Source organism: Ictidomys tridecemlineatus, chromosome 1, assembly GCF_052094955.1.
Source record: "Ictidomys tridecemlineatus isolate mIctTri1 chromosome 1, mIctTri1.hap1, whole genome shotgun sequence".
Classification (NCBI taxonomy): Eukaryota; Metazoa; Chordata; class Mammalia; order Rodentia; family Sciuridae; genus Ictidomys; species Ictidomys tridecemlineatus.
Window position 1 is genome coordinate 151,121,970 of NC_135477.1, and position 70,115 is coordinate 151,192,084.

General features: G+C 50.0%; 3 protein-coding genes across 3 annotated transcripts in view; 1 reads left to right on the plus strand and 2 right to left on the minus strand.

Annotated features, from left to right (window-relative positions):
• Window positions 1–35,208: 35,208 nt before the first annotated feature.
• Tspan17 (tetraspanin 17) lies at window positions 35,209–47,450 on the minus strand. Its single transcript, XM_005333156.5, has 9 exons — window positions 47,202–47,450; window positions 43,468–43,518; window positions 43,230–43,376; window positions 41,569–41,739; window positions 38,957–39,082; window positions 38,134–38,181; window positions 37,490–37,606; window positions 37,351–37,412; window positions 35,209–36,774 (listed from the first exon to the last, which is right to left on the minus strand). Exons 1-9 carry the CDS (start codon window positions 47,286–47,288, stop codon window positions 36,738–36,740), a joined length of 846 nt encoding a protein of 281 aa, XP_005333213.2. The 5' UTR covers window positions 47,289–47,450; the 3' UTR covers window positions 35,209–36,737.
• An 876-nt stretch (window positions 47,451–48,326) lies between these two features.
• On the minus strand, window positions 48,327–51,909 carry Eif4e1b (eukaryotic translation initiation factor 4E family member 1B). Its single transcript, XM_040271884.2, has 6 exons — window positions 51,803–51,909; window positions 51,336–51,431; window positions 50,645–50,708; window positions 49,841–49,954; window positions 49,592–49,731; window positions 48,327–49,427 (listed from the first exon to the last, which is right to left on the minus strand). Exons 2-6 carry the CDS (start codon window positions 51,371–51,373, stop codon window positions 49,313–49,315), a joined length of 471 nt encoding a protein of 156 aa, XP_040127818.1. The 5' UTR covers window positions 51,374–51,431; window positions 51,803–51,909; the 3' UTR covers window positions 48,327–49,312.
• An 8,736-nt stretch (window positions 51,910–60,645) lies between these two features.
• Window positions 60,646–70,115, plus strand: part of Sncb (synuclein beta) — a 10,080-nt gene continuing 610 nt past the window's right edge. The window contains exons 1-6 of the mRNA XM_005333154.4: window positions 60,646–60,906; window positions 61,549–61,678; window positions 64,911–64,952; window positions 65,153–65,271; window positions 69,635–69,724; window positions 70,084–70,115. The exon at window positions 70,084–70,115 is cut by the window's right edge and continues 610 nt beyond it. Of these exons, the coding sequence (XP_005333211.1) occupies window positions 61,558–61,678; window positions 64,911–64,952; window positions 65,153–65,271; window positions 69,635–69,724; window positions 70,084–70,115 (404 nt within the window). The 5' untranslated portion in view covers window positions 60,646–60,906; window positions 61,549–61,557. The remainder of the gene's footprint in view (window positions 60,907–61,548; window positions 61,679–64,910; window positions 64,953–65,152; window positions 65,272–69,634; window positions 69,725–70,083) is intronic.

Here is a 70,115-nt window from a genome sequence, read left to right on the forward strand (position 1 = left end):
GCAAGACGTGGGCAAGTCCTGCCTCCAGGAAGCCACTCAGGGCTCCATGAGAAGATGAAGGGCAGCAGGACAGACAGACAGACAAACCAGATGCTGGCAAAATAGCAAAGGGAGGATAAACTGGGATTCTGGTTAAAGAAACTGAGGTTGCTGGATGTGGCAGGAAAAGGAGAAAAATCCATTTCCCCAAGAGGACTTGAACCCCAGGTCCCACTCCCCAGAGTGAGGAGGACATGCCTTTTCCCTCCTGGAGGGACCTCGGCCCTGAGAGAAGGGTGGGCAGAGAGACCCGGGCAGCCGCCCTCCCCCAGCCTCCCAGCTGCTGCCTCCCCTGCTGTTTACGCCTTGATCGTTTGCAATGAAAGACGATGATGTGTGTGCGCTGTATTGATTGTGCCTCTTAGATTTTATGTCATTGTGAAAAGCAGCAATTATGCTTGCCTGCTCTGGAGGGAGCAAAACGGCCCCGGGGGGAAGACGTGAGGGGGCCAGGAAGACTGAAAAGGCAGCCCCAGGAGCCCCCCTGTTCCAGAGGAGCCTGGAGAGGGTGGGGGAAGGACGGCTGTCCCTGTGCCCTAGGTTAGAGGCATTTATTAGGTGCCAGGCACTGGGATGCTGTCCCATACTCCTCTGAAGGCTCTCCAGTGACTTCCTTTTGTATTAGAACAACAAATCACCTCGGCTTACCAAGACACATGTCATCTGGTCTCACCTCCGTCCTCATCCCTCTTCACTCACCGACTTCTGGCCCATTACCATGTTTGGCTCTGGATCTCAAAACCTTTGCTCTGGCTATTCCCTCTGCCTAAATGCTGTCCCCCACACTCCACCCCGGTGTTCATCTTCACATTCAGATCTCAGTTCTAGTGTCACCTCAGCAGAGACCTACCCCAAAGGTGTCATGGCCACCCATCTCTCTCCATCACATCACCTTCTTTTCTTTTCTTTATAGCGCCGTTTACTCTTAGAAACATTATTGTCTATCTAGGGGTTCATTGTCTCTCTCCTTGAAATGTAAATGCAGAAAGAACAGAGACCTATTCCTTGTTTTACAGTTTTGCTTTCACCTAAAGAAGTTCTTGACCCACATCAGGAGTAGAATGAGTATTTATAAAAATTATGAGCTCCAGTTAACAGAGGAAACTAAGGCTTAGAAAACATATTAAGAAGAACTGTATTTAACTATAATTAACTGACTACCCGACTAATATTCCAAGGGTGGTGGGTTGGTGACAATTGCCCAGGACTGCCTTCATAGACTAAAAGGAACTTTCTATTTTCTGCCCAGCTTTTCTCAGAACATTATTCTTGGCTTGCCCCTCATGATCATAAGGTGGCTGCTGCTGCTCCAAGCATCATACAGTATTCAAAGCAACAAGAGGAGACAGAGCCAAATTCTGATCTATCCAAGTCTGTCCCCCTTTTACCAGGCTTTTCTATTTCCAGAAAACTCTTCTCCAAGATTCCTATTCCACTTGAATAGCCAGATCTTTTTTCCTTGCTGCAAGGGAGATTGGCAAACGGAGCTCTCCAGGTTCCACGGTAGAAAAAAAGCAGAAGAGCGGTTAGTTGGACAAGATTGGCAGGTTAGCCAACCTCACTCAGCGACAGCCATAGAGAGGTGAGTGTATTGATCATGACCAGTCTGAACAGCAGAACTGGGGTGGGAGCCCAGGTCTGCATAACTCCCGGTCCGTGCCCTATTTGTCACCCCTGGTGCTTTCCTCCTGGCACCTGGGTCAGGGAAAGGAGGCACTGTGGTGGGCAGCAGGAGTGCCTGGAGGTCTTTAGCCTCACCGTGTGCAGCTGGGTGTGAGGTGGCCTTTCCTGCTTACCTCTCACCCGGCCCCTTCCTCCCACAGCACCCTGGGGCGCTGGGCACAGCAGGCCACGGAGGACCCCCACACCCACCGGATCCGTCCATCCGTCCTTCTCTCTCCATTTGCGCTCCTACTTCTTGGCCCGGAGCCCCTGCTGCCCCTGCCCCACTCTGCTCAACCCTGGAGTCCAGCTCCTGTATCTCTTTCCCTTCTCACCCAGGCACTTCGCACCCACAGGGTGTCTGGGCAGCTCAAGGTGCAGGAGCTGGGGTTCCAGAGGGGAAGAGAGACAGCCAGAGAGCAACAACACGAGGAATGAGGCCACTGAGAGGGCTCAGGGCCGCAGGAAAGCAACAGAGCCGTGTCTCAGAGACCCGCTGGGAGGTTGAAAGACAGAGCCACGCCCCTCCCAGAGGAGCCACGCCCCTCCCAGAGGAGCCACGCCCCTCCCAGAGGAGCCACGCCCCTCCCAGGGGAGCCACGCCCCTCCCAGGGGAGCCACGTCCCACCAGGCAAACCCTCAGATACCCCAGCTACACAGGAAAGAAGGGCTGCAGGTGGAATTGGGGTGCCTAGAATGAAGAACTTGGCCTTTGTGCCGGCTCCTGGCAGGTCATCTCTGGAAACCCTTAGAATTTCCCAGTAATAGGAGCATCTTTGTCATCTAGGGTGGATTTACCAGGCCACACCTGAGGGTTTCTTGTCATGAGGGTCCGCAGAGGGCTGGACCCGCCACACTCACATCGATCCACCAGAACTCCCTGACCCAATAAGAACTCTGAGCACAAAGCTCCAGCGAGCGTTGGGAGTGGGGGGCAGTCCTTCACCGGCACACACCGACATGCCCGGGGGGCATCACAGGCTTGCAACAGAGAGGGCAATGGAACTCCATCCAGGGACCCTCCCGGACCTCGCCTTGTCGCTCCCTCTGGCTGGTTCTGCTCTGTATCCTTTCTCATTTGTAAATCCAGCACATTCCTGAATTCCATCTCAAACTAATAAATTATAGAAACTGGAATGAATTTGTAGCCAGCTGGTCAGAAGTGAGGGTGACATCGAGACCCCTGAACATGTGACTGGTATCTGGGGAGAGGACAATCTTGTGGAGGGCCATGCCCCTAACCTGCGAAGTCCACCCTGACTCTGGGCCACTCCAGCCTTGAGTTGGGGGAAGTTATCATGAATGACTTGATGGGACTCAGCCCAACATTGCAGAAGATACATAAGGTCGGAAGGATAAGGGTGGCCTGGAGATGCCAGAAAAGGCAAAGGGACAGATTCTGCTAGAGTGTCCCTGCCAACACTTTGACTGAAGCCCCGCAAGACCCAGTTTGGGCTCCCGATGTCCAGAAGTGCCGGAGGATAAGTGGGTGTTGTGTCAACACCTCAGTTTGTGTCAGAGTTCCCCAGGGGGTCACTTTACCAACAGAAGGTCAGGGAAGGCTCTCTGAGAAGGTGGCCAGAGGTGAAAGCTGCTCTCCTTCCCTCCCTGGACAGTCCTGTTGTCACTGGCTTTGTTGATAAGACCCCCAGAAACGTAAATTTGACCTGATTGAGCTTTGCAGAGTCACGGCTTCCTGGAGACCCCGCCCGAGTCCTCGGTCACTTCTTTCCCCCTCCCAGAATTTCCCTTTCCTTTATTTAACAAACAGAGTAAGTTGTACCTTTGTGTGCAAGCATGTGGGCTATGGATTTTCACACACTTGATGATTTATGTAACCATTATAATCAGACTCAGAGCAGCCCCCCAAAACTCCCATGTTCTCTTCCCTAATTATCTTCTCACACCCCTGAAACCACTGACCTATTTTCTATCTCTATTACTTTTCTTTTCTTTTTTTTTTTCGGGGCGGGGGGCGGGCAGGTGGGTACCAGATATTGAACTCAGGGGCACTCGACCACTGAACCACATCCCTAGCCCTATTTTTGTTTTATTTAGAGACAGAGTCTCACTGAGTTGCTTAGCACCTTATCATTGTTTCTGGCTTGGAACTCTCTATCCTCCAGCCTCAGCTTCCTGAGCTACTGGGATTACAGGCCTGTACCACCGCACCAGGCTCCACTCAATCTTGGAAGGACATTTGCAATGTTCTAGTTGTTGGCAATTGCTTCTGTGAACGTTTGTGTGTCAGTTTGCACAAACACCTAAGTTTTCATTTCTCCAGAAACAAGTTTGCTGGGTCATAAGGTTAATGACATGTTTAACTTTGTAAGAAAGTGACAAACTGTTTTCCAGAAGGGTTGTGCCATTTGGAATTCCCACTGGCAACATGTGAGCATCCAGTTGCTCTGTGTCTTTGCCAGCACTTGGTACTGTCTATATTTTTCATTTTATCCATTCTGATAGATGTGAAGTATGACTTTACCATCTTAATGGCTTTTAATGTTCAACATCTTTTCACATGCTTACTGGCCATCCTAAAGCCTCTGTTATGATTTAGATGTGAAATATCCACCCCCAAAAGACAGAGTCCCCAGTGCAGTGAAGTTCAGAGGTGGGGCTTTGGGGAAGTGATTGGATCACAAGAGTGCTAACCTCATCAGTGCCTTGGTCCACTGATGAATTCATCATCTGAATGGACAGTCAGGAGGTTATGGAAACTGTAGGTGGAACCCAGTTGGAGGGAGTGGATCTTCGGAGCGTACCCTTAGAGATTGTCTTGACCCTGGATCCTTCTTCCATCTCACCTCCTGGCACCATGAGGTGAGCATGTCTGCTCCATCACGCCCTCTCCCCAAGCCCATGGACTTGGAGCCGCAGACCCTGCACTGAAACCTCTGAAACTTTGAGCCAAAATAGGTTTTTCCTCCTCTGAGTCATTTTTCTCGGGTGTTTATCCCAGAAATTTGAAGGGCTGACTAACTAACAAACCCTTGTTGGCCAAGTGTCTGTTCCAAATCTTTTGTCCAGTTTTGAAATGGGTTCTTTGTTTTCTTCCTGCTGAGTTTTGAGGGTTCTTTATAAACTCCAGATACAAATCTTTTGCTGGATATGTAGTTTTCAGATATTTTCAAAGTCCAATTTAACCTTTTATAGATTATGCTTTTAATGTCATGCCTAAAAACCTTTTTTTTTTTTTTTTTTTGGAAAAAAAACATTTAGTTGTAGGAGCTGGGGCTGGGGCTCAGTGGTTGAGCACCTGCCTAGCATGTGTGGGGCACTGAGTTTGATCCTTAGCACCACAGAAAAATGAATAAATAAAATAAAGATATAAAGCAGTATATTTTAAAAACGTTTAGTTGTAGATGGACATAATACCTCTATTGGGGCGGGGAGAGGTACTAGGGACTGAAGTCAGGGGCACTCAACCACTGAACCACATCCCCAAGCCCTTTTTTGTATTTTATTTAAAGACAGGTCTTGCCGAGTTGCATAGCATCTCGCTGTTGAGATGCTGATATTACAGGTGTATGACACTGCACGGGGCTAATACCTCTACTTTTATTTTACTTATTTATATGCGAGGCTGAGGATTGAACCCAGTGCCTAGGCAAGCGCTCTACCACTGAGCCACAGTCCCAGCCCCTAAGAGCTCTTTGCCTACTCTCTTGTCACACAGATTTTCTCCTGGGTGCTTCCAATTTTTTTAAAAATCTATATCTATTTACAGTTTATTTTTACATAAGGAATAAGGTGTAAGTCTTAACTAGGAATATATTTTGATTTATCTGTTTTGATATTTTACAACATCTCTGAATAAATTTTTTACTGATTGCTCTAGGAATTACAAAATGCATACCTAGTATTTCCCAGTCTACTTAAAGTTCACATTTGACCATTTTATATGAAATGTAGAAAACTTACCCCTATATAGTTTTCTTTGTGCTCTCCCTTTAAGGTTACATTTGTCTTCTGTATAAATCTACATCCATTGAAACCTCTGTAAGACAATATCATATCCTCTCAATCATCAGACATACAATGGGCTTAACAGGAGAAAAATAGTCCCTTATATTTATGTAAATATTTGCCATTTCTGTTGCTCTTCATTTATTCCTGATGTTTTAATTTCCTTCTCTGATTCTTTCTACTTAAAGAATTTCTTGGAGCAATCTTCCAGTGTAGGTCTCCTGGCAACAGATATTCCTGGCCGCCCTTCACTGGAGAATGCCTTCACTTGACCTTCATTACAGTCCCTCCTAAGAGTTCTGACTTGACAGTTCTTTTCTTTTGGTGCTGTAAGAATATGATTATATTCCTCTGGCCTCCATGGTTTCTAATGAGGAATCGTTGTGGGAAATGTGTCATTTTACTCTGGTTTCTTTCAAGATTTTTATTTTGTCTTCAGGTTTCAGAATTTTGATTATGACACACCTGGGTATGGATTTCTTTGTCTTTGTCCTGTTGAGGATTCACTGAGTTTCCTAAATCTGTAGGTGTGTGTGTGTGTTTTTCCAAATTTGGAAAATTTCTACATTATTTCTTCAAATATTTTTTCCAGACCCCATTCTTTTTCTTCTCCTTTCAAGACTCCAATGACAGGAATATTAGATCTTTGCAACTGTACAGCAGGCCCCTGAGACTCTGTTTACATTTTTCCCAGTCTCTTTTCTCTGTGTTATTTGGATTAGATGACTTCTGTTGGCTTACTGATCATTTCCTCTGTCATGGATTTTTCTTTTTTCTTTCTATTTCTACTACTACTACTACTACCACCACCACCACCACCACCACCAGGGATTAAACATAGGGATGCTTAATCATGGAGCCACATCTCCAGCCCTTTTTTATATTTTATTTTGAGACAGGGTCTTAATAAGTTTCTTAAGGCCTCGCTAAATCACTGAGGCTGGCTTAGAACTTGCGATCTTCCTGCTTCAGCTTCCCAAGCTGCTGGAATTACAGGCGTGTGCCACAATGCCCAGCAAAATGTTTATATAAACATTTTGCTGGGCATTGTGGCACACATTTTTTTTTGGTGGGGGGGGGCTGTAATGCTGGGGATTGAACCTGGGACATTGTGCATGCTAGGCAAGCTCTCTCTGCTAGTCTAGACATCCAGCCCATATACATCTTCCATTGAGCTTATCCAGTGATTTTTTAAATTTTAGTTGGCATATTTTTCACTTCTAAATATCTCAATATCTTGATGTCTTCTGTTTCTTGGCTGAGACCTTGTGGCTTTCCCTTTGTTTCAGGAGTGTTTGCTCTTACATATTGGACTATGTTTGTAATGGCTGCTATCAAGTCTTTCCTTGGTATGTCAGCACAGGTATTTTAACATTGGCTTTTCCCAAGTGAGTTGAGATTTTCCTGGATCTTCCTACACAAAATAACTTTGTCATTTTTCTGTTAGCAACCAAATGACCCAGTTGGGATCAGATTTTAAGTTCCTACTAACTTCCTGTGGATTGTGGTTCCAATGTAGCTCAATTTTTAAGGATTTTACAATATTTTCCAATCTGTTCCTTATGGGTACCCCTCATGTGCAATCCAGGAATGGGGCAGTGGTCTATCCTGAAGGTCAGTTCTCAGACCTAGGTATGCTGTTCAGTGTCACATCATGTGTACAGCATCTACAACTTGATGGTGATCCCAGCGATTCATAAATGACTTTAAAGGGTCATTTTTCCCCCTGTTCCCTCATAGTAATCTCTCCTGTACTTTCTGGTTCACTGAGGTTCTCCATTGCAGTCCTCGGGCCAGAACATGGGGCTTTCTGTGCTTGCACTCTGCCATGCATTTGCTGGACTACGTGTGTTGAGCCAAGCAGCAGACACGGTGGAGCGGTAGGTGCGCCCACCCTCATTGGCCAGGGATTCTCCTGTTGGGAGAGGAAGCTTCCCCTCCCTCAGAGTTCTGGGTTCCTGCTGTCCCTGCTGTCGCTGCTCTTGTTACCACCTCATGATTCCTTGTGGGTGTGAGGGGGTGGCAAGAATGAAACGGGAACAGAAAAAAAAAAGGGAGACCTCTATCCTCTCCCTGAGCAATAGGAGGCCCCTTTCTTGGTCCTCAAGCCAGAATCAAAGAGCTTTTCCTGGGGCATGCACCTCTTTTTCTCCCCCACCCAATATTTATTGCCAGGTTTTGTGCATTGAATTCAGCCCAGGGGATGTGTAAGAGGGGAACAAAAAGAATAAACTGACGGCTGATCTGGTGTTCCTCGGCTGTCGTCTTCTTAGAGATTTCAGATGGCGAATCCACACAATCTGTCCAGGTTCGAAGCTGCTTGTAGTGGGAGAAAAGCTGGAGCATGCTTACTTCATTTTATTGAGAACCAGAACCTCTCCAGTATCTCTGTAATGGACGTGATGTATGCAGACGTGCCCCAAGCTAAAGTCACTATTTGGTGGGTACCTCTTATGTCAGGCACATGTACAAAGTTTTGTGCTCCCATGCTTTTGCCCGGGAAGCTCAGGGTTTGAACCTGCTGAACCTCTTTCTAGCAGTGCAATACAGGCAAGAATCCAAATGTATCTGATGCTCAGTTGCTTTGCCTGTGGAAAAGGGGAAAATGTAGCAGTGTGGCAAGGATGAGGTGCAATAACTTCTAGAAAGCTCTTTATCTTGGGGCACAACATATAATAAGTGCTCAACAAATCATAGCTATTCTTAGTGTTACTATGATCATTTATTTTATTGTGTGTAGAGTACAGAGACAGACCGCTCATAAGCAAAAAACGGAAGATACATTCTGGGGTTCTCAGAGTCCACAGGAGGTTGGGAACACCAGGAAGGCTGGGCTTAGGTTCTTAGACCACTCCCACCCTCACAGTGTGGGACACGCTGCCTTCAGACTCCTACTATGGGAAAAAGTCACCATCACTGCCCACCCATGAAGACCACACTCAATGAGGATCTTTCCAGGGAGAAGTGAAGACAAATAAGCAAGGGGAGGGAAGATTCTGGAAAGCCTTTCCCTTTCCCCCCCCCAAAATACCTATTGCCCCTTACTAGTTATAAGACTACAGACAGCCTAATTTCCTAGTACCTCAGTTTTCTCAAGCAAGCAGTAGTGTAAACCAAGGATTTCAGCCATAATGTCAGAAAAGAATTATGGCTCAGGATCAGGCACTGAGCTAGTGCTTGATTATAAAAGATTATTATTATTACACGTAACTGCTCATTCAATCTTCAAAACAACCCCTGGGTATTATTGACCTTGCTCCCTGGGTGGAGAAACTTAGAGGGATGTATTGATTTGGCTGAGGACATGCCATGGCCTTAGATCTAAACTCAGACTTTAAACCTGGTTTGATTCCCAAAAAACTGTACTTGTTGTAGCAGTTCAGGAGGCTAAGGAAGGAGGGTCACAAGTTCTAAGTCAGCCTCAGTAATTTAGCAAGGCCCTAAGCAACTTACTGAGACTCTGTCTCAAAATACAAAATAACAAGGTCTGGGGATATGGCTCAATAATTAAGCACCGTGGTACAAAAAAAAAAAAAAAACCCAAAATGTACTTGTTACCAAGCAGGGGATTCCATGTTGTCAGAGGCCATCAGTGCAGTTGACCAGATTGGATGGTAGCCACACAGGGCCAGTGGAAAGAGGGCTGAGCTCCTCCACCGAGATTCTGAAGATGTTGGAAGGAAGATGTCCTAGACAGAGTGGGCCCCTTTGCGTGTACATAATGTGTCTGCTCTCAGCATGTGCATGTCCTGCTGTTTTTTCTCATGGAAAACAACAGGAAACAATAATAAAAATAATAAAACATTATTTGGAAAAGACTGTAAGGATGGGAAATCTGGGAACCCACCCACCTTTGACCTGGGGGGATAAGGTAGGGTGCCCACAGAGTCTGTGGATCAAGAATCATCAGTGAAGTTCAGCAGGAAAAGCTCTGAGCTGACCAGGAGCAGCCCTGGCCAGACACACTGGTCTCACGTGGGGAACACAGCGGGAGCAAGACCGGGCCAGAGCTGGGCTGATGCAGGTCAAGCTCAGAGTAGGGGGCTCAAAGGTACCAAGTTGGACCCGTCATGGGGTGGGAGGTGACAGTGGTCAGATGGCATGCATTTTCTTTCCATTTTTTTTCTTTTTTTCTCTTTTTTCACTTAAAAAAAAAAAAAGCTGTAATGAGACAGCCTATGGAATCACAAGATTGATTGTGTCATTCTGGCCTTTGAGGGAAGAAGGGGAAAAAATCAAATTATTGGACAGGGTGCTTTTAAGGAGTTGCTGCTTTAATTTATTTTCTTATATTTTGTCAATAACTGTTGTTTTTTTCTTAAACAAGTGCAGCACTTAATAAATGGATTTTGCTTGTGCAAAACAAACAGTCATTTCATACTTTTCCTTCCTCTTATTTAAAACCCAGTGAGGGGCTAAGATAGACCCATGGGACCTGACCACCCCTGGAAGGGTGGGGGTTGGAGAGTTGCCTTAGATAGATGTTCAGCTCTGGGAGGGATGGGGGCAGGCCAAGGGGCCTTCAGAGCAGCAGACCTGGGGCATCTAGAGGGTCACCTCCAGTCATGCAGCCTGTGGATGCTCCAAAATCACCCCATCTAGCCCTTTAGAGTCTGATTCAATGAGCCTCAAGTGGTTCCCCAGTTTGGATTTTAAAAGTGATTGGATAATGAAGCAACCAGCAGGCTCCAATTCCAGCTCTTCAGCCTAGCCTTCCTGTCACCCCAGGGTAACCTCCCTGCCTTCATCCTCACCCCTAAATGCCCTGAACTCCGTCGGGGGCCCCCAGACTCTGCACTCTGCTTCCTTGATCTGCAATTCAGACTCGCCTTTTCAAGTGGCAAATCTCATTCGGCCTCCTAACTCTGATCCGTCATTCATTCGTTCATTCGTGGGTTCTGCTGTGTGCTGATGGTGAGAGCCTTCATACCCAGGCACTGCGTACCGCATTACAATGAGCAATGTACAAATATGCAGAAAGAAAGAGAGTGCTCCGCCTCTAGAATCCCATGGAACAGCTGATCCCCAGACTTCTGCTATGCCACACATAAAAAGGTGATCTGAAACCCAAATGTCCCCAGGGCTCCAGCAGACCCCTAGGTAAGTAAGGAAGCAGATGACCTGTGGCCAAGGCCGGGTGCAGGTCCCTTCTAAATCAGGCTGCAACTCAAGATTGCCTTGTGGAAGGCGGCTCCTTTCCAGGAGAAGCCAGCAATACTAATATTTCTCTGAATCCCCCTGGTTTTTAATAATAATTCTGGCTTTCTGAAAACCCACCCTCCCTAGGAGCCATATAAGCCCCCCTCCTGCTGCTGCGTCCCCAAGTCTCAAACCTTCTTGAATCCCCAAGGCAGGGCAGGATCCAGTCTCTGCTGGGCATGTGGAGCCGGGTAAGGGACTGGGATGTCCCCGACCTTCCAGGGGTCACCTTTTATGGATGATGCCCTGACCAGATGCCTGACCAGATGGCCTGCCCCGAGACTGGTGGGGCTCAGCCGCCTCCCTGGGGCACCCCAGCTCCGTCCAGGGGCCAGCGGCGCGCCGGCCCGGATCCCGCGGGTCCACTGTCCTCCGGGGGCCACCTCCGCAGGAGGCGAGCCGGGCGAGCAGGACTCTTTTTTTCGCGGCGGAGTCTGGCAGGACCCCGCTCCCCGCGCCGGCTCTGCGGACTTCAATAATAAATTGCAGCAGGCGGGGACCAAGCGATGCGGCGCTGGAGGTGGAAGGTGCGGTGGGCGGCCGCAGGCTGCGGTGGGAAATCAACGCGTCGCGAAGTGAGCGACGGCAGGGCCCGCCCGGGCCACCAGGGCCACCCGGGCACCTGCCCCGGGTGGGGGGCGGGAGGCAGGAGCCGCCCGGCCTGGAGCAGGACTGCAGCGCAACCTGGGTTGGTCTAAACCGGAAATCTAATGGGTCCTGCCACTTCTTAGGGCAAGACGAAGCCCCATACCAGGCCCCTCCTACAGCAGCCTGGTCCCTGACCCCAGGCCCTGTGAGCCTTGACGACACCCAGGACTCCTTACCCTCACCACCTCCCCCTCCCCCCATGTCTAGTGTGAGTGGAGGGGGCCCTGGCCGCTGAGAGAGCTCTAGAGTGACAGGGGAGGGCTCTAGGAAAGCTAGTCTGGCCCCTTGTGGACTTTGGGGACCCCAGGCAGGGTGGCTGCACTTCTGAGGTGAGCGAGGGGCCCACAGAGACACCCATCCATCTGGCTAGCAACCAGCACAGCAACCCCTCCTCACTCCTTTGGCAGGGATCCGGACACAGGGCTGGAGGACTTCCAGGGTGCGAGAAGAGGGACTCCATCACTCCAGCAAGGAAGAATGTTTATTTTTAAATGACAGTCACCAGTTTGGACTTAGAGAGAGACCAGGGTCCCCAGAAGTCAGAAAGGGGTGTGCTAAAGAAAATGGAGAGTGGGCCAGGAAAACTGGAGACCTCCATGGGAGCCAAAGACCTCTGGGAATGGGGACACGGCGTGGAAGCCCGCACATACGCCTGGGGGCTCTGCACGCACTCAAGGGTCCCACGACTTTTGTGTGCCTCTCCCCTATCTTGCTTGCAACCTTAGTGAGAAACGAGGGACTTAAAAGTGACTGAGGAGACCCCAAATTAACCAAATTTGTACTGAATTTACTACAATAGGGACTTGAGATAGAAACTAAAATCAGTTTTTTAAAAAAATCCAACAACTGCCAGTTACTGCGGCAGACACCTGGCTCAGGGGGCTGAGGCAGGAGGATTGCAAGTTCAAAACGAGCCTCAGCAACTTAGTGAGAACAGGTCCAAAAAATTTTTTTAAATGGGCCAGGTATGCAGCTGGTTAAGCGCCCCTGGGTTCAATTCCCCAGTACCAAAGAAATTAATTAATTAAAAATCTGAGAACCATGTTTACACCCCTGAGTTTCTAACTCTTCCCCAAGCTTGGCACAGAGTTCTCAGTAGGCATTTGGTGTCCACGTGGGGATTTACTAAGTGTCTGTGGTGTGCTGAGCTCTGTCCTGGGACTGAGCAGCAGTGAGCAGACCCCCTGACCCCTTGCCCTTAGACTCTGACATCCAAAAAGACCGTATGTTCCAGGGAAGGGAAAGGAAGAGTAGATACAAAAGACCTGAGGTGAGCACAGGCTTAGCTTAAGGAGAACAGGAAGGAAGGATCCCAATGGGCCACCCAGAGCAGAGCAGGCCTCTCTTGGCCAACGGTTCCAATAAAAATATAAGATGACAGTCTTGCTGTCCTGGCCTCGATTGCATACCCAACGTGTGTTAGTCAGCTCCCTATCACTATAATGAAATACTTGAATCAATTAACTTATAAAGAAAAAAAGGGTTTTTTCGCTCCTGGTGTTGGAGGTTCCAGTCCAAGATTCAGTGGCCCCATTTACGTTGGGCTTCTGTGGAGGTGGTATATCATGGCAGGAGGATATGGGAGAACAAACCATTTTAATTCATGAGTCAGGAAGAGAGAGAGAGAGAGAGAGAAAGAAAGAGAGAGAGAGAGAGAGAGAGAGAGAGAGAGAGAGAGAGAGAGAGAGAGAGAGAGAGAGGTGTCCAGCCAGCTTCCTACAGTTTCCTTTTGGGGGATACCCCCAGTGACCTAAGGACTTCCCCAAAGGTAGTTCCTTCCTTTCACATATTCCACCATCTCTCAAAAGACCAAGTTTTAACTCGTGAACCTTTGAGGGATGCTCCTCCAAAGAGAAGCACCCTGCCTTAACCCCGGGGAGAGGAAGTTTCCCCAAGTGAGCATCACAGAGGGGACCAAGATGGGCCGGGCAGAAACCGCAGAACCCATCTGTCTGAGATGAGGAAGTACGACTCAGGGGACTTCCCGGACCTACCTCCAGAGTCGACTCTTACTCCCCAGTCTGCTTATTCCTTGCCTGGTGCCTCCCGCCAGGCCACCTTGGTCCTGGACAGCGGCGGCCTTATCCAGGCTTCTCCTGTCACCATCAAGTCCCCCAGGGTCCTCTGGCAGCCTCTGCTTCCTTTCTCGTCACTGCCTTCCCTCCAAGCTCTGTGTGCTCCTGACAAAGTCCCTCACCTGGTGGTCACTCCCAGGGTGGAGGAAGATGGATAGCTCTGTGCACGTCCACCTGGCCCTCCCTGTTCCCCTGGAGCCTGTGCACAGTGAGATGGACGGTCCTAGGAGGGAGCTGCAGGCCACATCCAGGTCCATCTGTGTGGCTTGGGGAGGTGGCGAACAGCCCTGCTGTAGCTGTCTCTGTGGGGACCTCACAAGAAGGCCCCAATTGTCCTGCATCACATCAGGCCATGGATTGTGGGCGTGAGCTGTCGGGCCACTCTTTGGCGGGTAGTCAAAACTACGGCTTTATTTTCCTCCTATTGTTGTCTTCTTTATTTCAAACCCTCACTTTCTGCCCCACAGCGGAAAATATGTTTTGGTCAGTTCAGGGCTTAGGATTTCGATTTAGCAGATCCAGGCCACCCCACCTCCTTATTCCCAGGATACAGTGAACATCAGGAGGGGTGGCAGATGGTCACTGGTTGGTGTCATCCCCACTGACTCCCCCACGACATACACTGGAACATCTGGCTCTTGGCTAACACCTCTTTCTGGGTTGGCAGTGGATGAGGTGTCTGTGTCCCCATCTGGTCTCTGTTTGTAAGGGCCAAGACCATTTTGGCTGTGATCTCAACAACGGGGCAGCCCCCTGGCCCTCCCTGGGGACTGGACTGCTCCTCTCAGGGACCTAGGGTGAGGGAGTTTGCTGGGCGGTCTCCCTGTCACCGTTCCTTAAAGGACACAGAGTACCTGGGATTAGATACCTTCTGCAGTCAGGTCCCAGGTGCACCTGGGGCTTACCGTCCCCGGCCCCTCACTGGGCACTTGGCTGAAGTGAACAGGGAAATCTCCCCACCTCACCTAACACGAGAACTCCTGTGGGCACCTTGCTTGTCTGATCCCTGCAACCTTCTCTCTTTCCCAGCTAGAATTTTTAACCTCATCCATCTGAGGTGAGATTTTAAAATGTGCTGGGCAGATAGGACCTGGGCTCGGGATGGAACCTCTTTTTCTCTTGGTTTCTCTGTGCAGCCTGTCCCTCAAGCTGGGAACTTGTTTCTATGGGCCAGGGCAGGAGGACATGATGGGGCAAAGCGGGGGTGACAGACATGGGCTGTCTATGTTAGGAAAGACTTCACAGTGTCACCCCATGAAGCCACACTTGTCCTGGGGGGACAAGCCATACTCAGTTCTGAGAACAGAAAGGGATGAACAGTAATGAGGGAAGAAAAGGAGGTTGCAGAGGTGGGTCTCCTTCTGAGGCAGGTCCTTGAGGGCACCCTTGACGGGTGAGTGCAGAGATCCAGTGGAGAGATCCCCAGGGAGACCCGAAACTCAGGAACCAGAATCCACGTTTACTCAGTGAGAGCGGGAGTACCTCGCAGAGCCCCCAGCTCAGAGGAAGGACTTGCAGATTCTGGATGACGGTCATGTCAGGAAGCATGGCAGTTTCCTGGGCTCTGAGCTCCTCAGAGGTACCAACAGCTTCAATCAAGTATCTTCTGATTCTAAGTGACCAAGTCCCCCTGTGACTATCTAATCACACACTATCTAATCACTCAAGATCAAGAGGACACAATTTGGCCATTCAGAGCTTCTCTGGGGCTTTGCAGGAGGCTCCAAGTTCCAAGATCAGATCAGAAAATGGCCTGATGTTGCTCCTATGGCCAGGGTCTGACGGAGACAAAGCCAACTCAGAGGAGCACTGGCTGGAGTGGAGAGAGAGGCTGACCTCTCCCTGGATCGATTCTCAGGGGCCCTGGAGCCCAGAGGTGCACCAAAGTGCTGCTGTCAGCTTTTTAAGTTGCCTCCAAAAGCAACTCCTCCTCCGAGGAAGACTAGAATCAACAGTCAGATAATAACTTGGTGAGAGAGAGAGAGAGATCAGAGTCCTCCCTCACGGCGGGCAGGAATGTACAATGGTGTCTCTGCTGCAAAAAACACTCTGGCAGCTCCTCAGAGTTGACAAGTGGCCCAGCAGTTTGACTCCTGGGTGTGTACCCACCCCAAAGAGAAAACAGAGGTCCACGCAGAAATGTGTATACAAATATAGAGAGCAGCTTTATTTATAAAAGGCCAAATAAAGGTGTACATAACCGAAATGTTGACCCATGGATGAATGGACAAACAAAAGGTTTGTGGAGCACCATTCAACCTTAAAAGGAAGGAAGTTCTGACACATGCTCCAACATGGAAGAACCAAGTGAAAGAAATGTGACATAAAATATCACATTCATGGGCTGGGGATGTGGCTCAAGCGGTAGCGCGCTCGCCTGGCATGTGTGCGGCCCGGGTTTGATCCTCAGCACCACATACATACAAAGATGTTGTGTCCGCCGAAAAATAAAAATAAATATTTTAAAAAAAAAATTCTCCCTCTCTCCCTCTCTCTCTCTTTTTTTTTTTTTAAAAAAAAAATAGATATCACATTCATACAAAAGGCCCAGAACAGGGCAATCCTAGCAAGAGAAAGTAAGTGAGTGATTGTGGAGTGTGATCATCAGCACCAAGTTACTCCAATGAAACACCTGAAGCCATTAACTTATACAAAAGAAAGGTTTATTTAGCACATAGCTCTGGAGGCTCCAGGCCAAGACTGGGTGGCCCCAATGGCTCTGGGCTCTGGTGAGGGCAGCACACCATGGTAAGAACACATGAGGGAGCAAACAACTTATGTCATGAGCCAGGAAGCAGGGAGAGAGCAAAGAAGATTGGCGGGGTCTGACAAATCCCCAGTGACCTACAGAGCAGGCCAACCTCCTAAAGATCCATAGCACCTCCCCACAGTACCACCCTAGGGACCAAACCCTTAGCACACATATTTGAACCATAGCAGGAAATTAGGAGGATAATGGCTGAAGGGGTTCTTTTAGAGGTGATGAAAATCTTCTAAATTGACTGTGATCACGGTAGCCTATAGCTGTGAATATACTAAAAATCGTTGACTTATATACTTTAAGAGGGCAAATTGTCTGGTGTGTGAATTACATCTCGATAAAGTTGTTAAAAAAAAAAAAAGCATCTCATAATCCTTGCAACTTGACTCCCCAGAGAGTTCTGGAACTTGTGAGTCTTTTTTCTCAGGACAGAGAACGTAATTCACACCAGGGCAGTGCTGCCATTCCCTACCTCCTCCTACGACATGCATCCCTAAGTGTTGGGATCAAATGATGCCATGATGTCCCACGGACAGGGGCCTGAGTAGGGAGCCTCAGCCTCAAACCCCATGGACCCTGGGGTTAAGTCCCCTATGCTCAGGGGACAATCCTGATCTCTGTGCTGCAAACAGGAGCCAGGACCCTAGAGGACCCTTCTCTGCCTAAGCTCTGCATATCCCTGCCCTCTGCGGGCACCACCCAGTGACAGGTTTTACCTCTTACCCTGGTCCTGCTGGCTTTCCTGCCTCTTACCCACTCTCCACCCCATGTCTGTGGGCCACCATTCTCCAGATCATGCCTGCTTATTCTTTGCCTACCTCACCGGAAACCCCTGCCACATATCTGGTGGGGTCACGGCCTGGAGCTCCAGAGACCCTTCCATGAATTGGGTCTCCCCTCTTCTGCTCTGCTCTGATACCCTGACCAATCAGGTCTTCGCTGCTCCCCTCTCCACCATCCACATCCTGCCCAAGACAACCCCAGGCAAGAATCTTGGGGCATTTCCCGATCACAATCACCTGGGCAACAGGTAGAATCTATCTCTGGGCTGAGCTGGCTGGAGCCATACGGGGAGAGACACTGGACAGCTATTGGGCAATGCCTCCTCCAGTCAAAAAGCACACATACACACCTGTAATCCCAGAGGCTCAGGAGACTGAGGCAGGAGGATCGCAAGTGCAAAACCAGCCTCAGCAAAAGCAAAGTGCTAAGCAACTCAGTGAGACTCTGTCTCTAAATAAAATACAAAAAAGGGTTGGGGATGTCGCTCAGTGGTTGAGTGTCCCTAGGTTCAATCTCCAGTACCAAAAAAAAAAAAAAAATCACACACATACTTCTAGCAAGTTCACTGCTCATCTGCTCCCAAGAAAGTTTGTCCCAGTGCCCAGGAAGAGGACAAGGATGTCCCTGGCAGCATCATTTTGTAACTGTGAAAAGCTGGAAGAGACCCAAGTTCATTGAGGGGACGTGGGGTAGTGAGCCACCAACAGGAGTACCATGTGGCAGTGCCAGGAATAATCAGACCCATGTGTATCCACACAGAGCTCAAAAGCATATCGAGCAGGGGACAAAATTGAATGATATAGTACAGCACCTGTTAAGAAGGGGGAAGAAAATCCTCAAAAGAGTACTTCCACTTTTAAGGTGTCTTTATGTATCTGTAAAATCAAGGGGGGAAAGCATCCGAATAGCAGCCAGTCCCATGGAAGGGTTAGGGAGGGGGCAGATGGTCAGGTGGTAGTGGGGGCAGGTGTTACAGGTCTTACCTGTAACATTCAGAATGTTCTAACTTCTTCAAAAGAAGAATGTTATGACACGTGTAATTTATCCTAACTGAAGACAGACAAAGAATTCCAACAGCTGGGCCACATACCCCTTGTTCTGTATCTCAGGGACTCTCCTGGCTCCCTCTTCCCACCCTCCTCCCCCTCCCCCCAGGCCCTCCCTCAGTTCTGGCCTCTCCATGGACCCAGAGCTGGAGGCTGTTACATCTTCCATTTAAAACTCCTCATCCTTGCTCGCATTGGGGAGTTTCTTATTCCCTTTCAGATGTAACTGTCTGTCACCAATAATAGTCTTTTTCGATTTCATTTCCTTCAGCTCCTGCCAGCCACTCCGAGAGCCCCTTCCCGTCCCTCCGCACCACCCCCCAGCCCCAAGTCAAGGGAAAAAAATACATTTTTGCCTTTACTATGATGTATGCGATCCCATAAAATAGTGAAACAGATATGAAAGGTTGAGAGAAGGTAGATAAATGGCTCCTATTATTCTACCAATCAAATGAAATACCTCTCCACATCCTCATTTGAATGATAATAAAACTCGGAGAGGCTGCTGGTTCGCTGTTGTCATTGCTGGCAGCAGCTCCAGCCTGCAGAGCCACAGGCCAAGGTAACCTTGGGGTGTCCTCTGCAGGGTCCTGCATTCCCCCTCCATCCACCGTCCCTCAGCCTCTACCACTCCCCAGGGAATCCCCCCCACCATCCCCTCTCCCTTTTGTGTCCCAACACCCCCACCCCCACCCACCTCAGCCCTGGACAATTGTGCTCCTGTTTGTCCCACAACCGGCTCCCTCCAAGGTCCACAGGGCAGAAGAAGCAGCCAGGGTCCCCCAGGAACGTGCTTCTGTGCCACCGCCTCTCACTGCCCTTCTCGGCCTTCCCAGCCCTGATTACCTCTGAAAGCCCCTGACCACCACCTGTCCGGCCGGATCACCCCTCTTGGGCATGTCCTTGCCGTCACATCTGTTCGGTGACAGGACCACAGCTTTGTGTTTGCCTCTGTCTGCGCTGTTCAACTGGAAATTCCTGGCAGGCAGACCCAGGAGGACAGCCTAAGGCTTGTGCTGAGCTCACTACTTTCATGGACATTTCACAGACCTGTGAGAAGCCCTCTTAGGTTCGCGGCTCGGTCAGAGGAAGAGCAGGTGGGAAGTTCTTCCAGGGGCCACCTGGCCTTTCAGTGCTGGCTGAGAGTGAGACCACCTCCTCTCAGAGCCCCACAATTCCCAACAAAGCCTTCTGTCCTTTCTACCTCTTGCAGTTTGCAGTTCAGTGTTGCATGAATCTGAAGTGCTCCTCTGAGCTGCCTGCCACCACTCCCCACCCCCGCCCAACCAGAGGACACCTGTGGCTTTTGTCCTCTCTGCATCCCCACTTGTCAGGGAGCAGCACTTGGGGGCCTACCCCTTCCCAACCACAGTCAGGTTGGCAGGCTGTCACTCCTGAGCCCCACCTTCCACCCTCATGGAGTGACCCAGGCCAGGGAGACCAGGAAGACCCCTCTCTGAGATTTCACATCTTCATCAGAATTTCTCATCCCGATGACAATATGTTGAAGACTTTCCTTTAACTTCTCACCACAGATCATCCCCAGTGATTTCAACTTCACAGTGATGCAAAAGTGCACTCCGTACATTCTTTTTTTAAATTTTCAGCTCGTTATTCAATAAATTACGTGAGCAGCACTTTATAATGAAGTAGGCTTTGCGTTAACGATTTTGCGCAGCTGATGTAGGCTAATGGGAGGCTTCGAGCCCATGTCTGTGCCGCTGGGCTAAGCTGCGACGTTCCATGTACTCATAGTATTAACTGCAGCTTTGATTTTCAATGTATGGCAGGTCTATGGGGAGGTGACCCCGTTCTAAGTTGAGGAACAGGTTTAGACCCCAGTGCTGCCCTGACTTTTGCCCTTTCCTTTCAGTGAATCCCATAAGGTAGACAGTCGATTTTTGGCCCAAGGACTGATCAAGGTATGGAAAACGCCCCAAGTTGGCCCCCCCGGATATTGGGATTTATTGTCATCTACTTTAACTGTGGCAACTCATTGTCTGTCTCCTCATTAGGCCTGGATCCCTTTCCTTCCCCCCGTCCTCCACTCCCCGGCTCCAGGACAGTGGTGGCTTGCTGGAAGACACTGATGGCAACGAATGACCACAGGGATAACGATACCCATTTTAGAGATGAGGAAGATGAGCCCTAGGCAGCCAGTGACTCAGGACCAAAATCTTCATCTTTGCTCCCCAAGCCTGGGACTGAGCCTTTGCGCCAGTAACTCTCACGTACCAGACTGTCCCTTTCCTGGAGCCAAGAAAGGGGCAGGAAGCAGAGTCCAAAGGGAGCGTCTCCCAGGAGACAAGCTGGTGCTGAGGCCTGTGGTCCGCAAGGGAGGGGAATGTCAACTATGGTGTGAGGGGTTCACTGACTGGGAGAATGGACAGCTTCTGGCTGCTTCAGGAGGTTGTTAAGCAGCTCACTGAATTGATAATAGGCCAAAACCCAGGCCTGGGGAAAGCGAGGAGCAAGGGGTCCTGGAGACCGCTCCAGCCATCTCTCAGTCCTATATCAGGCCTCTGCTCAGCGCTCAAGGCCCTGTGACAGAGATGAGCCAGCCGGCTGAGTCCCAGACATGCCTTCCTCCTCTGGACAGCATAAGGCCTTGACCAGCTTCCAGGCTTCCCCACCTGAGCACGCGCCATGGAGGAGCAGGAGCCCCAAAGCTCCAGCAGGTGGATGGATTTGGTGAAGCCCCCACCTGAGGTCAACAAGGCAGGTTCCAGCCTCCCTTGGCCTCCCGAGTTGCTGCTTTGGGATTCGGGGTGCAGTCTGCCCCTAAAGCTCAGATTTATAGCTGGGTTAGAATCACAGGCTTAGAAAGCTGCTGGGTCCTTAGAGGGAACGTAGACTGTACATTCTGCAGCCGGAGAACGCAAGGCCCACTGTCTTCATCCATTTTCTATTCCTATAAATGAACCCCCCAGACTGCACGATTAGAAAGGATAGAGTGGTATTTAGCTTACAGTTCTGGAGACTGGGAAGTCCAAGAGTACTATTGTGGTTTAGATATGAGGGGTCCCCCCCGGAACTCCTGTTAAGATGATGCCAGAATTTTCAGAGATGCCATGATTGGGTTATGAGAGCCTTAACCTAGTCAATGGATTAATCCACTGATATGGATCAACTGAGTGGTAACCGTAGGCAGGTAGGGTAGGGCTGGAGGAAGTAGTTACAAGAGGTGTGATTTGGGGGTTTATATTCTATCCCTGGTGAGCACACACACTCTTGCGCTCTTGCTCGTTGATATCTCTCTCTCTCTCTCTCTCCCCCCCCCCCCACCTTCCTGGTGGCCATGTCCTGAGCTGCCTTCCTCTCCCAGGTCCTTCTGCTGATGTTCTGCTTCACCCTGGGCCCAGAGCTATGGAGTTGGCTATCAGTGGACTGAGACCTCTAAAACCATGAGCCCCAAATAAACTTTCCCTCCTCTATGTTGTTCTTGTCAGGTCTTTTGGTCACACAAAAAAATGCTAACTAAAACAAGCATGGAGTTGCTATCTGCTTGTCACCTGGTGAGGCCTTCTTGGTGCATCATAACACGGCAGCGGGCCTCACATGGTGAGAGCGGGCAAGTATGCTGCGGAACTCACTTTTATTGAAAAAAAAAAAAAGCCACTCCCAAGATAAACCAGTAAAGCCTGACAGGATTAATCCATTCCCAAGGGCAGGTCCTCTATGCTGAATCACTCCCACAGGTCCCACCTCTAGCAGGACATGACAGAATCAAGGTCCTTCCTGCCCTGCTGTGGAGCCAGCTCTGAATAGGGCCCCTCAGGCTCTACCAGGGAAGAAGCAGTGAGTAACCAATGACAGTGGCTGTGAGCCACATGCAGGCCATCAGAGGGCTGAGCTCCATCTCCTCGTGTATAAAATGAGGCTACACTACCAAGCTATTATGAGGAGTCAACAAACACTAAATTTATTTCCCCATATGAAAATACTTAGACTAGAAGTGAAAACATATGTCCACACAAAGATTTGCACACAAAAGTTCATAGCAGCTTTCTTCACAATCACCCCAAACTGGAAATAACTCAAATGCTCCATCAACTGGTGATAAAGAAAGAAATGATGGTGTGAACACATGGTGGAATACTACTCAGCAGTAAAAGGAACAAACTCCCAACCTCTCGGATGAATCGCAAAAGCATTATGCTAAGTGACGGAGGCCAGATTCAAAAGACTATATCTGTAGAACTCCATATACGGGTGAGTCCTAGTATGCAGTGTGCCTATAAAGTCCCCCAGAACACTAAATTTGCCAGTTCTAAAACATTACTGATAGGAAAACACAGGATGAGGTTCCTGGGAGCCTCTGGTTACAACATATTTGTCAACCGATCAAAGCTTTGTAGTATATGTGTTTCTGTTTTAAAGACACCTTCTCTAATATATATTGTTGATTTACAAGCACCGAACTCATGGCCAATAGCTCCGTAACTCCTGCCTGAAGAAGCTTGTCTAATGCACGTATTTTCTGTAAAAGCCACATCACAGCCTTCTTCATTTTTACTCATTTATTTTTATTTTTTATATTCTTTGCAATACTGGGGATTGAATCCAGGGGCGCTTAACCACTGAGCCACTTCTCCAGCCCTTTTTACTTTTCATTTTGAGACGGGGTCTCACTATGTTTGAGGCTGGCCTCAAACCTTGTCTCCTGCCTCAGCCTCCCAAGTAGCTGGAATTACAGGCGTGCCCACTGAGCCTGGCTGTCACAGCATTCTTGTGTTTAGGAACACCAGCCCTTCACCCTATGCTTGGGACCATTTTAAACAGTGAAATTTCCAAGAAATAACACAGAAATGCAGAAAATATGGTGCATTGCAAAAAAAGACACTTCTTTGGTTTGAGACCTGAAACAAGAAGGTAGAGCCCCTTCTTGGTTTGACCTCAGCTGGAAACCTGTGCAGAAGGGAATCAAAATCTTCACCACTCTGCAAGTGGCCATGATTGGCCACGAAATCACCACCGGTATTGATTCGGGGATCATAAATAAATTTTTGTAGGTAGGCAAATTCGCAAATATGGAATCTGAGAATGTCTAAGATTAAATATGCAGTTGCTCCTCCATCAGTGACAGGGATTGATTCCCAGGCCCCTGAGGCCAAAATCTATAGACACACAAGTCCCCTATAGAAATGGCACAGTATCTGCATCTGATCTATGCACGGATACCTTCAATCCTCTCAGATTCCTTATGATCCCTAGTGCAATGTAAATTCTATTAATTAGTTGTTCTACTGTAATTTTTTAGGGAAGAATGATAAAAGTCTGCACGTGTTCAGTAGAGATGCAATTTTCTTTTCAAATATTTTCAGTCAATAGTCAGCTGAATCTGAGGATGCAGAACCTGCAGAAATGGAGGGCCAAATGTATATGAAACTCTAGAGGAAAAAAAAAAATTAACCCAAGGTGACAGAAAGCAGCTCAGTTATCTGGCAGGTGGGGAGGAGCGGAGATTGATATGAAAGACCCACAGGGAAACTTCTTGGTGACAGATCATGTCTATCTTGTCTGGCAGGTGGTGGTTACACAGAGGAATACATTTGTAAAACTCACTGAAATATGCACTTAAAATGGGTACATTTTATGACCTGTAAATTATACCTCAATTAAGTGGATGATTCAAAAATGGGTAATTAGCACGAAGCTGATTGTTCCTCAATTCCTTTTGGGATCTTGGGGCCAGCCCGCTGGGATGTTCAGTGTAGGAGGGATGAAGGGGCAGAGCTTGCCACCTCAAGATCCATTTAGAAAATCCATTTACATCCTTTGCTCCCATGAGACAGCATGTCTGACCCAGGCTTCCAAGTTCTCCCTCCTTTCCCTGCCGTGGTCAATCAGGATTCTTTTTGTTTCAGATGATAGAAACTAAATTTGACCACCTTAGATTAAAAACAAAAAGAGCTCTGCCATCAGACATGGTTACAGATAGGAGCTCAATTCTAGTCACCAGGTCAAGGTTGGCCACCTATCCTGACTTGGGGACCATGGGCAGGAAGGTACGGCCAGCAGCAGCTCTGTAACATCAAACAGAAGCATCTTTGTCCCAGCAAAACCCAGAACATCATCCTTTGCCCACTTTTCCACGGCCAAGGGTGTAGACCATGCTGGGGGGATGCAGTCTGGGCCCTGTGCCCATTCTTTTGAAGAACATGGACTGTGGGCTCCAGGAGAGGGATCCCACCAAAGAAATATCCAAGTGCCAATGCCAGAATGTGGGAAAAAAATGAGGACCAGGCAGAAACAGTAAATGCCCGGGCCCAGTGTACCGCGAGCCAGGGCTACTTTTCCTGAAACACATCAAGAACCCAATCCTGGCCAGGCATGGTGGCACACGCCTGTAATCCCGGTGGCTCGGGAGGCTGAGGCAGGAGGATCATAGGTTAGAAGCCAGCCTCAGCAATTTAGCAAGGCCCTAAGCAACTTAAGGAGAAATAAATAAATAAATAAATAAATAAATAAATAAATAAATAAATAAATAAGGCTGGGGACTTGACTCAGGGGTTAAGCACCTGTGGGTTCAATCTCCGGCACCAAAAAAAACAAAACAGAACAACAACAATCCTGGGAGGGAACAGATGGGAGGTAGCTCAATATTCTAGAACCCTACAGAAAAGAGCAGGCTATTCTGACACTATCTATCCCAAGGGAAAGAACAGAAAGATGTCCTAGGGCCCAAGCCTCTGATTCCTGCAGCCCACACTGGCTAGAAAATGCTGCCTGGTTTTCTTCCCCCAGCCGGCTGCTCCAGAATCCAGGTACCGCCTATTTCTTTCGTCACAGAGATCCCATTGACCTAAACATCTTGCCCATATTTTTAGACCAACACCAGTTATTTTGAAAACTGTCTTTTCTCAGCAGAACAAGACTCTCTCATTCCACTCTGTCGTTAGAGGAATATTGTGTTTCTCTTTTTGGCAAGTATATGATCAGTGGAACCTCTTGAGGACCCGTGAATTTTCTCAGATTCTTGCTATTAGAGGGTTGTTCTGCCCCACATCCTCTGAGAACTTTCTTTATAGACATACTGAATTTTCTTCAGTTTAATAAAAATTTATTAAGTATCTGCTAACAAGAGATAAGAGATGGGTCCTGCCCTGTCTTTTCTTCTCATCTTTATACTTCTTATTTATTTTCTTGTGCTAATGCATTGGCCAGAACTCCAATACAATCCTAACTGCAGCAGAGAAAGTCAGTATCTTTGTTCTATTCCTGCTACTAAATATCAAGAATAAAGATTTTTTTCTATATGACTGATAGATGTCTTTTATCAGATTAAAAACTCCTATTATTTCTGGTTCCTAAGAATAGTAATTTTTTAAAATCATAACTTGATGATGAAATTTAGCCAGTGCTTTTTCTACACCATATTCTACTGAGATCTGTAATCCAAAAGCTGTGCAGCCATCCCTAAGTATCTGCAGCAGACTGGATTCCATGAACCCATTTAAGAACAAAATCTGTGGATGCTGAGTCCCTATATAAAACGACATAGTACTATACGCAAATGGTGCACACCTTTAGTCTCAGCTACTCAGGAGTCTGAGGAGGGAAGATCACAGATTTGAAGCCAAGCTGGGCATCTTAATGAGAGCCTCCCTCAAAATAAAAAATAAAAGGGGTTGGTGATATAGCTCTGTGGTAGAGCGTTCCCAGTACTGCAAAAATTGAGTAAATGAAATAAAATAAAGAGCTGGTTATGGTTCAGTGGGAGAGAATTTACCCAACATATACAAGATCCTGGGTTCAATTCCCAGTACCACAAATGTCTAAATAAATTAAAATACAATAAAATGGCATTATAAATACAATAAAATTCATAGAACATCCTACTGTATACTTTAAATCAACTCCAAATTAATTATAATGCCTAAATATGCTATGTAAATAGTTGATATAACATATTGTTCAGAGCATAATGAAAGGATAAAAGTCTGTGCATGTTCAGTACAGATGCCATTTTTAAAAACACTTTTGATCTAGATGCAGTGGTGCTTGCCTATAATTCCAGCAACTCAGGAGGCTGAGGCAGGAGAATAGCAAGTTTGAGGCCAGCCTGGGAAACTTAAGGAGACCCTACCTCAAAAAAAAAAAAAATTAAAAGGGTTGGGGGTGTGGTTAGGTGGTAAAGCACCCCTGAGTTCAATTCCCAGTATAAAAACAAAACAAAACAAAAACGCTTTGACCGAATCTGCTGATGTGGAATCCCAGATCCAGGCACCCACTGTACTGCCCTTTTCTGCAGTAGAGAGTGTGCGGAAACCCAGAGGAGGGAGCAGGGAGGATCAGGTCAGCAGATCCTTCAAGAATGCAAAGAAAGAGATGATGCCTTTTGGTTACAGAGACGATCTAAGCAAAGAGATGAGGATGTAAACATTTCATCAGAGGGAACTAATCTGCATGGTCCTTCCAGGTAAAACCCTACCCTGGTTTGGGAACTTTTGCCCACGGCAGGTTCAGCTCATGCCTCAGCCCCACAGGAACCATAACGGCAAATCCAACTTGGGTATTCAACAGAGAAGTCAGCACATATGGCAAAAATCAAGAGAACAGTCAAGATTATCCTCGAAAATTGCTTAAATTGCCCATAAAAAAAACATACGTAGATTTTATGTCTAAAACTCAGAAAGAATTCTAGAAGGCTCCTGCTTGCCTGCCAGGCTGACTTTCCTGCTTCAGTTTGAAGCTTTGCAGTGCCACCTTAATGCACATGAGCAGATTTCTTAGTTGCTAGGCGGGTCACCTGAATTGGGATTACAAATTGGCCAGAAGTTTCACCACGTGGAAGGCCACTGTGCCGTGCATGCTGCAGACAGTGGATGCCTTGTCCCAGAGGAACAAGAAGGCCCCTTTGTCTCTCTTCTCAGACACACCTGGATGCTCCTCCCTTCCTTTGCAGGCATAGTGACCAGGTAGTGATTGCCATCTCCCCAAGCCTGGCTTCTCTGGGATCCTCAGACCCAGTTTGCCCAGGAAAGACCTTCCCCTGCCTTTGTGATCAGTCAGTACTACCTCAGGAAAGGTGTCTGGCCTATCATGACCCCTCAGACCTGGCAGCTGTGACTATCCTTGCTTTCCTATCAACAATTTCTCGCAGCCACAGTAGCCTGTGAGAAAGAGTGAGCAGCTTGTATTTTTCCTTAAGTGCTCCAAGATCACTTCTACCTCAGGACCTTTGCACTGCTCATCCTCTTTGCCTGGACTGCTTTTCTCTCTCACCATTAAGGTCTTAGAACACATGTGTTCTCCTCAGAGACATCTCCCAGATTCCCTCTTATATAGCAGCTTTATCCAGTCACCCCTCATCACATAACCTTGCTCATTTTCTTCTGAGCATTTATCTCTATCTCCCACCCACAGTCAAGGATTTTGCCTGGCACATAGCAAGCACTTAATAAATATCTACTGATTGACTGAACAATGGAATCTTGTCACGGTTCCTTGTCATTGGTCTGCTCTATGGCTGCCCTATCCATCTTTGGAGTGTCTTCTTCCCTCCCCCACATATAACTGGGGACACTGCACTGCCTGCCTAATCTTGGGGTCCCAGTGCTGACAACTCACCCCCAGGCTCTCCTGAAACTCATCCCACCTCCATCCTCCTGTCCCCAAGGCCTACTCCCCCCCCACCCCACCCCCACACAACCACAGGCAGCTGAATTCCAAAGCCATCCTACCCACGTGTCCTCTCCTCTTGCCCCAGGGCTGGGGTTGGGGCGGGAGGGTGCCAGGGCCAGGGTGGGCAGAGGCAGCGGTGGACATCTGAATCACAGACCTGCCCAGAGCGTCTCCATCTCCTGCCCGCCTCTCCTTCCCTTGTGGGCCTCCAAGTGATCATCCCTGGGCGACACCTCCCGCCCCATTCATCCCCATTAGCCGCTGTCCACACCGGGCCAGAGGGAGATCAATTACCAGCGCTGGCCGCTGAACCGTGCTAATGAGGATGTACGCTCCCTGGGCTGGCGGCAGCGGAGTGGGAGGGCCAAGGGGGGCGAGGGGCGGAGAGAGGCCCGGGGGCTACCTCACTGAAGGCTTGGGGACAGCCGCCCTCTGCAAGATCTCTTTTGCGGTCCCCTCATCCCTGGGAACTGCGTTTTGGCTCAACTGTGAGAACAGCCCTGGGCTGGGGTGTTAGGGTGGCCCAGTTGGACAATCTGGCTGTTCCTGTCTCCCACCTCAGTGTCCCCCGCCCCCTTCCCTCTGTCTTGTCTCCCTGCTTCCCCACACACCAAGGACCAGCCACACTCCTAGCCCTCTGCCCACCCTCGCCCCAGGCAGAAGAACCACAGCAGCCTCGGGCTCCCACAGCCCCTGGGCCCTTGCTCTGCGTAACCAGCTCTACTAGATTGTACTGATCTGTATGAAAAGACATTTAACCCCTCTCATAATGAGAGCTGCAAGGAGAAAACGTTTTCTCCTATCAGATTGGCATAGATGGAAAGGGTGGTTAAAGGCAGTGCGGGCTCTGGTAGGGGCTGTCAGGAGGGGAAGGTCTCATCCTCTCTTATTTCTGAGACAGTAAATGGGCGTGACCTCTCTGGAGGGCAATCGGGCAATAGCTATGTAAATGAAAAATGCAGGTGCCCTTTAACCCGGCTGTTCTCTCCCAAGCATTTATCCTGCAGAGATACAAGTGAGCACACACAGAACAGGGATGATCGGTGCCTGGAAACACCTCACCGTCCATCTGGAGAGGCCAAATAGGCAATCGCACCCTGTCCGCACAGGGGGGCTTCCTCACCTGGAGGGTGGGACAGCCGAGTCTTGTCTCCCAGGGGTTGTGAGGATTAGGTCGGTTAACACAAATGAAACGTGCCAAGGAGCGTTCAGACAAGGCAAGTCTGAGTGCTTGCTGCCATTATGGGTTCGCTGTTGTGGAAAAGAACTGGCGGATCTGAACACACTGACGTGTGGTTATCTCCCCAAATGCTGGTAGGTGAAAAGCACACAGGGGATGTGGATTTGGTTCTGGCTTGCTTTGTTCCTTGAGATACACGTTCTAACGAGCAAGCCATATCTGGGAGGTACAGACAGAACTGGGGACAGTGGCTGCCCCTGGGGACCAGAAGGAGACAGAGGTGACCAGGGGCTTTGTTCTCATTTTTCCATGCAGTTTGTGGCTTTTAACCACCTGCCGGTGCACCGTCTACCTGATCAAATGAATTACTGTGAAAGACTGGTAAGTGCCTGTGTCTCCCACCAGACTTGAGCTCTTTGAGGACAAGGGCTGAGCCGACTGGGATCCCACGTGGAGTTCTGCAGAATCTGCCCAGGGGTGATTCCAGGGAGATGCCCCTGGATAGGGGTGTGGTGTGCTGCCCGGTCCAGCAAGGATTAGCCTCAAAGAAAGCAGCTCTCTGAAGTGGGAGGCAGACCTAGAGAGCTAATGCCCAGGAAGGACCATCCCTGGAAGTAGGACTCGCATGTGCAGATGCATCCAGGCTTCTGGGCATCTGAGGCAGCCTTCAGTCAGGCCTGGAGGCTTGGGCTGCAGCAGAGATCCTCCGTCTGCAAGCTGATGTCTCCATCTCTCCATACAACAGCAAAGGGGACCAAGGAGGCATTACCGTGGCAACAGCCACAGTGTTAATTGTGTGACTTGCACATGCCTGATGGGTTCAGTTCCAGGTCCCCGGATACGTGGTGATTCTGCCCATCCAAAGCTGAGGAGCAGAAATGGGACCCCCCCCCCAGGCCCCAGCAGAGACCTGTTGGGGTCACCTCTGCCTTCAGTCTGACTTAGGGCCCTCCTGTCACTCACATTCCTCATCTTCCTGCCCAGTAAAGCTGTGGCTGCTCCAGCCAGAATCCTGGGGGAGAAGGTTTGGCTAGGCCTCTCACTAATCTAGGTGTGGAAAAAAGAGACCAAAGTGGGAACAGAGTAATTCTCTTAATGGGTGAAAAGGGAAACCATGGCTTATTTCTGCTAAGAAACATTCATGCAGCCCCAAGACACCAACCAGCTTGATATGTGTGCACAGGGCTAGGTCTTTAAAACACATCTTGGAGCTGGGCACAGTGGCGCATGCCTGTAATCCCAGCAGCTTGGGAGGCTGAGGCAGGAGGATCTTGAGTTCAAAGCCAGCCTCAGCAAACTTAGTGAGGCCCTAAGCAATTCAGTGTGACCATGTCTCTAAATAAAATACATAGGGTTGGGGATGTGGCTCAGTGGTTAAATGTTCAATCCCCAATACCAAAAATAAATAAATAAGTAAAAATAAAAGAGCTGCTCAGTGGTTCAATCCCTGGTACCAAAAATAAATAAAAATTTTAAGATATAACCCATCTTGGAGACATAAAGACAAGATACAGCAAGATGGAGACAGTGTCCCGATACTTAAAACACTCAGGAAATAATACTACACATTTTTCTATGGCATACAATATGAATGCAAAGTTTTTTTAAATATCCATTTTTTATAGTTGTAGTTAGATACAATAACTTTATTTTATTTATTTATATGTAGTGCTGAGGCTCGAACCCAGGACCTTGTAGGTGTGAGGTGAGTGTTCTACCACTGAGCCATAACCCTAAGTCCTACAAATACAAGATTTTTTAAAGGTGAAAAGTCTGAAGTTTGTCCAGTTGGCCTTCTGTATACATGCTTAGGTTCTGCATTCAAGGGCTCAATCAACCACAAATGGAAAATGTTTGGTAAAAAATGTTCCCTTGTTCCTGATGTGGACTGTGGAGTTAGGCTTATGATGGCTGTGTCTGTACGGAACAGGTACAGACATTTCCTCATTATTATTTCCACATAATACAGTATAATAATTATTGAAACAGCATTTATGTCATATTTGGAATCATAAGTAATCCCAAGATGGTTTGAAGTATAGGGGAGAAGCCATCAAAAGGAATGAAACCCTATCATTTATGGGAACATGCATGGAACTGGAAATCATGTTAATTGAAATAAGGGACAGAAAGGGACAGAAAGACAAGTACTGTGTGACCTCACCCATATTGGAATCTGAGTTCATCTCAGGGCTGTGGCAGAGTACTTGTCTAGAGGCACAGGCTTTGGATTTGATCCTCAGCACCAACATCATTAATAAATTAATTAAATTTAAAAGTTGAGCTGGGCATGGTGGCCAAAGTCTGCAATCTCAGCGACTTGGGAGGCTAAGGTAAGAGGATTGCTAGTTCGAGATTAGCCTCAGCAATTTACCAAGGGCCTAAGCAACTTAGTGAGACCCTGTCTCAAAAACAAAACTTTTTTAAAAAAAGGTCTGGGGATGTGGCTCAGTGGTAGTTCCCCATGGGTTCAATTCCCAGTACCAAAAATAATTAAATTAATTGAAAAGTTGACCTCATAAGCTGGATACGTGGATGTACACATTTAATTCTCCCTACTCAGGAGGCTGATGCAGATAGATGAATTGCAAGTTTAAGGCCAGTCTGGGCAACTTTGCAAGATCCTGTCTCAAAATAAAAAAGTAAAAAGGGCTAGGGACCTAGCTCAGTGGTAGAGCACCCCTGAGTTTGATCCCAGTACTTCATTAAAAAAAAAAAAAGTTTATCTCACAAATAACAATAATGTATTGTAGATTTCAAAAAGCTAGAAGAAAGAATTTTGGAAGTTTCATCACAAAGAAATGATAAATTCTGAGGAAATATTTCTAACCTGATTTAAACATTATGCAATGCATACATATATTGAAGCATTATAGGATCCCACTAATATGTACAATTTTTGTTTTTTATGTATTAATGAAAAAATAAATTAAAAAAAAAATAGCCCAACATGATGGCACATGCCTATAATCTCAGCAGCTCCGGAGGCTGAGGCAGGAGGATTGTGGGTTCAAAGCCAGCCTCAGCAAAAGTGAGGTGCTAAGCAACTCAGCAAGATCCTGTATACAAATTAAAAAATATAAAAATATAGCCAGAGATGTGGCTCGGTGATTGAGTGCCCCTGAGTTTAATCCCCAGTACCCACCAAAATAATAATAATAGGATGATGCACATAGGTCATACTATATAACATTATGCCATTTATTGTGAAAGGGACTTCAGCACCCATGGATTTTTGTATCTGAAGGGTTCCTGGAACCAACCCTCCATAGATCCTGGGGGACAATTGTATAGCCTACACTGGGAGAGACCGAAAGGGGCCAGAAGAGAAGAGTAAAGAGACTTTAGTTTCATCCATTTTAAAAAATGGAATGGGTTTCTATTTTACTTGTGTTATTTTAAAAATCTTAAAATTAAAATAAGAGGTGTTTGCTCCTTTTGCTTTTTCAACAAGGCCCATCCTGACCACCCCACAAACCTCAAGGCCTGCACCACCGGGCAGATGCCCTCCCCACGCTCCTTCCTGGCTCTGATGGTTCCATGGCACACAGCGCCCCCCACAGGTCAATTCCCCATTATGATCTTCACGGTAGAGCAGAGGTCAGCCAACTCAGCCATGAGGCAAATCCAACCCCTGGCCTCTTTTAATCTAGCTTGAGAGCTAAAAATACAGTTTTCTAATTTTTAATGATAAAAAATTAAAGGAAGTCTGGGTGCAGTGGCGCACACATATAATCCCAGCAGCTTGGAAGGCTGAAACTGGAAGATCTTGAATTCAAAGCCAGCCTCAGCAACGGTGATACTCTGTCTCTAAATAAAATACAAAAAAAAAAAAAGGTCTGGGGATGTGGCTCAGTGGTCAAGTGGCCCTGAGTTTAATCCCTGGTACCCTCCCCCCAAAAAAAAATTAAAAGAAGGATGATAATTAGATGAAAGTCAAATTCCAGCATCCTAAATAAAACATTACTGGAAAAAAATCCCACCTGTTTGTTTACACCTTGCTGTGTTTTTTGTTGTTGTTATTGGGGATTTTTTTTTCTTTTGTACTAGGAATTGAACCCAGAGGCACTTAACCACTGAGCAACTGAGTTGCTTAGGACCTAAGTTGCCGAGGCTGGCTTTGAACTCATGATCCTCCTGCCTCAGCCTCCCCAGCCACTGGGATTACAGGCATGAGCCACTGTACTAGGCTCACCTTGCTGCTTTCTTCCATGAAGGTGAAACTGAGTGATTGTGCAGCATGTGTCTAAAATGTATCTCTTTGACCCCTTGCAACAAAGTCTGCAATGGCTGCTCAGCACAGCTCTGTAGCCAGTGTGTATATGTTATCTTTATTTTGTTCCCTTATGTATCCCAAGTGCCTACAATGGTGCCAGGCTCATAGTAGGTACTTAATAAGTCTGGGCGAATAAACAGAGAAATACATGAATAAATACATGTGTAGTGCTACTTTAGCCTCAAAAAAGTAAAGTGACACCCACCATTGCACACACTTTCTCCAGGTCTGGCAGGCATCACTGACAGCCCTGAACGCAAGCTTGGGTTTCCTTGGGCATTGAGAGAAGCATCCATGGGGCTGGCAGTGTTGTTTGCTCCAAGTCCCAGAAGAAGACAGAGGGCGGCAAAGCCTGGATTTGTTACTAACCGGGTGGGCTCCCAGGACTCTAGAACAGTGGTGCGGCTATGGGGATCGCGGCACAATGACCCTTACACCTGGAGAGCAGCTTGCTGAGCGGAGCCACTGTGCTGCATGGGCTGCGCTTTGGTGCCCTCTGGTGGCCTTCTGGAGTGGCATCTCCAAGGAACATGCTTACCTTCACCGGTGGTAATCTTTCTTCAGTCCTTATGACCACCTCACAGGGACTTGTCGCCCCAGCTCTCATTCCCGCCTGGTTCTTCACTCCAGTGCTTGAGCTCTTGCAGGCGTCTGGGGTAGCCTAGTGTCACAGATGATGGGGAATCTGCTGTCAGCCTCCCCTGTGGTTAGATTAGGCAGCTCCAGAGCTCCAGAGCTCCCAGACTAGCAGACATAACCCTAACCCTTGTCACTACCAAAGTGCATTCCAACCTGACAAAGGGCAGGAGGGTGACCTTGGTCCCCACGGCCCAGGGACCCACCTAGATTTCTGGATGGGGACAGCCTTACACATTTACTTTCTGCATATATGGAAGTTTATTGGCTGCAGGTAAGGGCCCCTAGGTGCAGGGAACTGTTCCATGTCCTTTTGTGATCACAGCTAGCTGTGGTCATCACATGCCTCTCACATTGCACTCACTGCCCCAGTAGCCGTCGCCCCTGTCTGCCTATGCCAAGGACCTGTGGCAAAAGGAGGGCAGGGGCACAAGAACCCTGGCCCCTGGTCAGTGCCTGAGTGGATAATAGCAGGTTTGGGACAAGTGAGCGAATAGATGGACAAATAGGTGGACAAGTACATGGACAGGTGAGTGGGTGGATGAATAGCTTGATAGGTGGATGTAGAATGGATGTCTTATAGGTGGATGTAGAATGGATGTCTTGTAGTAACTGAGCTTTGGAGAATTCTGGGCCCAGCCAGGGCACCAGTCCTACCCAGCATTACCACCCCATCTTGCCAATCCTGTCTCCAGATATCCTGGCTCCACCACTTCCCTCTCCCCCTCATCCACTCCCCCTCTCCCGGCTCTCTTACACAAGCCCACCATGGCTTCAGGGACTCTGTGGAAGCTGGTACCAAAATTAGAACACTTCTCCCAGAGCTTCCCAGAGATGGTGCCTCCTCCCCCGGCCCCTCCCAGGCTCCCTGGCAATCACTTATTTTCTTCACAGCACATATTACTAACCACACTGTGTGCCCTCTTGTTTTCTCTCCCCCATGAGACAGCAGCACAGGGTAGGGACCTTGCCCTTCTCTCTTCTCTGTGTATCCAGCATCTAAAGTAGATGTCCTACTCCCCTTAGGAGATGAAGGTTTCGTTACAGCCCTTGGTGGTGGATACTCCGAGTACACAGGTTTCACCTAGATGTCCCGAGAAGGCATGATGGGTGTGGTGCAAACCTCTGGCTTGAGGTCAGAGCTGGTGCCTCCTCCCCGCTGTGTGTTCTGCATGACCTTCCTCCCCCTCAAGTCCCAGTTTCCTCATCTGGAAAAGAAACTTCACCTCACAAGGGTGTTGTGAGATTTGCAGAAGAAAATGAAAGCAAAGACATTTGAAATTAGAAAATGAAAGGCACACACAGAGTATTTTGAGCTGCATTTATTGTAGCATGAACAAAACCACCCAGTCAATGCCTGTCAGGAACCCTGGGGCCCCGTCCAGCCTGCGTGGTGAGCAACAGTGCTGGGTGTGTGCCTCACACCTGCTGCATGATAGCAGTTCCCAGCATACCTGAATGGCTAAGCAGCCAGGGCTCCAGTGGGGACTGTCCTCAAGGGATCTACGGTGGCACAGAGACCAAAGTTGGGCCCTATGCTGTTTGTTTGGCTTACAGAGTTGATTTTTTTAACTAGTTGCCAACAACTTAAAATCCAGACTACCTCACATCAAAATCTGGGTTTGTGGCTTCTCTGTATTTCTGCTGGCTCCCATATCGCAGGAGCCAGCCACAACTGAATAGCAGCTACTACCTTATGATGAAGACCTGTATTTTGCCACAGCCCCCACGACATACTGTTCTCCAAGGCAAGTTGCCATTTTCAACTGGACTGCACAAACGTTCCTCTTGTCACAAAGTACAATGTCTCTGTGTCTGGTCTTCAGGTGGTCAAGTCAGACTGAAACAGGCCTCAGACTCTAAAACCATCTTCACTCACTTGTATAACCCACCAGGCCCTGAGGGCCTCTGAAATCCAGACCTCTGTACTAGCCTGCCACCTCCTCCTCTTCATCTGTGGCCCAGGAAGGGGTGCGGCAGAGTCATTCCACATACACCCCTTCACATAAGAGGCAGACTTCCCAAGCCTGAGCTAGTTTGCTTCTTTAGAGGTTTTCAAATCTGCAAGCCTGGAAGCACTAGTAAGCAGGGCAGGCCCTTGGCTCCATTGGGGTGAGCGAGGTTGCAAGAGGAAGAAGCCAGACCCACGGAATGCTGTGCTGGAGTGCCCTCTGGTGGCCACCAGATAGCTCTGCAGGCAACAGGGAAGATTTTCAAACCTGATCCCAAGCCCAGGAACCAACCCCAAAACAGGTTCCTTTCAACTCCATGGGGCCATACTTTGGGCTTCCAGTTGCTTCCTTTGCAAAATCTTCTTGACTCCCATCCCACCACTCAGCCATTCCCTGGGCATTCTGTCACCCACCTCAGTCCCCAGCAGGGCCAGACTCCTTCCAGGTAGACCCTTCGGGATGGGGTCCAGCATCGAGGTTCTTCATATCCCTGTGCTTTGCTTGAGTCTTGGCCACAGCAGCTTTGTGACATTTGCAGGGAATAATCCAGAGGCAGGGGAAGCCAACTCCCAGCCTACTGGGGGTGAGGCAGGGCACTTAGGTGAGATTAGGCCAGGCGGGAAGCTTTATGTCCCAGGTAATGCTGCCACTGAAGAGCTGGTGTGGCCCAATGGTCATTCTTCAAGAGAAGCAAGGAATCTGGGCTTTTATGTGAAATGTACCAATTTTTAAAGGTTGTCTCAAATGTATTAACTACCCAGGCCAAAGACACCTTGTAGAGAGGTTGGGTCTGGGCCAAAGGCCCTCACTGGAGAGCTCTGTTGAGGTCCCACAGCTGACAGAACCTCCAAGTTGGTGGGCACAAGCCAGTAGTTTTCAAAATTTTATCTGAGTAGTTTGTAGCCATCATCATGTTTGATCCTGAGAGGCAAGTGAGAGAAAGAAAATTCTTGGACCCATTTCAGAGTCAGACACTGAGGCTGAGGTGGGCTCCTGGCAGGCTTAAGAGCATAGCTATAGAGAAGAGCGCTCTGGAATTGTGTTACAACAGCAACAGCAGGCCCCAAAGCTCACCCCACACAATCATGCACAGAGACGTGTGTCCCAGCGTGGGGTGGAGCAGGCACACATAGTACCACAGCAGTACCTCCCACTGATCTGGCCTGCACCCCCTTGACTGCACCCTTCCTAGTCCCTTGGAGAGCCCACTATGCCAGCACCCACACAGGGTGGCTTCCCTGTGCACAAATAGAAATGCACACTTACACACACACACACACCCTCCACATACAGAGCTCTAAGACAAGCAGCCCAAGTAGAGCCAAAATGGCCTTCTCTGTGGGCAGACAGTGCAACCCAGCTCACAAAAATCTTTGGGGCTCAGGTCCAAGTAGAAACCTCCTGTGGCCTTGCCCATACAGTAGGAGGGTCCTGGGGGGGTCCCCACCAGAGGCCTGGGTAGGCCAGGCATGTGGCCATGTCCTGCAGCAGCCTCACCAGTTAGCCTTCACTGCTTTGATGTCACTCACGAGGTTCTGGGCGAGGCAGATGCCAAAGATCTGTAAGACAGAGGGCAGGTGAGGAAGGGGCAGCAGGCACTGGGCAAGGGGAGGGGCACACGGGGCAATGGCAGTACCTGGAGGAGGGCAATGCCCACAAAGACGCCAGCCACAATGATCAGGTTGTCCTGCAGCCACTTCTCAAACTGGCCCACACAACCTTTGGTGTGGATGGAGCCCTGCTGCTCCAGCTCCTAAGGGCACACAGAAACCAGGCTTGGCCTGCCTGCCACTGCAGCCTCGCCTCCGCCCCTCGCCCCTCCTTCCTTCAGCCTGCGAAATTCATCCCTGCCCCAGGTCCCTGGCCTGCAGCACCTGCTCCCCGGAGCTCTGCTGCAGGGTCTCTGCCTCCCCGGCTCTCCCATGAGGTCTCAACATGGATGCCTCTTCTGGAGACAGGCCTTTCCTGAGCACCCAGCCCCTCTCCCCTCACCTTCCAGGTTCTCAGCCAAAATTGGCACATGACTATCTTATGTATCCATGAGCTTGGTGCCTTCCTCCCTCCACAAGCACTGAATCTCTAAGTCTGGGGCAATGCTGGCCACATAGCAGGTCCACAGAGAGTGAAATGAGCAATGCCACCTATGCAGAGCCCACAGGCCCAGTCCCCTCAGTACCATGCCCTGGTGTCCAGGATTTCCGGTATCCCCCTAGTCCCATAGAATTCCTGAGGCTTTTCAGTGTCCCCACCTGGCCCCAGCCCTGTCCCCAATCATCTCACCAGTTTGAGCCGGACATCGTAGCCACACTGAGTGTTGAGGACATCCTCCTGAGGGGAAACAAGCCATTAGTGCCTCAGTAAGGGCCATCCCACAGGGGCCCGTGGTGCCCGAGCAAAACAATGGTCTCTCTTTCTCAGGGAAGCAGTCGGAACCAGGGATTCTGCACCACGCTGAAGCAAGGCTCCCCGGGCCCCTTTGCCTCTCTCCCAGACACCAGGGCATGTGGCTGCAGCTTAGGCCTGCTGCCTATTTATCTGGAATCCTGTCTCCTTGAGTTTTATAAGAATGAAGAGACACCTGGTCCTTGGGGTCACAGATGAACTTCTACTGCATGCATGTCACTGTGAGAAATTTCTGCTCTGAACAAAGACATAAGGGTCAGAATCTCCCACCCCAGATCCCTTGCCTGCCCCTGGTTATACTGGCCTGCTGGCCTGGTGGGGTGGTGGCGGCTATGGCTAGGGAGACCCCTTCCACACATACACCTGTGACCGAGTGTAATGCCAGCCCCAGGCAGCCTTCAGCTGGTCCCTGGAGCTGTGTTTAGTAATACAAGCTGCAGGAAGGCCCCAGGACCAGACCCTACCCTCCATGTTCCTTCTGTTACCATCTTGGTAAAATCAGACACAGGTTTTGCTGAAGTGGGGAAAGGCCCAGCCCCAGCAGGCCTCAGTGACCAGCACCAACTGCCCTAGTGAAGTGACCTCCCCCAATACCCACATCCCCAGGGCAAGGCAGAGCCAGGTGGGGCCCTAGGGTGGGTTTTTCCCAGACAGGGTCTGTACCCTGTAATGCCCCCACCTCTCCTCCAGCCCGACTCACCGCAGGGTCCCTGACGCAGCAGGAGAAGGGGACCCCGCAGCGCTCCCGGCTTGGGTTCAAGTCAGTGCAGTTGAAATATATATTGAGGTTCCAGTCGTTGGGCCCTCGGGCTCCGCAGCAAGACCACTGTGGGGTAGAGGAGAGCCCAGGTGAGCCAGGCTCTTGGCTGGGAGCCAGGCCCACCCTGGGTGCCTGGTTCTGTTTGGGGATAACAAGCCCAGGCCACAAGGAGACAAGGCTGGGTAGGAAGGGGTCTAGAGACAGCCAGGCAAGTGGGTACCTCCCCATCCCCACAGGAGACAGGCCAGGATCCACAGGGATCACAGAGTGGTCAGAAGCCTAGAGCTCCAGGTGTGAGGGAGTCATGGGGTACAGGGAAGGGGGCCCTCAGCTTGTCCCCCTAACCTAAGAGGCTGGAGAAAGGAAGGGAGGGAGCTTGAGGATCATGGCTTCTTCCAAATCACCCTGAGACAGGAGCTGGACCGAGCCCCCTGATCCACTGAACTGCACTGGATCTCGCCACACTTGCTCCAGAGATTTGACAAAGTTCTCTTTTTATGGTGCAAGGACAGCAGAGGAATCCTGTCCAGCCCTACCCCCACACACACTGTTTCCACTTCATTATCACCTGTTGGCATCACCCCATGGCCCCATCCCCTCTCCTAGGACATTCCACGCTGCCCCCTAGGCAGGGGCAATGGCCAGTGCGAGGCCTGCAATAACCCAAGAGCCCACCATCTGGCGGCTGAGCCAGGGCCCCGCACTCAACTGAAAGCAGACAACATGTGCCGCAGGAAAGTCACCCACAAAGGCTGGGGCTCAAAGGCAGGTGAGGGACCAGCTCAGGGGCACACAGGCAGGCCCCAAGGACAAAGCCACAGGAGTGAGGCAGGGCCATGTGGCTGTGTGTGTGCAGGTCTCAGGGCACAGCTTAGCCTGCACCTGTGCCCTCTCACTGGCTCGGTGCCTGCTGTCCCTGCTGCAAGACAACAGTCCCCACTCTCCACACCACTGCTTCTACACAGAGAGGCTTCCAGGTCACCATTCAGAGGTTTTCTCTTCACCCTTCTCCTTTTCAGCCCTTACCATGATTTCTCTCTCTCTCTCTCTCTCTCTCTCTCTCTCTCTCACACACACACACACACACACACACACGCACCTGTTTTGCTTATTTATCATCGGTCTCTCCTGACGCCATTCCCAAGGGGACAAGTTCCATCTTTATTCACCACTGAATTCCCAGCACCTGGCCCAGGGCCTGGCCCAGGGTGCACCCTTCATAATTCTGTGCTGAATGAACAAATGATCCCACCGCAGCTCCCTGCCTACATGTCTGCCTCTGCATTGGGTTGAGCTCCTCGAGGAAGGCACCAGTTCCAGTCCATTTCTGGGTCCCAGAGCTGACTCTTGGTGGTAGATGGCATCAAGGACATGTGACTGTGTACGTGGGTGTGATCAGGTGACTGTGAGTGTGTGACTGTGTGTGGGTGTGAGTGGACAAGAACAAGCAAGTGGGAGGCATCTAAGATTTTGGGAACTGTTTTCTGGCTGCTTCCCTATAGGGCTTAAGTTTGCAAGTGAGAACAGGGCTGCAGTGGGGATCTCAAACTATGTTCAGAAGCTGAACACAGTTCACTGACAGCTGCACTGTCAGTCATATAAAAGTACAGCACACGCAGTTATATACAGTGCACACTACTTGGTAGTGGCAATAAACAACTATGTTATTGGTTTACGTATTGACTATACTATCATTATTTTAGAGCCGATTCCTTCTATGTATTTAAAAAAAAAAAAAAGTTTAAAGATGGGTGTAGTGGCATACACCTGGCATACTTGTGAGGCTGAGGCAGGAAGATTACCAGGAATTTGAGGCCACTCTGGGCAAACAGCAAGACCTCATCTCAAAAAAAAAAAAAAAAAAAAACATTGAAAAATACTATACCATATAACACTAGCATCAGCATAACCCCTCTGTGTTCTCTCACTCTCTTGTTTATATCAAGAGGCCATGTCAAGTTGATTGTGTGGACCGTCTAGGTTTGGGTAAATACAGTCTGTGATGTTTGCACAATGATGAAATCACCTAGCAACACATTTCTCAGACTGTATCTCCAACTTTAAGTAATGTGAGTATGATATAAATGAGAGAAGATTGACAGGTGTAACAAAACACAAGTGCTAGGATCAGTGGCAAACAGAGCCCCTCTTCCATTAAAGGTGGTAGTAGCAAGTAGTCCTGACTGATACTTTGGGCTGAAGAGTCAGTAGAAAGGAAAGTCAATATTTTTATGTCAAATTTCCCCCATTTAAGTGTGTCATACGCCCTGAACTGAAAGCTGCCAGTTGTGATCCTCTGGTCTCTGTTTCCCAAATCTGTGTCCAACAGGGATCACCAGAAACTGGCTTCTAATGGGATGGGGCACTCCTGGGTCTCCTCCCTGGGGTGTGTTGGCCTGGATCAGTGAGGGGCAGTCCTAGCACACAGAGAACTTGTGTTCTCTCTCTCTCTCTCTCTCTCTCTCTCTCTCTCTCTCTCTCTCTCTCTCTCTCTCTCTCTCGTGCCCATCAGACACCTCCTTCATTTGGCCCATGCTGGATATTGCACTCACATATTCCTGAGCAAAGTCAATGAGGTTCTGGAGGTCAATGTCATCCCGGTAGGCCTTGACGTTGTTGTTGATGAAGAGGTTGAGCTGGTCTCGAATCCAGTCCTTGAAGACAAAGGCTAGGATCCCTGTTGCCAGCTCCAGGAAGAAGATGAGGCCGAGGAACACAGAGAACTGGATTGGGGACACACATATGGTGGGGGTCAGAGATGCAGGGCTCTGAGGTTGCCAAGGGGAAGAGTTCTACCACCAAAACTCAAGGGAACCCAGAATCCCCAGAGTCCCCAGTCCCCATCCTCCATTATTTTAGTACTGTTTACTTTTTAAAAAAAATAGTCCACAGTACTTTCTTTTCCCCCCTCATCTATTATGACATGAATTCACAGGTTCAAGCAGTTGTCTAGTTTTCACTGGTTCTTACAAAGTTTGCGTCTCTGGGTGGGGCAGGCTGGCACTTCAGCTGAACCCTGGTACCTTTCTCTTTGGCTTCCTTCTTTTTCTGATCATTTTCCTTCACACATTTCAGGAAGCTGTCTTGGCTCTTAAGAGTGCTTAATATGTTCAATATGCACATTAATTCTCTTGGCAAGAATCTTGCCCTTAACTTGCTTGTTTACAATAATGCCAACAGCATGCTGGGTAACACTGTAGACTCTTCCAGTTCTGTCATGGTAACATTTGTAGGACATTCGTTTTTGAACAGTATCCACTCCGTTAATGTTCACAATATCATGGTTCTTGTAGATTCACATACATATGGCCAAAGGAACAACTCCGTGTTTCCTAAAAGGCCTAGAGAACAGCGGGTTCCTCTCTTTCCCTTTGGGTTTGTCATTTTGGCAAGTTACAGGAAGGCAGTGATATTGGCAGAGAGGTTTTTTTTTTTTTTTTTTTTTTTCCCTGGAGGGGGGTATTCTGTTTTGTTTTTGGTGCTGGTGAAAGAATCCAGGGACTCATGCACCCTTAGCAAGCACTCTGCCACTGAGCTCCACCCCTACCCCCTTAGTGTAGTTTTAAGATGGTAAAAGACAGTGCTATCATTACCTACCCATCCTTTGGTAATTACACCTGCTTTCCTGAAAAATCACCCTTGTGTATAAGATCAGTTCTAGGTTTCTAATGGAGCCAGCTCCAGCTCTCTTCTGACTCTGGGGGCACTGAACTGGATTTTGCCCAGATACTGAACTGGACAGTGCCACCATCCCACCAATCAGAGAACTACCTCCTCCTAGTCCACAGGGATTGGTCCAGAGACAGCCAATCAGAGCCAAGGACATACAATTGAAGCACTCAGAGAGGAGTTAAGAGTACCCACAGCCTCCAGTAGGAGTTCCTGGAAGGTCAGGGTGAAGCCAGCACCTGTTCCTGAGCCTCTTTCCACCCACAGGGAATGGAACCAACAGAGACCTGGCTAAGTGACCTATGGACAGCATACCCCTGGTTTGTTTTTTGTTGCTGTTTTTCACATGAGCCGATAAATACACTTTCGTGCTTAGGCCACTGGATTGTGGGCACTTACAACAAAAAGAATCCTAACAAATATAGACCACATGAATCTAATGATGACAATAGCATAACAACAAAGCTACCTGTTACTAAGCACCAACTATACTGCAAAGACCAGATGGGAAGAGGCTGGGTCTCCAGTGGATGGGGACACTTACAAACTTGAGCAGGAAGGTGTTCTCCCTGAGGGCTCCAATGCAGCCTGCAAAACCCAGCACAGACATGACACCTCCAACCACCACAAACAGCCATACTGGGTCGAGACCTCCCAGATCTGTCAGCGCTGAGATATTGGAGAGAACTCCCTGTGCAGGGGGAGAAGAGGCAGGTATGAGAGGCTGGTCTTCCCACAGCCTCACCCCAAGGGCAGTCCCAAACCTTACCCCAATTCCTTACCTTCTCACCCCAGGCCCAGAGGCCAATGGCCAGGAACAGGGCTCCCAGCACCTGCAAAAACCAAAAGCAGAGAGCTCAGGGGTGGACACTAGCACCAGGTCACTCACTCATCCTTCCCTAGTACTCAGGGGCCTTTAGGAAGCCAGGGGAGAAAGAGGGACTCAGGCTGTGAATGGAATCCAGAGTCCTGTCCACCTTCCCAAGGCCACATCTCAGTGTTTCTTCCCTACAGGACAGTGTGAAGGATTGAAGCCACCCATAGCCTCAAGAAGGAACTCAGGAGTCCCTTCCTGGAACTTCAAAGTAGAACATATGCTTCTGCCCAGAAGCAAGAGCAGCTTACTGAGCCCCTGCTCCTATCCCAGGCCCATGCTGCAGCGCCACCCCACTAGCCTCCTCTCTGCCCATTCCCAAACCCAGCCCTCCTGCAGCCCTGCAGCCCTGCGACTGCCATCTGACCCTCCTCCATAGCTTCCAGGTCATCTCCCATCATGGGTTTTTTATTGTTGCTTTTGGCAGTGCTGGGGATTGACCCCAGGGTCTTGCACATACTGAGCAAGCTCTCTAGCACCAAACTACACCCCAGCATCTTATGATGAGAGCGTCCAAAACTCACAATCAGTGACCCCTGAATGATGAGGAATCTCAGTGCAGAGTAGGGTCCTGCTAAGGGGCCCCAGCCTACCCCTAGGAAACATCTCACCACAGCTCTGCCTGGGTCTTCTTAATACCAGCTATGTCCACCTAGACAGCCCCTGGCACCACCCTCATCTTTCCCACCACCTGCCTCAATTCCTCCCTGGAAAGAGCTCTGAAAGTTAAGGTCAACCACTCTGTCATGCCTGATCCTGGACCTCCAGATTCAGGAGACTCCACCAGAGAGTACAGAGACAGTCACTGCTCTGTGGCCTTCCATTTTCTCAAAGGGCCTGTCAAACTGTCAAAGGTATCCCTGACCACCCTTCTCTTCTCTGACAGTAGGTTCCACCCACTACCATACTCTCTCTCTCTGGAAACATCTTTCCTTCCCTCCTCCACACTGGGTCCAAAGATGTGCAAGCAAATATTACCTCTTCTGCCTCACCACACTTAACCAGCCCCCAGCTTTTGGACTGGGGACCAGCCAACACTTTCTCTCTCCTAAACCACTCCTTGGTTAACTCAACCCCCTTCCTCCACTGCTTCTTCTCAGACTCCTTCCCAGGACTCTCTGCCTTCCCCTACCCCATACATACAGCCATGCCCCCAAGAGTCCAACCTTAGCCTTCCACCCTTCATCCTCCTCACACCCATTTCCCACCCTTCCATAACACTGGCATCCCCAGAGCTCCACACGAACTTCTCCCAGGTTTCAGATCCCTATGTTCAAACTTCCTGCTGCAAACACCTCGGTGTCCAGGCACTGTTCCAAGTGCTGGGAATATACCCGCCAACAGAATAGACAAGCTCTCAGCCCTCATGAAGCTTATGCCATGCAGGAGAAAGAGACGTGAGCAAACAAAGATATGTCAGGTACCCACAGATCCTTTCAAGAAAATCAGACCAGGGGATGCAAACTGGAGTGACTGGGGGTTCTGGGCATGCTTTAGATGACTAGAGAGACAGGGGCACATTAGCTGAGGTTTGAATGATGTTTGAAGGGGGAGAGTATTCCAGGCAGAGGGCTTGGCAAAGGCCTGAGTAAGATCATGTATGGTGATGCTGAAGGGTGCCAAGGCCAGAGCCACAGGGCACTGAAGGCCACAGAACAAAAATGTGGGCTATTAGTAGTAGTAGGTACTGGGGATTGAACCCAGGGGTACTTTACCAGTGAGTACATCCTCAGTCCTTTTTATTTTTGAGACATGGTCTCACTAGGTTGCATAGGGCCTTGCTAAGTTACTGAGGCAGGACATCTCCTGACTCCACCTCCCGAGTTACTAGGATTACAGGCATGAGCCATGACAACTTGCTATCAGCTGTATTCTGAACAGTGAAAAACCATGAGAAGATTCCAAGCATGGCAACACCAGATCTGCTTGACATCAAAAAATTTTAAAAATAAAACACATAAAGGCTGGAATGTAGCTCAGTGGTAAAGCACTTATCTTGTATGCATGAAGCCTTGGGTTCCATTACCAGAGCCAAAAAAGAAAAAAGTCTCTGGGCCTTTTTCTCATAGGCATCTCCCTTGGGCCACCTTGAACCAAAGCTGAAATCTATCTCCTCCCTCATATGGCCCAGTCCTGTCAATTCAGCCTTGGGCTCTTCTTGGAGCTTTCTCCACCTTTCCTAATGCCACTGCCCCTCTCCGGTCTGCCAGCTATGAAGCTATGTCCCAGGCCGCCTCTCTGTCTTCCCCACCTCCAGGGCCTGCCCCTCCAAGCCAGACACAGCTGCTTCAGTACAAGTCAGGTCAGACCATTAATCCCACCATGAAGCCCTTACTACTCTATGCTGCCCTAACACAAAATCCAAATGCTCAACTCATCCTCAATCCCCTGCCCAGGCCCCCTAGAACAAAGCTGGGTCTCTCCTATCTCTCCTTCTTGACACTGGGGGTTACCTCTTGTTCACTACTCTCCCTCACCTGCACCTATTGCTACTCAGCTGTCACCATAGTTGGCTATATGACCATAGATAAATGACCTTAACCTTTCTATGTCTATCCCATCAGTTACCTCATCTACAAAATATGAACAATAAGGTAGTTGAGAGAATACAACTCATTAAAACTCATTTAACCTAGGGGGCAAACTTCAAATCACAGTTTCCTAGGCTGGAAAGCTGAGACTCAGAAAGGAGAGGCGACTTGCCTAAGGCCTCCCAGCTAAGCCTCCTATACCCAGGCCTCCTGATCCTGACCAGTGCACTCCCTGCACACTGCCCACACCCTCCAGAGTTGAGCACCAGTGAAGGACATCCACCAGAGAGGCAAGCTTCAGCATCATGTAGGTGAAAGACGGTGCCACTGAATCCTACTGACCACAAGTGAAAAGGCCTGACATTCTGACCCAAGGCTTGGGAAACAGACTGCAGAGGTGGCAGCTTTGGACATGGGATGGGGGAGGGAGAAAGGAAAGATGACTCGGCAGGGCCAGGGGCACAGATGCCACTCTGGGAGAGGCACAAGCAGCTCCCTTCTGTGAGCAGGGGCAAGCCTGGGTTCGGTCAGCTGTGGAATGCTGCATTCCGTTCCCCAGGGACAGCACCCGGACTCCGAACAGGAGAGATTCCTCACCCTGCGGCTGAGGACTCGGCTATTGCCCTTGCCCGCCTGCCTCCTGGTACCCGCTGCAGTAGGGAGAGGGCTGTGACCCACCCCACTTTGCGGGAGCCTAGGGCGAGGCATCCATCCCCGGTGCTGGAGGAGCTAGGAGGGGAGGACAGGCCAGAGTGTCCCCTCCGACAAATCCGGGCAGGGATTCTTCTCCCCATAAGGGGGTGGGGCAAGAGAGGGGCCAACCCACGTACAGCATGGCCCTGGGGTCTGGAGGCAAACACTTCTTCCGCTGCTGGGCCTTGGGGTCACACCGGGAAACTCCGCAGCCCCGCCGCGGAGGGTCCCGCCCCCCAGCAATCCAGGCCTCTCGAGGCTCCCTCGGGTGGTCCAAGGACTCAGAGGGGGGTGAGAGGAAGGAGACGGGGACGGTCCGAGCCGCGCGCTCTCGGAGCAGGAAGTGGCCTCCCGCAGTAGGGGACTGGACCTCCTTCCACCAGCCCAGCACAGGGCCCGAAGCCGACCCCGTGCTCACCCAAAAGACAATGTTGAAGCCAAACAGGAAGTATTTCCCGCAGCAGCCGACCTCGGGTTCCTGGAACTGCTGGTGCTTGCCGGGCATGGTGAGCGGCCACCCTCCGACCCGGGAACCGGAGCCAGCGAGCGGGCCCAGCCCCCAGCGGGCCGCCCTGGGCTCGAGCCGCCGCGGGCCTAGCCCGGCGGCTGCGGCTTCATGGCCGCGGCCACACAGAGCGCCCGCCGACCCCGCCCGCCCCGCAGGGACCGCCCCCGGCGCCCGGGCAGCCCCGCCTGGAGCGCAGAGCCGTCCCCTCGGAGCCCCGCCCCCGTCCCGCCCCGCCCACAGCCCGGCTCGGTGCCCCCGAGGCCCCGCCCCCGAGTCGGCTCTACCCACAGCCCGACTCCGCCCCCTCGGAGCCCGGCGTCTGGTCCTGGCTCCGCTCCCAGCCAGAGTTTGTCTCCCTGGAGGTTGGCCTCTGAGTCCTCTCACAGACCGCCTCACCAACCTCTGGCGTCCTTTAGACCTGCAGGAGATGCCTACTGAGGGCGCCAGCGACCGCCACGTGAAGATTTACAGATCCCTCAGCCCCTGCAAGGCTCAGTTCCAGCGGCACCCCGGTGTTCGCCCTTGCCGTCTAGAGTAAAAGCTGCTGGTGAGCGGATGGCGAAGGTTAACACACCTGTCGCAAGTCTAATTACAGACCGTGCATTGCATTCCACACAAATTCAGCTGATTTCTTTCTCAGACTCAGGTCAAACGAGGACCTGAATCTTGTTGAGTGCCAGCCCGTTGCTCTTTCAGTTTTGCTGGGAACCTGTCCCCCACCCCTTGGTGGTTGAGGTCTCCCAGTAACCCCTCTCCCTCATATCAGCTTGGACCCTGGTGGGCCTCCTTGGTACCTAAGAATCTCACATGAGCTCCTTCCAGGCAGGGCGGGGACTTGAGGGAGCCTGAATCTTAAATTTTTGGAGCCCTCTTTAAAAATAATTCCAAGTTTGAGGCTGGAGTTGTAGCTCAGCGGTAGAGTGCTTGACTCGTACGTGTGAGGTACTATGTTCGATTCCCAGCACCACATATAAATAAGCAAATAAAAAATAAAGGTCCATCAACTAAAAAAAAAATTACAAAAATAATTCCAAGTTCGTTAAGAAGTATTTATTTAGAACAAGTACCTAACTTAAGCTTCATCATCTTCAGGTGAATCCACCTCTAATAAAACTAGAGCAGGGCGTCCACTACCATCAAGCTCCTGTCCTAGGGCCTGGGCCTAAATCAGGCAAAGCAGACTCCACTGGCTGAAGGTGAGAAGCCATGGAGGGCTTCTCAGTTCTCAGCATCCACCTCTCTATATACATATATATACACACAAATAACTGGGTTCTCCCTCTAGCCTTCCGACACTTGAAGTGGGGGGCAGGAAGGGCTGCCCCACTCCAGGGACCCAAGCACAGGTGATCTAGGGAAGGGACAGGATACAGGAAGGGCACTGACAGATCCAATGAGACTCATCACAAAGAGGAGACACTCCATCTCTGAACTCCCACTCTCAGCATATCAGTGGTCTCCAGCCCCTCCATCAAAATGGAAAAGGCTGCCCCCTCAGGCCACCTAGTACCCTTCCCAGTGGGCACAGATTAAGTACTGGACCCATAGAATTCTCCTGTCATCTTGTCATCAAGCCCCCTACCAAGACCACCCCATATTCCCACCCCCAGGTAAAAGAAGGAAACCCAAGAGATTCTTGCACCTTGCTGCTGCACTGTCCCCAGGCAAAAAGAAGGACTCAAACTTTTCCACCTAGCTGCCCCTGGGCCTGGGCCTAATACCTGTTAGAGTACTTGTATGAACCCAGGCATGGTGTAAGCACCAGTAGTTCCAGCTGCTGGGAAGGCTGAAGTGGGAGGATTGTTTGAACCCAGGAGTTTAAGGCTAAGCTAGGCAACATAGAAAGGTCTCATCTCAAAAAAATAAAAGAAAAAAGTGTTCATATGCACTCCAGAATATGTAAAAATCACGCTGTCTGCCCCCTCCCCCAGCCCAGGATCAATGGTGTAGTCCTGCATACACCACAGCGATGAGGCTTATGAGGTGGTGGCCCCACATGACAGAGTGATGCCAAGACCCCCTCACACCATAAACTTGTTCTTGGCAAGGGAGTTGCTCTTGGTGGCCGCGTCTACATGGGCCTGGTACCCAATGATGGTCTTCATGGAAAGACCCAAGCGCTCTTTGTACACATGCCTGGGCAGAGAGAGACAGAGCAAAGGAGACATGAGTAGTCAGAAGATTCCCATTCCTTTTATACTGGTGGGTAAAAAGAATGGAGAGAAGGCACTGTGAGTTCCAGAGGTCTCACTTGCAAGCCAGCCCCCAACCCCCATGTCATCCCTGGACCCAGCCCTCACCCAATGTGCAAGACGCTGGCCTCGTTCTCAGCCTCCCTCGTCCACACAGCAATCTTGTCACCCTTGGTACGGATGTTGATGACAGCCCCACACACCTCGGTGCTGTGTTCCTCAAAGCTCTCCCCAATCAGACACAGCAACTGGGCCCAAAGTGGGGATGGTGAGCTTTCCAGGTGGGCACAGGGACAGCCCCTACCACCCTTGAGACCACTTCCCCTGAATCCTTCCCCCACCGCCACCACCACTCACTGTCTCCAGCCACAGACGATCCAGATCAATGTGGCGCTGCTGCTTGGAGAGACTGACCAGCCAGCGGCCACCCCGCTTATTCCTGCTGTCTTCCCACATGGGCTTAATGCCATCCTGGAAGGCGGATGGCAGGTCAACTACCTCCCTTCCTTCAAAGGGAAGCGGGACCCAGCTGCCTCTGTGTGCTGCCTTCTCTGCCCTCTGCTCAGGCCCTAAATAGGCCAACTTTTCTCCTAGCTTCCATTCTACACCACCAGGTGCCACTCAGCCCACCAGAGAGACCCCTTTGTAGCCCCACAGGACCCTGACCCAATTTGTCACTGTTCATAGCCTTGTCTATGTGTGCAAGCATCTCCTTTACTGATTCAGGTTCCTTAAGACGAGTTCAAACGGAAGCACTACAGGAGGCCTCTGGGGCAGACGTTTCTGTGGGCAGTGGTAGACATCCCCAAACCTCACTGGGCAGAAGTCACCGGGGGAAATCTGTAAACGCCTACGTCAGCACCTCCAGGGTAGGGCTGGAGGAGAGTGTTCAGAAGCCAAGCAAGAAAGCTGGACTCTTCCCTCTCCCCCTACCCTTCCAGACTCAATGTTCTCCAAGGTGCAGCTCAGGCCTGACATGCTTTGTGTGGGCTTCTGTAGAGCAGCCCCTCCAATCAGAAATCACACCTCTGCCGTAAAAAAGAATGTTTACGGCTCCCTCCACCCCAAAACCTCTCCTTGGAGGGAGGATGGCTGCAGAAGCTGGGAAGAATCCAACCCTTGTCCTTTTGGGGGGAAGGAGGGCATGAGAACAGAACTCACCTTGAACATGGCGTAGTCACAGCCAGAAGAGAGCTTACTAGCCAGCTTGATATGACTGTACATCCTGGAGAGAGCCCCCCCCATGCTGAAAGTCAAGTTTGTTAGGCTGGGTTCCAGCTGATCCCCATCCCCCTCAACTCCTTGTGGGATCCACTGATTCCCACCACCGTGGGGCCTTCCTGCTTGTGCTCACTCTGTTCCTGCTGCTTGGAATTCCCTCAAAGCCCACCTTCCCCCTGGAGCTTCCCCAACCATCCAAGTCCAATGAAGACTGCACCCTGGGGAGACTCCTGGTGCACCCCTCCAGTGAAGGCCCCCCTAGGGTTTATACCACGCTTCTCAAATAACCTCCCTTGATCGCCCCCAGACACTCTGAGGCAATCTGATCCTCGCTGTGTGGCTAAGTTCAGAGAGAAGGAACTTGCCCAGGGTCATAAAGCCATGAAATGGCAGCATGGGCTGCTCCTGGCTTCTCCCGCTCTCGGCTTCTCCCACTCCCTAAGCTCTCTCCCTAAGCCCACAGAAGCTTCAAGGGGGTGGCTGTGGCCCAATCCCAATGCCTCCTGGAAAGGAACACCCTCCCCCATCCCTCAACAAACGCTGAAAGGCCCCAGAGATGGTGTCATGGATGTGTGACAAGCAACTCCCAGCTCAGAATCCCCTGGTCTGGCCCCAAGGGACACACACTCACGCCCAGAAATCCTCCACGGTGTCAACCTTGGTGACCATATGCAGATTATCTTGCCAAGCCCTGCTACGGTCATTCTTGAAGAACCATAGAACCCACCTGATAGGGGAGAGGAAGCAGAGACACCCCCTTGTCTACCCCCAGCAGCACCTGGGCTAACAGGGAGGGAGGTCCCTGCCCTTTAAGGACAAAATAGGGAGATTTGGGAGCACACCCCCCAAACACACCCCACATGGTGACTAAAGTTAGTTATCCTGAAAGGTTGAGGAAGCAGTGAAGTTTTAAGCCCAGAATCTCAGCTGGGTAAAGCTGGAAGAGTCCACAGGCCCAGTGCTTAGGCCAGCGCAGACATTTCACAGATGTGGAACTGAGTCCAGAGCAGAAGGGGTAGTCAGAGGCCACACGACCAGGGAGCATAGAGGATGGCCCAGCCACAGGGGTCCAGTCCAGTTCTTCACTCTCCTCCTTACCTGTTCTGCAGGGGGTGCAACTCTAGTTTGTTCTCCACGGGCCCCTTGTCCTGAGCTTTCGTCCTCAGAGACAGCAAAGTCCCAGTCCCAGGAAAGTTTGGAGCGTTGTCTCCAAAGCACGCCTCCACAGTTGCCTCCTCTTGCTCTTGCTCCCACAGGCACGCTGACTCTGCCACCTCCTTCTCCTCTTCCTCCTCCTCTTTCTTCTTCTCCAAGGTTTGGAGTCCACCCTCGGCTTCACTTGCCTGACCAAAGAAGAGTCAGGGTCACCTGGGAGCCCTGACTCTGCCTGCAGCCCACTCCTATATCCATCACCCCAGCTGGGCCCCTGCTCCAGAAAGGGCAGCCGGTGGACTTACAGAGCTGGAGGCAGCCATGCTAAGGCTCAAGCTCCACGGGGCACCTAGCATGTAAGGGGTCCCCAGATGCTGGCTTTTAACCTATCAGCCCTAGCCCCACCCTCCTGCGGCAGGGGAGAGGGAGGAGCCTGCATGCCTGTGGGAGGGGCCAGCATGCGGGGAGGTGGGAAGCTTATCAGAATCCTTCCATCACTCATTTAGTGAGTGAGCACTTCAGCTTGCAGGTGGGGAGTTAAGACACACCTGTGACCAGCCTCTCACAGTGGGGGCTGAAAAATGAAGGTAAGGATCAATATTTGGGATCTGTCCTTAGGAAATTTGGGGTCTGCATCCTGCTGAGGGTGACCCCTGAATTTAAAGCAGTCTGCCCCACAGATGACAGAAGCAGCCACACTGACAAAAGCATGGGGGTCTCCGGGTACCATTCACACTCTCAGTTCAGCCACCTCATGTCATCCAAGGCATTGAGTGACAAGATATTTATCTGGTCTCTGAAAGCATCTGAGTTTTTTTTTTTAAGGTAATAATTGTCTAACATTTAGAAACAAAAAGATTTTATGTTAAAATCCACACTTTTGCCTTCTCTTGTAAACTTGGGAAGGTCTGGCACCACTAGGCCCTCTGTCTTGACGGTCCACTATCTGCTGTGGGGCTGTCCTGTGGAAGGGCACATGAAGTTCCATGGAGCCCCACATTGCATCCTGTTCTGAGTGTTGTCCATCTGGACATTGAGGGTGAGGCAGAGAGCCAGTCACATCCCTGGGGTCAAGTCCTTCCCTGACCTTGGCCAAATTACTGAACCTCCTTGAGCCACAGTTTCCCCATCTGTAGAATGGAAATATCAATACACAACCCGAAGCTTGTGTGACATAATCATACCGGGCCCATAGAACAAGGTCTGGTTCTGTGCTCAACAGAAGTCAGCTGAGGTTTACCCCAGGTCAGGGAGGCATGAGGAAGGGAAAGGAAAATGGGGGACACTCTGGCTCAGGAAACCCCTTCCTGGCTTTCTAAACAACACCTTTTCTTTAGCACATGACCCCCTGAAGGCTGATAGTCCACTGTTATTCTAACTGCATCCTCAGCCATTCCCTGGGATGTACCAGGCACTCTCTTAGGTGCCAGGATAAAATGAGCAAAACATGAGAGCCTGGGGTTGAGCTGAGAGGTGGGGTGCTCTCCTAGCATGCTTCAGGCCCCCTTGGATTCCATCCCCATCCCCAGCACTGCAAAGGGGGGGGGCAGCTCCTGTGCTCAGGGCTACTGGAGAACATGGGGCACTCATTAGACCATCTTACAATCACCTGAGTGCTTACAAGCACAGCCCCCTGAAGAACAGGAATTCAGGGATGAGAGAAGATAACAAACTCCATAACCTCAACTGCTTTGGAGCAGCTATTCTGGAGTGCAGGGATCAGATTCACCTGCGGGGCTTGTTAAAGAGAGACTGCTGGGCTCTGCCCCAGAAATTTCTGACTCCTTAGGCATGGGCTTGAGCCTGAGAATTTTCTTTTCTAACCAGTCCCTTGACTATGCTAGACAAGGACCCCATTTTGAAAATCACTGGCTTAGAGGCAATTTGTACACTGAGCTGAGACCTAAAGCATGAGCGAGAGGACAAGGGAGGGCATTTCAGGGAGTACAAACTGTATTGGACATGCAAATGCCCTGGGGCAAAGGGAGCATGAGGTGTTGGAGGAAGAGAAGAAAGGCCAGTGTGGCTGAAGCCTAAAGGAGGAAAGAAATGGGAAAGTCTTGATGCCAGGATCAGTACAGAGCCACTGAGTGCTTCAAGTGGTTGCAGCAGGGCCGGGCACGTGACCACGTGTGCATTTCAGCAAGTTCTCTGAACTGTCATGTAGGGACCTGTGGCTGCAAGAGTGAGCAGGAGAGCTCGGCAGTGGTGCACACCTGTAATTCCAGCAGCTCAGGAGGCTGAGACAGGAGGATTTCAAGTTCAAAGTCAGCCTCAGAAACTTAGCGAGGCCATAAGCAACTCAGTGAGACCCTGTCTTTAAATAAAATATAAAAAGGCCTGGGGATGTGGCTCAGGGGTTAAGTCCCCCTGGGTTCAATCCCCAGTACAAAAAGAAAAAAAAAAATGTGAGCAGGAGGACATCAGTTTGTACGCTAATGCAGTTGTCCAGGTGACAGAGAATATGGAGGGGAGATTACAGATTTAAGAGATATTGAAAAGGAAAACTCAGTGATACTTGGTGACAGATGGCTCTGGAAGCACAGCATGCCCCAAACTCAGTGGCCTAAAACAACAAGCATCAGTTATTATGTTCACAAATCTGAAATTTGGGGAGCACCAAGGAAAGATAGCATGCTCTGTCTGCTCTGGAGCGAGACCAGCTGGGCTGGCTCACTCACTGAGGCTGCAGGCATCTGGTCATTTACACATGGGGCAGTTGACGCTGTCACCTGGAACCTCAGCTGGAGATGTCAGCTGGGACAGCTCTGCGAGGCTTCTCCACGTGGCTGCTTGGCTTCCTCCAGCGTGGTGCCTGGGTTCCCAGGGTGAGTGTCCCAAGAGACTGAAAGTAGACGCTGCCAGTGTCTTAAGGCCAGGGCTTAAAATAAAACCTGGCTCGTCATCAGTTCCATTGTATTGTACTAGAGTCAGAGGGCCCAAATTCAAGGCAGGGGACAGATCCCACTTCAGGGGGCAGTCCCTGGAGTCTGAAGTTGGGGTGACTAATAAGAGACCTTAAAGGCAAGTTCCTGGGTGCTGGAGTCCTGGCTCCTCCCCAGGTCCACCCTGGCCTGTCTGAAGGGAACAGGAACACCTCCCCGTGGCATTGAGCAAGCAGGGGCTCTTGAATCCCAATCCTGCCATTTGGTTCTGAAAACATCTCCGCTCTGTCCATTCCTCTCCCTCCCTCTTGTCATCATCCCAGAGAAGCCTCAGCGTCCCTGGCCTTGGCCACTGCATCAATCCCTCTGTCACTCTCCTTGTTTCCTTTCCTGTCCCCTACAGAACATTCTGTGAGCGTCTCAGGGTCATCTAAATTACTCATCTGATCACTTCTCTGTCTCAAACCTTCCAGGACACCCAAGATGTAATTCAAAGTGCACCTCCAGGGCCTGCATGACTCAGCCTCACAGGCTCCTGAGCATCCTATCTCCTCCGTTCACCACCAGTCCCATCTTCTCTCAGACCCACCTCCCCTACTGTCCCCTTCCCTCGTTCTGCCACACTCATACTGGCCTTCAAGTGTGCAGATCCTCAACTGGCCAGGCCCACTGCTGCCCCAGGACTTCTCATTGGCTGCTCCCTGTCTGCCTAACCTGGCTCAGGTGGGGCCGTCCCTGCCCGTGTCGTTAACCCCACTCCAGCACTTCTCTCCTTCACTTCAGGAGAGAAAGGAGAGGTGACTATATGGTTTAGCAAGATGAGGGCTGGGGTTGTGGCTCAGCCGTAGAGCACTCACCTAGCACATGCAAGGTGTTGGGCACCACACAAAAATAAAATAAAATAAAGGTATTAAAGATTTAGCAAGAGGAACATCACTGTGGACTTTGGCAATAGCTACACAATCCAAATTCGCTTTGGTTTGTTTTATTTTTCAGTACTAGAGATTGAACCCTGAAGTGCTCTATCACTGACCTATATCCCCAGCCTTTTTTCTTTAAAAAAAAATATTTATATTTTAGTTTTAGGTGGCGCAATATCTTCATTTTTTCATTTTTATGTGGTGCTGAGGATCGAACCCAGTGCCTCACACAAGCTAAGTGAACACATTAACACTGAGCCACAACCCCGCCGCCCCCCAGCTACCCCCCCAGCCTTTTTTCAACTTTTATTTTGAGACAGAGTTTTGCTGAGTTCCCCAGGCTGACCTTGAACTTGCAACCCTCCTACCTCAGTCTCTCTGGTACCTGGGATTACTGGCATGTGCCACTGTGCCTGGCTCCCAGTGGTTTTATGTGGTTCTAATTCATTTGTTAATTGTCTGTCCATTCTAATACAAGGTTAAGTTCCAGAAGAGAAAGGACTTCATTGGTTTTTTTTTTTTTTTTTCTGCTTACTTTCCTATACCAGGCACCTTGTGGGCACTCAGGAAAAACTGATTGAAAAGAACAAATGCCAGTGGCCTCCCCTCTCTGCATGTCAGTGCCCCGATCTGTATAATGGAGATGACCATGCCTGCTTGGAAGGATTGCTTTCAGTGCTTACTGATGTCATGGATGGAGCACTCAGCACACAGTAGATGCTCAATAAACGTCATCCATGCTCCTCCCTGATCTCAGCTTCCCATCCTTCCTACCCTGCAGGGTGCCAGCCTGCCTGCCTGCCTGTCTTCCTGCCCATCCTGAGGTCTCTGGACAGCAGGAATGTTGATACATTTTTAATCCCACAGTCAAGCACCATACACAGAGTTATAAAGGCACAAACAGTTGACAGAGCCCAGGCAGGGCCAGGATCCCTGAGATTCTCTTCTGAGAGCTCTCTGCTCCTGCTCTTCCACCTGGGATTTTCTCCCAAGACCTTCCCCACATCCTTCCCCCCTTCTTGCCTCCAAAGCTTCAATAGTCATTCTCCTTAGAACACCCTCAGGAAGGAGAGAGGAAAAAGAAGGATGCACAGGGCCATTTTCCAGGGAGAGAGAACAGGAACAATGAGACATCCTAGAGAACTCACAAGCAAAGGGCCTGACCAAGAGAGACCCGGGAGACTGACCTTTGCCATCCGGTGCCCTAAAGATGTGTGGCATGGGGAATCTGTCGTGCTAGAAAGTGACAACCCAGTATCCAGGACCCCTTCTTGGGACTGTGCATATGAAGAGACAGAAAAAGGTGGCAAACGTTAACAATTGGTGAATCTAGGCAAAGTATGTTTGGGGTAGTTATTATACTCGTGGCGCGACTTTTCTGTAGGTTTTATTTACTATTCCTTCAATGTTTCTCTAGGTTTGACATTTCCAAAAATAAGGAAAAAAGAAACAGTGGCAGAGATGCTAGTGGTTCACTGTAAACATTCTCCCTTTTTCACAATTATATTCTTGAAAGTCATGTGCTTAGCTAAATGGCCACCCTCTTCTGGCCTCTCTGCAGCTCAGGTGAGCCAGGGGACAGAAGTAGAAGTTGTTGACTTGAGAAAACTCCTCAGGAAATACTCGTTTGCACCCTACTTCCCTTCTTCCTGCTTTCCGCACAGTCATGCTGATGATGGCTGGAGCCACAGCAACCATGAAGTGACCTTAAGATGGAATTCATATAATAAGGCTGCATCAGAAGGGTAGAAGGAGCCTGGGTTCCTATGACTGTGAAGCCACCACGCCACCTGTAGACTGCCTACCCCTGGGCTTTTTTAAGTGAAGGAATGCCTGTCTGCCTTGCTTAAGCTCCTGCACCAGCAACCAAACTTCCCACCTGATTTGGAATCTAACCTCTTCTCGTTCCCTCCGCCCTCTGGACTTCCCCACTCCCCAGATCCTCTGCTGGGAACTCTCTGCACCACTTGTAAGATCCTTCTCTTTCAAATCCCAGCGTTGAATGTCACTCTCTCCTGGAGGCTTTCCCTTGGTGCCCCTTCCCTCTGTGGACTCTGTAACTCCCTGTGCTGCGGTTAAGCTCCCCAGCAGCCCACCTGCTGTCAATCCAAAGCTGAATCATCTCCTTTGACCTCTCTGCAGCTGACCTCCAGATCCTAGGCTTCTGTCACTCTCTACTTCTGTCTGAGTCACTGCACTTCTCAGTCTCTTCCCAGCTCCCTCTGCCTCTGGCCACCCTTAGGGCTGCAGTGCCACAGGGTTCTGTTGGGGGGGGGGCTCTCCTCTTTTCACTTTCCACGGACCCCCGACAATCACCATGCCTCCCATGGCGTCAGCTCCCACCTCTCTGCCAATATGACTCCAAATCCAGTCTCTAATAATTTGCCTTGGTCTGGCTCATGGAACCAACGGTTAAAGCTTCAGGAATTTGGGAGCCAGTTGTCACTGACTCCCATGGTTCCCAGCAGAAGCTGCCACCACCACCACCACCTCCCCTCATCAGAACAGACTGGCCTCTTTCCGTGCTTCCTCCTGGCACCAGCCTCAGGTTCCCATCCAGGGTGATAGGTCGAAGGCTGCGTGTCAGCCATGTGTCTGGGCTAAGGGAAGACTGGGAAAGCAGGTACCTGGCATTGTCAGTCCTCAGAGGGGGAGGCAGTCCCTGCTTCCTAAGGTAGGGCACCCCCAAACATTGGAAGTGAAAAAATCCAATTTCCCCTAAAGCCAAAAATAACTCCAGCTTTCTGCCACGCCAGTTTTAAAAATCATACAGGTAAATACTCTCCAAGGCAAAAGAATAAAACAGCCCAAAGATGAAAGGTGATAAAATTTAAAAGTTCCCCTCCTCGAGCCCTCTCAGTCACACTTCCCAGAGGCAACTACTGTTTGCAGTTTTTTTTGGAAGACTTTGCAGATGTGTTCTTTGTATATCTGGCTATAAATAAGTACATTCACCCCTTGGTATCTGCAGGCGACTGGTTCCAGGACCCTCTGTAAATACCAAAATCAGCAGATGCTCAAGACCTATAAAATGACAAAGCACTTGCATATAACCTACACTATCCTCCCATGCTCTCTAAATCATCTCCAGATTACTCATAACACCCAGTACAATGTAAATGCTACATAAATCATGGTCACACTGCATTGTTTAGGGAATAATGACAAGAAAAATGTCTGTTGTGTTTAATACAGATGTGATTTTTTTCCTAAGTATTTTGTTCCATAATTGTCTTTTTAAATATTTTTTTTTAGTTGTAGGTTGACCCAATACCTTTATTTTATTTATTTCTATGTGGTGCTGAGGATACAACCCAGTGCCTCACAGTGCTAGGCAAGCACTCTACCACTGAGCCACAACCCCAACTCCCCGTTTCATAATTGTTTGAATCTGAAATGGGAAATCTCTGGACACAGTGGGTCAACTACATGTATGTATTTGTATATAAGGTGCCTGTGTATAATGTATAGTATGGGATAAGTATATGTGTATATACCAAAATATACTTATATATTAATATATGACTCTATTCTGAGACGTAGAAAATTATATTTTTATTTGGCTTCTTCAACACCTAACTGTTTAGCATCCTGCTTCTCTCACCTAACACCATATTTCCCATATCAGTACACATGGGTCTAGCTCATCCTTTCTAACCATAGCATAGCATGTCACTGGGTGATTGAACCCCAATTAAATAGCCAGTCCTCTACAGATGGGCACTTATATTCTTTTCAGTTTTTTTTTTCTTTTGCTACAATAAACTGTGAACATCCCTGCACAAAAATCTGTGTGCACTTTGTGAGTAGAGATCCACAGGATAAATTCCTGGAAGGGGAGCTCTTGGCTCAAAAGGAGCATGCACTTATGCTTTGGGTAAACATTGCCAAATTGTCTTCCAAAACCCTGTGCCAACTTGCAGTCTTACCAGAGTCCTGTGAACATCCCCACCCCCAAACCTCATCATCTGCCTCTTATATACCCTGCATTTCTGGCCACAGTATGTTTGGCCAAGTCATATTCATCGCCTAGAATTCCCTTCCTTCCTTGTCTTCTCATCTTTGGGGTCCCAACTCAGACATTGCCTCCTCTTTGCTGCCTTTCCTGAACCCCCTAAACTGTCAGAGTCCCTTTCCTTGAGAATCCTATATTTTCTTAGAAATAATTTTATCATTGCACTGACTGAGGACTACCGTGGCATTCTATGACCACTTTTACAATCCCCACCATAAAAATAAATCTTATCGTTCCCATTCTCCGCTCTGGTTTTCCTGGGCTGCTTTGCCTTTTAACTGTTCCAAAGCAGGTCTTACCTCAGTGCCTTTGTACTTGCAGTTCCCTCTCTATGGATCTTGCCTTCACCCACTTTATCCTTGCTGTTTCTCTGGGGTCTCTGCTCTAATGCAACTTCTTGCAGAGACTTTCCCTGACGACTCTGTCTCAAGCACTCCTCCTCTGGTCATTCTGTTAGGCCACTATTTTATTATTTTCGTAACACGTCTCACAAGCTGTGAAATAATCTTATTTGGCTTAAGAGTTGATGCAGAAGCATCTATTTTCCATTCTGCCTCCCATCTGCGCAAGCACGTATACATAAGGAGGGGATCATGTTTTCCTTTCCTCCTGTGGCCACCCTCGAACCTGCACCCCTGCCTCAGTGCCCAATAAGCACACTTTGAATTAACCACCGTGTATTACAGAAAAAAAAACTAAGCAGCCCAAGATCCCATAGCTAAATAACAAGCACAACTAGGATCAGCACCCAGTTGCACCTCAAAGCCAACCGCACTATTTCTTCCCTACTCTTAGCACGCCGCATTGTCCCTCCTCCCTCACCCCTAAAACACCACACGAATCTCACGACCCTGGTTCCCCAACGGCGCGTCAGAGGCCGGTCCCTGGAGGCTCGTTGGCTCCGCGGAGATGTCACCCTCCCCGCCCCCTGTCAGTCAGACCGAGGGGGCGGCGCGGCCGCCGGTGGGGGGCGCTGAGCTCAGAGCTGCCGCAGCGCCGGAGCCGGAGCGCGCGAGCTAGCAGGGCGCTAGGAGCACCCGTGGTGGCAACGCACCCAAGACCCGGGCACCGCTGCGCCCCTGCTCAGGGTCCGTGACTGTAGCTCCTGATCACCGCCAGAACCCCCACTGGCCCCGAGCCCACCCCAGCCCGGCCTAGCCGAGCCCCCGCGTCTGCTAGCAGCTGCCGCCGCAGCCGCCGCTCCATCCCCAGCCCGGGCCCCGCAACCAGGTGAGGCGGCCGCGCGCCGGGGAGTGGAAGGGGAAATGGAGAGGAGCCTCGGGTGGGATGAGGAAGGATGGACTCTTCACTGGGGCTGGAGATGGGGAACGGGGTGGAAAATTGAGATCGTGCGGCGGTGACGGGGCACCGGTGGGCTGGTGTGGACGTACCCTGGGGGACGGGTCTTCTTCTCTGAAACTGTCTGGGTGGCGGTGTGGACATGCGTCCGCGACCGTGTGTGCGGGGGGTCCGTGCGCGTTTGAGCATCTACATGTCCTGAATGTGCACGTGAGCGTGTCCGTGGTATGTTTGTGTGCATATGACCGTGTCACTCACTGTCTTGTGTGTATAGGCAGGTCCCGAGTCTTCGCGCCGCCGAGCGCAGCATCCCGGTTCCGCGGGGCTGCAGCTTGCAGGGCTCCGGATAACCGAGGCGGTGGCCCCTCCCGCGTCCCAGGGTTTCAAGGACGCTAGGACTCACTGAGGCCCTGAGGCCTCGCGGGGGACTGGGAGGAAGTGGGAGAGGATACGGGACCAGAAGGGCGCCCCGGTCTCAGGGAGGGAGAGGAGGGGACACCTGCGTCTCTTGGGAGGGGCTGGAGTGAGGATGCGGAGCCAGAGCACCGGTTCCTGTGTGTTCGTCCTCCCCAGGCCGCCAGGATGGACGTGTTCATGAAGGGCCTGTCCATGGCCAAGGAGGGCGTCGTGGCCGCAGCCGAGAAAACCAAGCAGGGGGTCACCGAGGCAGCTGAGAAGACCAAGGAGGGAGTCCTCTACGTCGGTGGGCGAGGGGCGGGGTTTCTGGTGTTGCAGGGTTCGGGTGTCCCCCTAGGGGAGGAGGACAGAGTCCTCGGAGGGAGTAGGGGTTCTGGGCAGAGGAATATGAGTCAGCAGATGGGGCGGGTCAGCAGGGGTCACTGGGGACACAGCTTGCCCATGGAAGCCTGGGTCAGTGACAGACCCATGGAGTCAGGGAGTGCCGTGTGATGAAGCGAGGATTCAGCTGAAAATCCAGGGGCCAATGCAGTGATTAAATCAGAGAAAGCCGAGAGCCTCCTTTTTCTTATTCTTGTTTGTTATTGATAACAAGCTACCTGGTGTTGAACCCCTACTCTAGGCCAAGCACTGTGTGAAATAACATAAGACCCTATACCTCATTTAACACTGCCAGCCCATTCCACTGATGGGGAAAACTGGGGCTCCCGGCTATCTAATTATCTTGTCCAAGGTCACACAACTGGTAAAACCTGAAGCTGAGGTTTGAACCTACTTTGATAGACTGGGAAGCCCCATCCCTCCTCTTTGGACTCTCCTTCCTGTATTAGCATGGGCTCTCTCCACCTGCCTCCAGGGCCAAGTTGCTCTCCAGGCTCCCCCTGCTTCCAAGTGCCTATGGGTTCACCATTGCCATCTCTCCACCTGTCCACCCTCCTTGCAGCTGCCAGATGGAGTCAGGAAAAAGGCCAAGTGCTTAAAATCTTCACCCTAAGTGTAAAAGGAGCTTTAGAGTCATTTGCATAAAGAGAGGAAAGGCTGGAAATTAATGTTTGCTGATTTTCTTAGCCCATATGGTGATTCAGGACTTGCTTGTGGGAAGCAGGTATAATTATCCCCTGTTCAGGCTCAAAGGGGTTGATAATTTGCCCAAGGTCATGGCAGATTTGGATTGTGCTAATCTTAAAACTATTTAGTGACCACCTACTATGTGACAGGCATTGTGTGGATGCTGGGGCTTTATTAGTGAACAGCAGACAAGTGTCTGATCTCTTGATGGGGATAAAGAGCATTTCAGTAGTGGAATTTTTGATATCCAAAGGCAGGAATGGGGAATTATTTTTTTCTTTCCGTACTAGATTGAACCCAGGGGCACTCTACCATTGAACCTCACCCCAACCCTTTCAATTTTTTGAGACAAGGTCTTGCTAAATTACAAAGGCCAGTCTGAAACTTGCAATCCTCTTGCCTCAGCCTCCCAAGTAGCTGGGATTATACACACGTGCTACCACACCTGGTTAGGTTCATTTTTTGGATAAGATAAAAAGAGGAGATGACATTTGAGCTGAGCCCTTTATAATAAAGAGCCAAGTGGAGAACAGAGGAGGCAGAAAAGGCAAGAGGGATGGTCTGGAAAGCCAAGGGCAGGAAGCAATGATAGGAGATAAGGTCAAGTTTGTGGATGAGAGTCAGTTCAAGAGGGGATCAAGGCACCATGCATTGTGGAGCACGCCTGTAATCCCAGTGGCTCAGGAGGCTGAGGCAGGAAGATTATGAGTTCAAAGCCAGCCTCAGCAGTGAGCCCCTAAGCAACTTTTATTTAGAGATTCTGTCTCTAAATAAAATATTTAAAAGGCCTAGGGAGGTGGCCTGGTGGTTAATTGTAAGTGTGGGGAGAGATTGTAAGCCATGATCTGACTTCAGATTAGAAAGGCCTCTCAGGCCCCTGGGGATGGAACAAATTACAGGGAAGACCACTAAGCAGTAGGGTAGCCACCAAATGAGTGTGGCAGTGGCAATGAAGACCAGGAAAAGTCTTGAGCTCTGGCCTCCCTTCTGCCTCCTCCCCAGCCCTTTCACTTCTATTGACCCCTCGCACTATTCTCTCTGCAAATAGACCCCCCCAAGCCATGCTGCCCTTCTTCTTAGATTGGTAACTTCTATTCCTCCCCCTGCCCAGAAACCCCCATGGACCCCAGTCCTCACACATTAAAGCCTCAGCTCAGCTCCCTGTAGCCTGGCATCCCAATGCTCTTCATTGTCCTGCCTCAGTTTACCTTTTCAGCTTTGTCTCTCACCATACCCATTGCTCCTAGCATGAGGACCAAAATCATGCCTCCCTGAGTCTTGCGTGCATGGTTCCCTGAGCCTGGATCACTCTCTCCAATCTCCTTCCTGAATATCCACCTGTTCATTCATTTCTCAAGGTCCAGGTAGTGTCCCCTCCCACTTCACACAACCCCTGGAGGCTGGAGACCCTCTCAGCACTACTTGAGGTTCAGAAATTGAACATGCTCTTCTCTTACTTCCTCAGACAGTGAGCCGCTAGCCCACTGCCTGGCTCAGAGCATGTGCAAACCAGGCACTTGTGGGAGGAATGAGGGGTGGGCATGTAGCCCATGCTCGGGCATCTCCTGATTCCAGAGGACCTTAGCCCTGAGAACCCTTCTTCCCATGTGGACCCCTGCTCCTCTCCCCACATGCCTCAGCCTGCCCAGATGCCCATTTCTGAATTTATCGGTGGTTGTCTGGGTTGTTAAATTCTCAGCATGAAACACACCCCACTCTCTCCCTGTAGGACCCTTGCAGCAGATCAGGCCTTCTTACCTTTCCCAGTGCCCACACCCCATTTTGATGTGACCAAGTTGCTACCCTCCTGGGAAGGCATGGCCAGTCACAATATGTATATCACCTTTAGAACCACCCTGCGCCTAAGACTCCCCATTTTGGCCAGAAGGAGGGCTTTGACCCTTGATAGGAAGAGTCTAGAAGAAATGGAGTTGGAGGCAGTGGCACATGAGCAGTCAGACATCAGGGACACCTTTCAAAATTCATAGTCCCCCAGCTCCACCTGCATCCATCCTGGGCTAAAATATTTACAGAACAGAGTGGGTAGCAGGAGTTTTAGAGTCAGAAAGGCCTATAGGACTCAGTCACTTACTGGTTGCAGGGCCCTGACTGAATTCGTTCCCATCTTGTGAAATAGGGATAACAGCGTCCCCCTCCCAGGGCTAGGGAGAGTAATGCATGAAACGGTGCAAGTCACATGCTTTACACAGTGCTGGCACTCAACCAACATCCCCTGGGAAGGTGGTGGAAGTGGGTTGGGACTGGGAAACCTGAGAAAGGAGGTATGGAGGGCTCAGTGTGGTTAGCATGGGGGAGATGGGGACCCAAGAAAGCAAATAGTGGGACCGAGGTACTCTCTATCACCTGGGTCCCCCCTGTCCACCATGTGCTCTGCTGGCCTCTGTTTTCTCATGGAGACTCCTTAAATATGTTCTTTTTCCTCCCTGCAGGAAGCAAGACCCGAGAGGGGGTGGTACAAGGTGTGGCCTCAGGTACCCATCCAGCTCTGGCACAGCCCCTTCCCTCACCCAGCCCGTGATCTGGCTGGGGTACAGAGGGCAGGAGGGGACTCCCAAAGCTTCTGTGAGGGGTTGCTCCCTGGGAAGGGCATGCCCTGGGATATTGTGTGGGGACATCTATGCCTCCTTCACCCTGGCCCCCAAATCCCTTCCTCACCCCCTCCCTGCTCCAGTGGCTGAGAAAACCAAGGAGCAGGCATCACATCTGGGAGGAGCTGTGTTCTCTGGGGCTGGGAACATCGCAGCAGCCACAGGCCTGGTGAAGAAGGAGGAGTTCCCCACCGACCTGAAGGTGAGTGATCCTCCCTCCCCCCGCCCCCTCCTCTCTCTTTCTCTTTCTCTCTCACACACACAAGGCACACAAATAAACCCGCCACCATGTTCCCCTTTGCCCCTGCTAACCTGGGGAACAAGTGTCTTTGTGTCCTGTTCTGCAAGACTTTACTAGGCTCAGCTAGGAATGAAGTCTGAAGATCTACATGGGTGCACTGCATCCATGGATGTAGCTGGCTGGGTGTCCCCTGCTTGCCAGTGTGATCCAGACCACTTCTGGCTACATCTGCCTGGGCTACTGACTGTTCGTTCATTTGTTTTCATGGAATAAAAATCCATGGAATTGTTCTAGAGGTTCCCATATGAAAGGGTTCCTCCATTTGTGCAGCTGATGTTGTAGCAGGAGAAGACAGTAAAACCCAAGTCCATAAATAAGGTGATTTCAGACAGGATAAGTGCTATGAAGAAAAGACACAACATGGATGGCACATGCCTGTAATCCCAACAGTTCAGCAGGCTGAGATAGAAGGATCACAAGTTCAAGGCCAGCCTCAGCAACCTAGTGAGGCCCTAAGCAACTTAGTGAGACCCTGTCTTGAAATAATGGATGTAGCTCATGGTAAATTGACCCTGGTTAAATCCCCAGTACCTCCACAAGGAAAAAGAAAAGATGATGTGGGTGATGATATAGAATCAAGAGAAGAGAGGGCTACTTGAGGAGGGAAGATATCTTCTCAATATCTCTGAGAAGATGATGTTTGAGCTGGCACCCAAGGGAGGAGAAAGAAGATGTGCAGGAATTATATTTCAGGCAGGTAGGAGCAGTGAGGCAAGTGTGAGCCATGATGGCGTCAGAGTGGTATGACCTGTCTGTCACACATTTGTGCACATATGCTTCCTCAGTAGAGTAGTGGTGGCTACTCCTGTATGAATGGAGACAGAAGGCTTCATTAAGACACCCCATAAGGAAAGAGTGGTGAGCTCCTGAGCCCCATGGAACTGGTTCAAATCCCAGATCCACTGCTTCCAGGCTCTGTGGCCCTGGGTGGGTCCTATCATATCTCTGAGCCTCATTATCTGCCTGCAACACGGAAAACAAACCCAATAGTATTCTTAGGTAAATTGGGGATGATACAGATCAGAGATTCTTAAACTTAAACATGCACAGACTCACAGGAGGCCAGATGAAAATACATAGGGTTGGCCCCATCCCTAGAATTTCTGGTTCAGTAGATCTGAGGTGGGGCCCGAGAATTTGCCCTTGATGCTGATGCTACAGTTTTAAGGACCACACTTTGAGAACCATTGAGATAAAGAGAGCCTGGCCTCTATACAGTAAGTGCCCAGTCATGGTCAGGTAAACAGTAGCTATCCACCTGCAGGAGGTTATGGCATCACAGGTGTGCAGAGAAGTGTGCCTGTGACAGTGTGCCCTGTGGTCCTAACCACGTGTATACCTACATCCCTCCTGTGGGTGCCCCTGTGTATTCGTGGCTGTAGGCGTCGGGCTCTTTGTTCAGTGTTGGGCTGGGGGATCAGTATATATTCTGTGACCATACCCATCGGGCTGGGGAGACCCCATACAACCCCGACTCCAGACATTTTGCACAGTTGGTTTCTTCTTCTGTCAGAAGTCTGGGTCTTAGCTCAGAAGTTCGAGTTTCGAGTTCTTTCTCTGCATTTACCATCTGTAAATGGGAACTCATGTCCCATTTCCAATAATTATGTTAGCACTAATTGCTCCCGTTCATTGATCACTAGACATTAACACGGAGTGACTTACCAAATCTTCACCATGTCCCTTTGAGGAAGGTACCAAACTAGCCCATTTTATAGCTGGAGGAACTGAGGCTCAGAAAGGTGAAGGGACTTGCCCAAGATCCCAGTTCCTGCCCACTTCCTTTATGAGGTGGTTGGGAGGATATGCTCAGGTGCTGGCCCAGGGCCAGGGTGTGTGCTGGGTGCTGAGGTGCAGAGAGAGGCAGATGGGGGCCTGACCTGTTGGCCTCTAGGCTTTTTGTGAAAGGTCTTTGCACAGAATCATCTCTCCAGCCGCCTTTCTCCCAGTGGTGCCTGTGGACACATCAAGGCTGCTTTCTCAGGGAGGTGAGGATCAGGGTCATGATCCAAACAGCAGCACTTTGAGGCTCCCTGGGGTCGGGGAACCTGTTTAAGCTCAGGGTCAGCATTTCTGAGTCTCCAGCTTCCAACATGCTTTTCCTACATGACCATGAAGTCCTCGGCATCTTCTTTCCTACCCCAGGCTGCTGTGATTAGAGGTGAAATGACTTGTCTAATTCCAAATCGCTAGTGAGGCCAGGCTGGGATGTGTTTTTATGTGATTGGGGCGGGGGGGTACAGGGGATCAAAACCAGGGCCTCATTAATGCTGAACACATATATGCTCTACCACTGAGCTAAACCCCCAGCCCTTAAATGACTTTTTATTGAAGTACAACATACATGCAGCTCCATGAAATTTTCAGAAAAGGAATGTCCCCATAATGATCAGCAGCCAGCTCAAGACACAGAATATCAGCACCCCCAGCCCCTCCTATTGTGCTCCCTTCCAAGTCCCTACCCCTAGGGCCGAGATTAGGGTGAGGCAAGGGAGGTGTGGGGGCACTCACACATAGGGTCTCCTTTGCAGGATTCTGGGAGCGAGTGGCTCACTAATACTCACCCTATGCACCTCACTTATCTTACCCCAGTCCTGGCCCTACCTAACCCCCTCCAGAGGTTCACACTTCCTGACTTCTGCCACCACAAATTAGTTGTCGTGTTTTTAAACTCCACTTCAGTGTCATAAAGTGCATGCTCTTCTGTATCTGGCTTCTTTCATTCAACGGGAAGTTCTTGAGATCCAGCCCTGCTCTTAGAGGTGCCATCATTCTTCATCCATTTTTTTTTTGAGGGGAGCAGGTACCAGGAATTGAACTCAGGGTCACTCAACCACTGAGCCACATCCCCAGCCCTGTTTTGTATTTTATTTAGACACAGAGCCTCACTGAGTTGCTCAGTGCCTCGATGTTGCTGAGACTGGCTTTGAACACAAGATCCTCCTGCCTTAGCCTCCCAAGCCACTGGGATTACAGGCGTGTGCCACCATGCCTGGCTCATTCTTCATTCTTGTTGTGTACTATTCCACTGTGTGATTGGACCACAGTGTACATATCCATTCTGCTGTTGGTTACACATTTTGGTTGTTTCCAAACAATGTGCTCAAGCTGGCTTTTTCTTTCTTTCTTTCTTTCTTTTTGTATGTCTGCGTGTGTGTGTGTGTGTGTGTGTGTGTGTGTGTGTGTGTGTGTGGTGACTGAGATAGAACCCAGGGCCTTGTGCATGTGAGGCAAGCACTCTAACAACTGAGTATATCCCCAGTCCTAGCATTTTTAACACTGTAGTTTTCACCTGGATTCTTTCTGGTCAGAGCTGGGTAACTTGGGGCAAACTAACATTTCCCTACCTCCTGAGCCTTGGTGTACCCATCTCTACAATAGGAAGAATAAGCCAGGTCAGGATCTAAAACCTCATATACCCACAGGGTCCACCTAAACAGGTACTAGAAAGGAGAGAAGCTGCCTAGATAGTGCTAGAGCAATTAGAGTGCCAACATCTCAGGGCCAACTGAGGGTCCCAGCTGTGTGCTAGCCCACGTAGGGTTTTGTACAGCCACACAGGTGCCCTCAGTTGTTGTGTGTGCACATATATGTACTCACCTGCAGGAGGCCAGCCATGTGCCTAGCAGCCCCCCACATGCATTCCCGCTGGTCTGCGCCCATCTGGGCAGCAGATGCAGGGGGGAGGGGAGAGTCTTAGCTCACACATCCAAGCAACACCATGAGCTGTTGCTTCCAGCTTATCTTAAAATAGCAACAGCGAAGAAATCAGGCCACGGCTGGGCCCTGGGGGAGGGATGATGGAAGGTGGCAGGGGAATGGCTCAGAGCCCCTGCTTAGCCCTGTCCCTGAGTCTCCATCTCCCTTCCACTCTGGAGGGGAGTCTCCAGGGTTCTGTCTGAGTTCCCCATCTGGCTCAGAGCCAGACACAAAGGAACTAGGGATAAATGGGTGACTGACTGGGTGTGCTGTCTATCCCCCTACCCCACCCAGTCCAAATGATAGATATGGAGGAGGCTGCCAAGTGCTGGAAGGAGGGGTGCAGAAAGTCTAGCACCCCCTCCACACTCTCAGCTTCAAGCCATGATTTGAAGGGATTTCACCCTTCACACCTCCACCCTACTTCTAAGTTGCTCCAAATAAACAATTTAATTAAAAATTCTCCTTGCACTGCCAACCCCACGTAGCCTTCCCCATTCTTCCAGCATAAGATTTTAGGGGCCTCCTGGCTGCCCTCACCAGCCCTACCCTTTTCTGCCCTCAGCCAGAGGAAGTGGCCCAGGAAGCTGCTGAGGAGCCGCTGATTGAGCCCCTGATGGAGCCAGAGGGGGAGAATTATGAGGAACCACCTCAGGTGAGGGGGCGATAGAGTCAGGCCAGGCCTTGGGCACTCAGGATGATTGCTGCGGTCCCTAACTGGGGTGGGAGGTTACTGGCATGATAAGGTTGGGCCAGGGGGCTTCAGCCTTTGCCTTTTTTAGAACCCAGGCTGAAGAAGGTGGGAGCAGGGAGGGGAGGTCAGATGGGGCCTAGCAAGCTCCAGGCAACCCCTGCAGTTGTCCCCAACTTGGGGTTCCTCCCTTGGTCAAGGGGAGGCGCATGCATTGTTCCTCCTCAAGGGGTGGGGATCTGGGGGCCAGGGTTTGGCCACTTGGTCTCCAACCCCTTCTCCTATTTGCTCTTCTCTACTCCACCCCCAACCCACTGATGCAGGAGGAATATCAGGAGTATGAGCCAGAGGCGTA

Coding starts and splice junctions, on each gene's coding strand:
- Tspan17 (XM_005333156.5), bottom strand. CDS start 47,288: ATGCCCGGCAAGCACCAGCAGTTCCAGGAACCCGAGGTCGGCTGCTGC. Junction 43,519..47,201: donor GCTTCAACATTGTCTTTTGG/GTGAGCACGGGG, acceptor TGGTTTTTGCAG/GTGCTGGGAGCCCTGTTCCT. Junction 37,413..37,489: donor TGGGCATTGCCCTCCTCCAG/GTACTGCCATTG, acceptor TCTGTCTTACAG/ATCTTTGGCATCTGCCTCGC.
- Eif4e1b (XM_040271884.2), bottom strand. CDS start 51,373: ATGGTCACCAAGGTTGACACCGTGGAGGATTTCTGGGC. Junction 49,955..50,644: donor GTGACTACGCCATGTTCAAG/GTGAGTTCTGTT, acceptor TCCGCCTTCCAG/GATGGCATTAAGCCCATGTG. Junction 49,428..49,591: donor GCCAGCGTCTTGCACATTGG/GTGAGGGCTGGG, acceptor CTCTCTGCCCAG/GCATGTGTACAAAGAGCGCT.